The 70,861-nt window shown below is 47.4% G+C and overlaps 3 protein-coding genes across 3 annotated transcripts; all 3 read right to left on the bottom strand.

Moving 5' to 3' along the window:
* Window positions 1–8,914: 8,914 nt before the first annotated feature.
* Window positions 8,915–14,469, bottom strand: BPIFA1 (BPI fold containing family A member 1). Its single transcript, XM_060124047.1, has 9 exons — window positions 14,434–14,469; window positions 14,071–14,245; window positions 13,720–13,879; window positions 12,141–12,248; window positions 11,674–11,823; window positions 10,733–10,817; window positions 10,052–10,115; window positions 9,620–9,689; window positions 8,915–9,071 (listed from the first exon to the last, which is right to left on the bottom strand). Exons 2-8 carry the CDS (start codon window positions 14,228–14,230, stop codon window positions 9,625–9,627), a joined length of 792 nt encoding a protein of 263 aa, XP_059980030.1. The 5' UTR covers window positions 14,231–14,245; window positions 14,434–14,469; the 3' UTR covers window positions 8,915–9,071; window positions 9,620–9,624.
* Window positions 14,470–22,100: 7,631 nt separating this feature from the next.
* On the bottom strand, window positions 22,101–33,814 carry BPIFA3 (BPI fold containing family A member 3). The gene is made up of 7 exons (XM_060124474.1): window positions 33,691–33,814; window positions 27,671–27,821; window positions 25,471–25,578; window positions 24,451–24,600; window positions 23,155–23,239; window positions 22,669–22,732; window positions 22,101–22,135 (listed from the first exon to the last, which is right to left on the bottom strand). Exons 1-7 carry the CDS (start codon window positions 33,812–33,814, stop codon window positions 22,101–22,103), a joined length of 717 nt encoding a protein of 238 aa, XP_059980457.1.
* Window positions 33,815–33,848: 34 nt separating this feature from the next.
* On the bottom strand, window positions 33,849–51,700 carry BPIFA2 (BPI fold containing family A member 2). The gene is given in 6 exon segments (XM_060123894.1): window positions 33,849–33,998; window positions 44,666–44,747; window positions 46,961–47,101; window positions 47,652–47,759; window positions 48,910–49,054; window positions 51,565–51,700. Coding segments are annotated over 6 exon segments (762 nt in total).
* Window positions 51,701–70,861: the final 19,161 nt, after the last annotated feature.

Raw genomic sequence — 70,861 nt, forward strand, 5'->3', positions numbered from 1 at the left:
TACTTTTGGGGCCAAGCATTTAATAGCGTAAGACAATTTGGTATGATGGAGGTGTGGGAATAGGTGACTGCATTTACAATCAGTCCACAATTGGAGAATAATCAGCACTTAAAGTAATTTAAAGTATAAAGGAAAAATAGTGTGCCAGATTTGGCTGGAGGATGGTGAGTTTGCAGCCCCTGGCAAAGAGCTTGGGCTCTAGAGTTGGACTTCTGGGATTTGAATCCTGAATCCGCTGTTCACAGGCTGTATGACCTTGAGTCTTAGAGTCCTTATCTCTGTGAGGATTAAATAAGATCCTGCATTTAAAGGGTTTAGCAAGGTGTTAGGCTGCCAAATAAATATTAATCTTCAAGATGACTGCTGTGTTGCCATGCAGCAGCTCTCTGTAGTGGTCACAAGGCTATGCGAGAGTGCTGGTGCAAGGCTAGGGCCCTGAAGGCTTACGTGGCTTCATGGTATCCAGCGGCCAGGCTGGCTAGGCATCAGAGGACGGGTCCCCTATTAGAGGACAGGCCCCCAGGGTCTCCAGATTCCAGTCATTCACATATCACCTCCACGATTTCTGCCCCAAACCAGCCACCATTACTTTTACTTACTTAATATTCTCCTTTCAATTGTCTCCCTATTTTTAAAGAAAATCTATTGTAATAGGAAACTTCACAATTTTCAGTTAGAAGCCCCAGCATCAACTTTCAGAAATAGAAGATAACCACAAAGTAGATACAAGCGAAAAAGAAAAATGTTATGTTTTATGGGATAATGTGGTGAGAACAATTGGAGGATCTCTCTCTCTCAAGAGGGATTGTAGCAGCATCACCCAAAGTAGTAAAGACAGACTAGTTCCCAACTGAGACTTTCTTCTTCCTGTGGTCAGAGGAAGGGAAAAAGAATAAATAAGAGAACAAAAATGTTTCTCCTTTGGGATTTCATGCTCTGTCTCAAGTCATCTCACATACCTGGGGAAGTACCATCACCGCTGGCAAAGACACTGACAAAGGGCAGAAATGTTGAAACTGTGCCCTTTATCTCCACTTCAATCAGAGTATTTCTACTTTTGTTTGATTTGAATGTGGTGGGAAGGAAAAACTGCTATTAAACAAACAGTTGAAACAACAATAATATAAAATCCAAACACTGGATTGCAGCGACTTCCACCTTCTAGGGAGGCTAAAGATTTTATCTAAGGAGAAAAGCCTTGTTTGCTTAGGAAAATATGCTCCTGAGCCTTTGGTCATTGAGGGCAATGTCCATGGGGATATCTGGAATGGAGAGGGGGATAGTGGTTTTAAAACACGTCCAAATTCTTTGATGCTACCTTCAAGAGACAGGACTAATTCTTCTCCCCTTGGGTGTGGAGTGGATTTAGTGACTCACTTCTAGTGAAGAGAATATGGCAGAAAGTGATGACGTGTGACTTTTAAGACAAGGTGATAAAAGGTTCTGCAGCTTCCCTCTTTCCTTCTCTTGGATCACTTGCTTTGGGGGAGGCCAGCTGCCATGTTGAGAGGACATTCAAGCAGCCCAATGGAGAGGTCTGGGTGGCAAGGAACTGAGGCCTCCAGCCAAAAGCCACTTGCGTGAATCATCTTGGTAATAGATTCTCCAGCCCTGGTCAAGCCTTCGGAAGATGCAGCCCTGGAAAACATTTTAACTGAAACCACATGGGAGACCCTGAGCCAGAATCACCCAGCTCTTCCTATATTTGTGACCTACAGAAACTGTGATAGGTAGAATAAATGTTTATGGTTTTGAGCCACAAAGTTGTGGGGTAACTTGTTACACAGCAGTAGATAACTAATACAAGGGGAGAAGTATTTAGCTGCAGCATAAATAAAATGGTGCCCTTCCAGGGCAGAGAATTTTCTTCTGAAACAAGGACTCAAATGCTGAAAGTCTCCCATTTCACAGCTTAGAAGACTGAGTCCCAAAGAGGAGGATGCCATGCAGTGAGTTCTGCTCTGCTGCATCACAGTTAATGCTCAAGAGGGCTGTGGGATTGTGACTGGTCTTGGTTACTTTGCATTAAGTGTCACATGCAAGTAGGGGCAGGGTCTGGACCAGCACTCAGTCTCTGGCTCTGCTCCACTGCCTTATCAAGTGCCTGGGCTCTCAAAATCATCCCCCAGAGGAGCAGGAACTCTCCCCAGCATCCCTGCATCTTTGAACTTGGAGCCTTGGAGGTGGGGAGACACAGAAGCAGGTTCCAGTTTGTCTTTGATCTTCCCCCACTCCACATCCATCTTCCCTTCCTTTCTGCCTGCCCTGCTGACTTCAGGCTCCAGCATCAGATGCAAAGACAACAACTTAACAGAGCCCATTCAACTTGCTCCCACAGTTCCATGAGTTGCAGGGATAAGGGAGCCCTACAATATATCCCTTATTATACACATTACTCCTAGTGGTTCTATGCTGATCGAACCCTGACTGACCTTGATGCTGGTTCTCTCTTGTGTGTCCAATTCCTAGATCCTGGTTGCTCAGCCCTGGAACCAATGATTCCTTCTAGAAAGATTTTGAAGCTAACTCAGGGCAGCAGCATTTCTTAAGCACTTACTACGTGCCAGGTCTTGTACACATTATTTTGTGTTCCCAATAGTGCTGAATGTAGTACTATTATGCCTCCCCCCCTTTTTTTTTCAATGATAAAATGAGGCTCAAATAATGTGCTTGAAATGCTATTCCAGGAAAGATTTGGCATGAATGATAATAATAGCTTGTTTCTTGAGCCTGACTCTTGTGTTTTATATGTATCACCTGACTTAATCCCCACAAAACCCCTCTCAGACGGGTTCTGTGATTATCCCCCCTTTTCAGATGAGGAGGCTGGGGCTCAGGGGAAGAGAACGGCTAGCCAGTGGAATGTGAAAGAAGTGAAGCATGCCGCTTTTTGGCGCAGCTTTTGATAATGTCCTGCCCATCTGCCAGCCCTCATTGCCCTGTCTTGGTGACAGAGGAGGTTGTGCACTCCAGACAGTATCACTCCAAAATGGCGTGTGGAGTGAATGTGTGAGTGAAAAATCAAACTTTATAGTGTTACTCCACTGAGGTTTCAGGGCTCCTTTGTTACTGTAGCACAGCCTTGCTCTGTCCTAACTAATACCATAAAAATTGAGATTCCAGTTTTTAAAAAGTGAGCAAATTCCGAGACGTTACCATTGAGTGTAATTAGTAAAAGAATGAAATGGAGAGTTGGGAATAGAAAAGAGAATACAAGCAGGTGGCAGAGAAACTGTTGAAGTTTTATGATGAAGATTTGAGAGAGAAGAAAGAGTCTGAGAGACAGTAGACCCAGGCCCTTGTGAGTTAGGTGGTGGGGGAGGACGGGGAGAGATAAAACAAGTCAAGTTGTCGAAGCTGGAAATTAATGATCAAACAGAGACATGAGGCATGGTGCAAGGGCAAGAACTCAAGCACATTCCCTCCTTTCCACTGGCTGACATTTAAGGCTGACATTGTGGCCCTGAATGGCTGGTCCTTGTGGATGACCCGCCTTCCCCCTTTCCTCCTGAGAACACCTCTGCTAGGCAGGACCCTGAGCTGGATGGAGCCAGCTTCTGCCCCCTTGTGGTCCAGAGTGTTCACGGTTGTGGTGAGACCTGCAGTCTTCACTCCCCTGGAGCATCAACTCCAGCTCATTGAAAATCTTTGATATTTGCCATGCGTGTCCTATGGGGTCTTTAGCGGCCTCTGTAGAATTACAAGAGGAAATGCCACTGGACAAGGCTGGCTCACAGGGCCTGGGACGAAGGGCGAGGACTGTGAGTGAATTTATCCAGAGACAAGATAGAGCCTACTAGAGCCAGACACCTCCACACTTACAGGTGTGGGTCCTTGGGCAAGTGACCCCATCTCTCTGTGTCTCAGGCTTTGCATCTGTGAAATGGGGCAGTAACAATGCAAGCCTCGAGGGTTATTGGGAGGATTGATTAATTACTTTAATGAACCTACAAAGAATGCTTAGAGCAGAGGCCGGCCCACAGTCAGGCTCGATGAGTCTGCTCTTGTTACTCTTCCTGCCTCTCCTTGCAATGCCTGTGGGAGCTGTGGGCTGGTGTTGGGGGGCAGAGTGGGGTGTGGGATGCGGAGGTTGATGGGGAATGAGTCACAGCTTCTCTGATGTTCCTCCTGTGGGCCTGGCTGCCTGGCTCCTGCCCCAGCGCCACCTCACCCAGCTGGGTGACTTTAGGGATTTTACTCAACCTCTCTGTGCCTCTGCAAAGGGAGGCCAATAATAACGGTACGTAGCTCAGAGGGCTGTGTGGAGGATTAAATAAGCGATTACAAGCAAAGCTGCAATCACATGAGAGACTATGAACCAGAACTTCCCCCTGAGCCTTCCTGAATTTCTGGCCCACAGAAACCAGGGAACATCACTGGGTATTGTTGTTTAAGCTCCTGAATTTGGGGGTGAAATGTTGTACAGCAACAGTAACTAGAACATGAACATGAGAGGACCCCTCTGGCTATTTTGTGACTCAGAGCAGGGGCAAGGCTGAATGTGTGCCATTGTCCATCCCAAGTGAATGCAAACTGCTTCTGGACTCATTATCTGACGAGTATCGAAAAGAACACATTTTCCAGATAAATAGCTACATACCAAGTACCAGAGGCTGCATTCAACTGTTCTATTAAAGATACTGCAACCATGAGAGCACCTGGTTAAATTTCTGGTAGTCCACCATCATGTGTCATAAGCCATTTGGTTTTGCAGATTGGAGAGTTGAAATAGATGGGGTAAGCATACTCCACACTGTCCTTCCTATTGAATGAAATGAACCCCTTGGACATAGTGAATGAAGTGGCTCTCTGAGAATTCTGAAACATAAATGGTGGATTGGGGAAGGAAGTCATAACTTAAAAGAATGAATGATCCATAGTTGAGTTTCCTGGGTTTTTATCCCACTTATATCTTTCAGCCTGGACCCAAAGACAGTCTGAATCATGGAACTATGTACGGGTGTGAGCAGAAAGAGCTCCAAGGGAAGTCCTCTCTTTCTGATCCAAGGACTAGAAGAGGGGCCCTTATGCGAGAAAGACAATGGAGGAAATCCCTTGTTTAAAAACACAGCCCAGTCATACAGAGTGAAGTAAGTCAGAAAGAGAAAGACAAATACCCTATGCTAACACATATATATGGAATTTAAGGGGAAAAAAATGTCATGAAGAACCTAGGGGTAAGACAGGAATAAAGACACAGACCTACTAGAGAATGGACTTGAGGATATGGGGAGGGGGAAGGGTAAGTTATGACAAAGCTGGAGAGAGGCATGGACATATATACACTACCAAACGCAAGGTAGATAGCTAGTGGGAAGCAGCCGCATAGCACAGGGAGATCAGCTCGGTGCTTTGTGACCACCTAGAGGGGTGGGATAGGGAGGGTGGGAGGGAGGGAGACGCAAGAGGGAAGAGATATGGGAACATATGTATATGTATAACTGATTTACTTTGTTATAAAGCAGAATCTAACACACCATTGTAAAGCAATTATACTCCAATAAAGATGTAAAAAAACAAAAACATAGCCCACAGATGGTAGGATGGAAACTGAATTTAACTGGGTTAGATTCTAATTGGGTCAATTGCATGCTAAAATGCACCCCCCCAATATTCTCCACAGGATTTAAATAGGACACAGAGTCTCATAACATAGTATTAAAAAGTATGCAACCCCAAATTATTTGAAATACAATTAACTAGGAAAGTCTGACAAATTGTCAAGTGAACAGACAACTCATAGACTTCAACTCTGAGATGATCCAGACATTAAAATGAACAAACAATGGCATTAAAGCAGATATTATAAACATGGTCCAAGAATTAAGGATGAACACTTTAGAAACGAATGGAAAGATAAAGGTCTCAAAAGAGAAATGGAATCTACAAAAAAGAACCAAGTGGAAATCTTAGAGTGTAAAAATAAAAGTAACTGAAATAAAAAATTCAGCGGGTAGGCTCAGCAACACAGTGGAGATGAAAGAGGAAATAGTCAATTAACTTGAAGGTAAATCAATAGAAGTTATCCACTCTGAATAAGAGGAAGGAAAAAAGGGTGAAAGAAATGAAGAGAGCCTCAGTGACCAGAGGGACTATAACAAAAAGGCTTCATTCATGTCATCAGAGTCCCAGAATGAGAGGAGAAAAGGAGTGGTTGCAGAAAATAAATTTGAAGAAATAATGGCCAACAACTTCCAAAGAAGTCTCGCTTTCAGGATGGCAGTATGGGGGACACTGGGGGCCCATCCTCTAGCGAAACGAAACTAACTGGTGAATACTATGGCAAACTCAGACTTCTAACTTCAGCTCTCACACGTACAGAGCTTGGAAGTTGTCACTCCCATCCTCACAACAAGAAAAGGGCTCAAGGCTTAGATCCATCAGAGAATTGAGGTCATAGGGCAAACAGCCATCCTGAAATCTGGAGAGAGATAAACACATAGAATTATAGTCAAGGTCATCTTACCGGAAGCAGAGGCTGCTGGAGCCGGTGACTGGCAGGAACATTTAAAAGGTAATTATGACAAGTTCCTGAAGACTTGAATGTGGACTAGCTTGAGAGTTAAAGACTCCTGGGGACCCAGTCTTAAGGCCTGTCTACCATTTTGACAAATGTCCTTGGGGAAAAGATGATTCATACTGACTGGCAGAACTCTAACTCACGTCAAGTAAAGACAGCCTTGAGAATGGGGTCCTCCAGGGAACTAACAGACCGCTCAAACAATGACACTTCTCCGGGAATGAGGCTTCGAAGTTGTTCCAATCAATCCCCTTCTGCCGACCTTCTGTGGCTGCCAGGCTAATGGTTTTCACCAAGATTATGGGCTTTTGGTTTTCAAGTCTACTGTGGAGCTGGAAAGTGGGAGATGCGTACGCTAAAGTGTCACAAAGCTGGCTGTTCTGACCAAGGTTCAGCCATTTTTTATTGAATAAACACCCCCCCAACCCCGGCCCCGGATTGCTGCAAGCCTTTGGTTAATTTCCAGAGTTCTGAAAAAATTGGTTCGGACAATTTTTGCTGGTTTTCTGATTGCTTTTATGTAGGAGAGAATTTTTGGAGGTCTTTAATCTGCCGTTGCCACTGACATCCTTCTGACGAGCTTTGAAAATGTGAAAATGTCCTATTATAAGTCATAAATGTGTTCTGATTAACCAGGTCACTTGTATGCAGGGGAATCTTAGACCAGTTAATTAGGAATTGAAATTGTTAGGGGAGGGAAGGACCCATCAGTGGGCTATAAGAAGAAGTCCAGGGAGCAGTAGGAAGAAAATAGTATCCAGAGATGGACGGTGGGTGTGTGTCCAGGCAGGAATGCAGTTTGGAGCCGTGGTCAGAGGGCAGCAGGACCAGTGTTGAGAGTCCCAGGTGTGTGTATGTGCCCGTCTTTATCCACCTTGATTCTTGGGGCCTCAGTCCTGGGGAACTCTCAGTCCTGACCTAATGCTTGCCCAGAGAGGAAATGAAGGTAGTTAATGCCTGGGTTCTCTGCAAGTCAGGTCCTAATTGCTGGTTTCCAGTCTGGAAGGTCCTTTCTGTATTTCAGGTCTTTCACAGTCATAACAATCATTCAGCTGCTTACAGAATTTAACTACTCATCCTGAGCTCAAAGATCTTCTACTTCTGTGAGTGTGGAAGATGTTTCCCCTCTTAAATCCTCACCAGAAGACGCATGCTGGTTTCCTACAATAAGCCTTCTTGCAGTTCTGAACCACGGGACTGTCGTCCCCTGACGCCATGTTGGTTGGTAGCAATGGCAAGTGGAGATAGTGGTGGGTCCGGACACGATGGCAGGTGTTTGGCAGGAGCTGAGAAACACCAGCCTGAATCTGTTCATTCTCACAGGGTCAGTGGGTTCTCTCGATGTCTATGATGTTTCCCTCCTTGATTTGCCTTTTTGTTACTCTGTGACCTTGTGCAAGTCATTCACGTACAACTCAAGGCCTCAGCTGTGGAGTGAAAGGGTGGGGCTGATCCTCTAAGGACCTCAAACAGTGAAAGCATATTTATTTTTTATTTGAGGGGACAGCGTCCCCCAGCCCGGGTAGCCCTTCTTCTTCTTTCTTGCATCCAATTTTTCATAAATCTAACCTGTATTCACAGTCTCAACTTCCTTACATCCCTTTCTCTTCTCAGTTCCTTAAAATCAGGTTTCTTCCTCTAAAAATATGACTCTCACCCAGGGCATCAATAACCTTTTTGTATGCAACTCCCATGACCCTTCTCTGTGCTTATCTTTCCCAAGCCTTTCAGCAATGAACATTCTGGAACAGTTTGTCCTTCCTCCTATACTTCCTCCTTGTCATCTTCATCATCCTCTTGCTGAGAGAGCAGAGAAGAGGCCAGTATGACTGGGTGCAAGTAGGCAAAAGAGAGGTGGTAGAGGACGTGTATCTATCAGCCTCCTGGATGTCTCCCTCGAGGTCCCACAAACACTTTCACATAGCAGGGCCACAGCTAAAGGCATAGTATTCCTGCTGAAATCAACTCGTCCTCCCATATTTCCAGTTACCTTTGGGATTCCCCACCTGAGACACGGATGGGAGCTCACCTGCTCCCTCACCTCCACCCTTCCAGGTCCACCTCCTGAACATCTCTCTAATCTGCCATTTTCACTTCTTGCGCGGTATCTTGTGTATCATCACTTTTGCCTGGAGTGTTACATCTACGCAACACCCTGTCCACCCATCCTAGGAACCCCAGAGCAGTCTCTCTGAAATCCACACCCATCTGAACATCTTCCCGTCCTGGCTAAGACCATTAAGATTTCCAATGTAAGGTCCAAACTCTGTTCTACAGCTCCAACCACTCAGGCCAGGGTACTTTCCCAACTATGAGCCCTCCAGCGATGGTGAAGAATGACAAGGCATCTTGTGCAGAGAAAGGACAGTTTTATTTGGTGACGAACATGGAATGTGACACATGCCTGGTGGGAAAGAAGGGGAAGCAGTTTCCTTGGAGAGGAGGCTGCTCTGTTTCCAAACATGCCCGTGTCATGGTCCAGGACACGGGCCAGCCTTCTGTGAGCCCTCAGGTGCTGGGCAGGGCGTGGATCGAGCAGCAGGAAATGGTTCTGTTGGGACAAGACCCCAGCTGGAATGGAGACTCGAAGTCCCTGAGTCTTGCTGGTATTGGCCCATCATCAACCCCCCTCCTCCAGAGGGTGGGGAGGAGGCTGAGACCCTAAGGCTGGGGTGATCTTGACCCTGAGGCCCGGGGTCAGGGGGCTCCTTGTGCATGTGCTTGAGTGAGTGTGTGTCTGTGTGTCCATTTGTGCGTGGCGCGTTTGCATGTGTGTGTACATGTGTGCGTGTGCTGACATGAGAGTGTGTGCCTCTGTGTGTCTGTCTGAGTGACCATGTGTGTGTCCGGGCATTTGTGTGTGTGTGTGTGTGCACGTATCCACGACCATGTGTGTTTCTCTTTGTAGCTGTGTTGCGGTGCCGCCTGTGTCTCTCCACCTCTGTCAGCATTTCTGTGGACTTCTCTGTGCATCTTGGTGTATGTCTATGTGGCTGTTTGTCTCTCTCTTTGGATGTCACTGTCCCAAGCCCCCTGCTGCCCCCACCAGGAGAAGAACAGCCAGCTCCCAAATCCTGCAGAGTGGGTTGCAATACTCACTCAGCTCAGCACAGGCCAGGTCCCTTCCTGGAAGGCTGAGACTTTGATTCCAGCCCATACATCAGTGCGTCTGGAAAATGAAGAAACAATAACCACAGACCAGAGTGAAGGAGCCCAGGGACCTCCACAGTCCTCTGGAGGCCTGGGACTAGGGAATGGGAACTCTGAGCTCCAACCACGCTCAGGCAGGGCTTGGAGGGGACCGTACCGCCTCCACCAACCAGCCCAGCTGTTCTCAGTGTCAGGGCTGATGTGGGGAGATATAGTCTATGCCTCAACAGGATCTGGATAATTCAAGGCAAGGAAGAAATCTGAAATGGGGAGAGTTGAGGCTGGAGGGACCTAGCTGTCCCACGTGTGCAGGGACAGAGCTCCCTGGGGGAAATCCCTGCTCCTGCAGTGGGGAGGGAGGGCTTGGAAGCAGGTACTTACCGACAGTGGAATGTACTAGAGTGGCGTCCAAGTGATCGAGAGCCTCAATGACCAGAGGGCAGACCTGACCCAGGGGCAGAGAGGAGAGTTAGGCAAAGTGGCACCTTAGGGAGAGCCTGGCAGCAACAGCATCCCCAGTATGCGTTCCCTGGGGAGATCGCCCATCATTTTTCTGTATCTGAGAGTGTCTGATTCGAAGCAGTCCCACAGATGAATGTTCACACACCCACACTGGGTGGAAGGAGGAACTGAAGACATGGGTGAGGTGCCCAGTCACGCAGTGAACTGTTGTTCGCTGTGTGATCTGGCACCTGTTTCTGAATAGGGTGGACTACCCTGGGAGGGGTGAGTTTCTGGTTATAGGAGGCATCGAAGCATAGGCTGGGTGGGCCTGGCCTGCAGCCATAGTGGGGGTGGCCTGGGAGCTTCTTGGGGCAGGAGCCCATCTGTTTCAGCTGTAGTGTGGACACACACAGGGCCTGGCCCAGAGCAGAAACCAATCAATACATTTTGAAGGATGAAAGGAAGAAACGTGGACAGATGGATCAATGGACAGATAGACTGATGGATGGAATTTACTTATTAAACTGAGAGGCTCAGAAAAGCTCACCCCAGGGGCTTCTTTTAGCCTGAGAAGCTCTAAGAGCCAAAGGTCAGGAGCCCCCTCTTGTACTCACTTACCTGGCCCTGCACCAGCCCAGGAAGGACATTATTCAAGATCCCAGTGATGTTGTCAATAAGGCTTTCACTGGGGAGGGCGCCCAACCTGAAAGAGAAAAGCCACGGGCAGTGCAGGGGCCTGAGGCTGGTACGGAGAAGCACTTGTATGTGCCCACTGCAGACTCAGCACCGAGGAATGGAACCTGGCCTCGTGCCTCCACACCCACACGATCCACAGCAAGGGGCACATCCAAAGGGAGCGATACACGGCACAGCAGCGCACATACCAGGTACGTGTGGAATAAACCCACAGTTCCAGGGCACAGTAGGTGTTCAATAAGGCTTTGTAGAATCCATAAATGAATGAACAGTGCTTAGTATGTAGTTGTCATGAGGACTCAATGAGATGATACGTGTGATGCACAACACATGTGTTCAGTAAACGTGAGCCATGATGGGACGACTCCTGTATATTATACCTGCCCCCATCTCCCTTGCAGCACTAACTGAAATAGTAACCCAGGTAGGCTCCATAGCTTTTACCCTTTACTGGTACAAAGCACGTCGCATCTATTATTTTAGAGGATTCTGTCGATAATGCCAAAGGAGCTCCATATTGCAGTTATCTGAGAAAGCTGAGACCCAGGCTGGGGAAGCACTGTTCAAGTTCACACAGGAAGCCCTCCATCCCTTGCCACACCCCTCAGGTAGATGGGGCTTGAACTCAGATTTCTTGTTGCCTAATCCAGCACAGAATTGGTCAGCCTGGCCTAAGAAGGGATAAGTGACCATTTACCTATTCATCCGTGCTTCCATGCAGCCATCCATCCATCCGCCTAGCCATCTTCTCACCCTTCCACCCTCCCACTCATCCATTCTCCCATTGTTCTATCTTCCCAACCATCCATCCATCATCCCATCCTATTGTTTCTGGACAGGAGTAGCCACCCCTCTGGCCTCACCCATTAAGCAGGGAGATTTGCAGGCTGCCAGGGGAGAAAGTGCAGCTGCAATGGACGATGTAGAACTTCTCCTGTTCATCTTTCACAGCTAAGAGTTCTGAAGTGATGTTTAGCTTCACAGCCAGCTTCAATGGACTTCCAACCAAGGGCCTGAAGAAAAGACACTCTGTTGCAGCTGGTCTCACCACATCCCAAGGCAGAGGAGGCTTTTCTCCTTGACAGAAATGCCAGCCATCTTGCCCACAGCTGTACTCATCTCATTTCCCAGCAGAGGAAACCAAGGCTCACAGAGGTTAAATGAGTTTCCCAAGTGACTCAAGGTCACTCAGCATGGCAGCAAATGAGCTGAAGTTGGAGGCTCAGGTCTGTTAGACAGACTCCAACACCTTTTTTCTTTTTGACTACCCAAGGTCATCAGGGTCTCCTCTGGTGAGCCATCCTCCCATTCCCCCTTGGGACCCACTCACATTTTCACACTGAGGACCATGGCCAGAGGGATGGTGACATAGAGACGATGGCCATCAGGGCTCTTCAGGAGGACAAGTTCCAGCAGCTGGGGATCAGTGGTCTTCAAACTGCCCAGGGAGCAACATTGGGAGGAGAAACATTAACTCCTCTAGTTCTAAATCTAGAAACCACACCTAACTCCACCTTACCCATCCCAGAGTGGGAGCTACCCATGAGGTGGGATGGAGGAGATAGGAGGGGAGTCTTGCAGCAAAAGCCACATGGGTTTCGAGTCTCACATCAATTTTTCGCAAACTCTGCCCTGGGTCAGATCCAGACACACACATGGCCCTCTCCTCATCTCAAGTCTATAAGGTATTCCAGGATAGAGACTGTGTCTGGGTTATATTTTCATCCTGTATGCCAGCTCAGAGCCTTACAAAGAAAGGGCCCACTCTATATTGGTTGACTTTGTAGACTGATGAGCAGGGGGGTAGATGGATATGTGGGTGGATGCATGGAAGAGTAAGTGGTTAGATGGAGGGAGGATGGACAAATAGATGGATGGATGGGTAAGTGGTTATTGGAGTCCGGGCAATTGGAGTAAGTCCTTCACAAACATTTATGGTAGGAATCACTCATCCTGCCAAGTTCTTCCATGGCAGATCAATCAACAATGTTTGTCATGGAGAAGGAGAAGCAGGAAGTCGGGGAGAATGGAGAGAGGGTGGAAGTAAGTCTCTTCTCTGAGCCAGCCACTGAGCCAGGTGATCTACATCTTTACAGTCCTCCCAACAGTTTTTCTCTGTGGGTACCGTAATCTTCGTTTTACAGATGAAGAAACCAAGCCCAGAGAGACTGAGTGCCTTGCCCCAGGTCACCCAGCAAGTACACGGTGAATATAAGAATCAAACTCAAGCCCATCTATCTGTCTTCTAGTCAGGGGCAAGCACCTGGGTGGGTAGGAATCATGGGAATATCCCTGACCCAGTCCTATGGAGGATCTAGGCTTTGCCAGCTCACTGGCCTCAAACTTTCTACTATTGCTCCTTGCTTAGAGAGCTCTGAGGTGGCTCCTGGATTGTTCATCTTGGATTGCTCCACGGACATCACATAATGATGTCACTGAGGAGAGTAGCTTACACTTTCTTGCTTACATCAAAGGCCACAGTGTTCTAAGGGATTTCACAGGTGAGGAGAACAAAATTACTATCATATAGTGGAAAAGACCTTGGCTTTGGACTTAAGTCAGTTAGAGTTAGAACCCTCACTCTGCATCACTCCTGTGGTGTGATCACAGGCACCTTCCTGTGCCTTGGTTTTTCCGTCTGTAAACTAGGGATTATTAAATTGACCTCAGAGGACTATGGTGAGGATTATAGATGATGCTGGGGACTAAGGACGCGCTTTAGGACTGGGGGAAATTGCTAGTTCAAGAGGGCTGGTGTTCCCTGCCAGACTGTGAGGAAGGTCTCAGCCTGAGTCCTGGCCTCATGTTCAGACCCCCCCCACCCCCCTTCAGGGCCACTGCCTGGGGCTGTTAGATCTCCAACGGGGGTTCTCCGGTGGGGTCCAAGGCCCTATTTTAGGGCTACTCACTCAACGATGTTGTTCAGGAGAGGAGTCAGTAAGGGCACTTTCCCAAGCAGGCCCCCCCGCTGGCGACTGGGAGAGTTCCCTCCAGTCTTCAGGATGTCCAAGAGCGGAAGGTTTTCGAGAATGTCCAATAGATCCTCGGCGAGCAGGCCATTGCTGAGAGCTGGAAATGGGTATGGGGCCCTTGGGGGTCAGATCTGACAATTATGGGTCCTCAGTCCTTGCCCCCTTTTATCTCTCTTCCCAACCAACCACACACACACACACACACACACACACACACACACACACACACACACAAACACAGACATACACACACACCCCTGAAGGAGGTTATCACAGACTCTCACTTACCACTTGTCAAGCTTCCAGCAAGATCTGTGGGACTCAAGGCCAGGGATGGAGTCATAGGCAAGGGCAGTGTCTGGTCCAGGGGCAAGGTCAGGGCTTCCAGCAGGACCATGGTCTGGGCCAGCAGCCCACAGAAGACAACAAGGCGCCCAGTTTGAAACATCTTCTCATTCAGTATCTGTGGAAAGAATGACAGGTCCACTGTGGCACGAATACAAGAGAGGAACCCATCCACCACCTGCCCCTGTCCCTGCACACCAGGGAGTGAATAGCAATAACTAACGCGTTTCCTCTGAGCCAGGCTTTGGGTTGAGTCCTCCACACTCAGGCAGTGGAGGGGCGGGGGACGGAATGGGCAGATCTCACCTGGCTTCTCAGGCGTCCCAGCAGATGTCTTGGTCTCCTCTTCCCTGCTGGCTACTGCTGAGGAGGCAGCCTCTTTTATAGTGTGGGAATCCGGAAACGAGCAGTTGAATGATGGGTTTCGAGATAACTCAGAATTCTGCAATCTGGTGGTGTCTTTCAAAGTAAGACACCAAAGTAATAATTGCTCTCCAAAGTAAATAATTGCCGATCATATTAGTAGGTGGGACAGTTAAGCCGTTTGATTGACAAGTTAAACAGAGGAAAACTTGAGATGGGGATGTTACTCAAGACTTCATGGTTTCACGTGTGGGACTGAGGCTGGGGACCCACGCTCTGAGGTGGCCTGAAGATCACATTTGGAAACACTGGGAGAGGCAGCCGGTGGAGCCCAGGAAGGGACCTCAATCTCATATCCAGGCCTTTTCCATTCTTGGTCCAATTATTCTTCTCCAGTTGGAGGGCTCTTGTTCCCAAAATGTCAAAAAAGAGTCAAACTCTCTCTGATTTCCCTACATCTGGGGCACCCCTCAGTTCCAGGGCAGGGGTGTCCTGGTTTCTGAATCCTAATTGCGTGACAGTCACATGCTGGGGGCTACACATCCTCACAGAACCCTGGAGGGAGGGGTTGCTGTTCCTCCTTTGCAGAGGAGAAAACTGAGACCCAGTGGGGACAGGTGCCCAAGGACACAGAGAGGATGGGGCAGAGTTAGTGAGACAGGCTGGGACCTGGGACCTGGGACTCTTTGCTGCAGTGCTTGCACCTGGACAAATGTCTCCTCAAGCAACAAAATACAAACAAACTATAAGGGGCTAAACATAACCGCGTGCATGGGCAGGTGGGGCAAATTATGGACAACAAGATACAAAAGGACCTAAAACCCATCTGCCACTTCTGAAGAGCCAGGAGCACAAACGGAGTACTGCGCATGCCCCCTGAACTCAACACCACCAGAGGGTGGGCAAACTACGTAAGAAACCCCTCTAGCCTGATCCCTGGACGCACCCCTACCCTCACCCCATAGAAGGAACCAGCTTGCCCTGCCTCCGGGGGGGTGAGCAAGGGAACCTGTTACTAGTTTTCACTCCCCCCTGCTGTAGCAGGGACCCCCATAAAGGCTTGCCTGAATTTCTTGTCTGGCCTCTAGTCAATTTCTGTTGATTAAGGAAGGCCAAAAACCCTGGTCAGTATCATTAGGACTCAACCCATTGGATAATAATAACAATAAAAACAGTGTCAACAGCTAATGCTTGCCAAGCTCTTGCTGAATGCCAGGTGCGGCATCGTTTTCCACCTCCAGCCCCTCACAATCCTGTGTGGGATGGGAACGAGTACGTCCATTCTACAAGGGGGAAACTGAGGCTCGTAGTGTGAGGTGACGCGTCCAGAGTCTCACAGTGGGCATGGGGCCTAGGCATTCACGCTCTAGTCCTTTCTCTTAATCACTGGGCTGAGAGACGAGGATGCCTTGGGCACGCTCTGACCGTTTTGCATCCCCATGTCTGTGAATGTCATGCCTCCCACTTTTATAACCTGGAAAATGCTTTCCAGTTTCCCAGGCCTGAGGGATTGTGTGACATCCCGGTCTGTACCCTTACCCTTTCTTCTTCCCTTCCCCAAATGAAGTAATGAGGCATTTGTTACCACCACTTGGGCCTTTGGAGTCTATTTTACAGGTGAAAAAAAGAGGCACAGGGAGGTCCAGGTCCTAGTCCAGCGAGAGCATATTATAAGCAAAAGCGGAGAGAGAAGGGCGAAATGCACATTTATGGACTACCTACTCTGTGCCAGGTGCTTTCCATACTTGAACTTCATCTTTGTCATGAGTGCTTGATATTGTTGAACCTCAAATGTCAGATAAGGAGACTAAGGTTCAGAGAAGGTGATTACTTCCCAGGGATACACAGCGAGTGAGTGGTGTCAGAATTCTCCCCTGTGTCTGATGCCCCTGTAATCAGTGAGCCACGCTGCCTTCCCCTCATGTCAGACCTTCACTGGAGCTGCTCCCACTTCCTGTGAGAGTCTGGCCGATGCCTCCAAGGGGCTGGGCCATGGCCTTGAACTCAATCATCTATTCAAGCACTCACCAGACTCTTCCCACAGCTTGTATGTTGTCAGTCATCCTCAAAGGGGTCCCCTTTTATGTTACCTTGGTACAACTCTTGTGGTTTGGGCCAGGTTGCCACTCTTTTGGGGGGAAATGGAAGCAGATAAGCCAAAGAGTGGATTCAAGTTTGTTACTGGACAGCTAACAGCTGCTGGTTTGAAGCTAGGAGGCTGCATTTGTGTTACGGCAGAAAGGGGATGGATATGGGCGCATATTGCCCTGGTTCAAATCCTGTGACCCTGGGCAAGTCCCTCCAAACCTTTGAACTTCAGTTTCCTCATCTGTAAAATGGGAGGATAATATCTACCTCACAGGGCTGTGGGGGATAATGTCTGGGGATGGGGTATGAACTTCATTTCATAAACTCATGTGTCTACATTTTTTTTTTTGAAGATTTTTTTTGATGTGGACCATTTTCTAAAGTCTTTATTGAATTTGTTACAATATTGCTTATATTTTATGTTTTGTTGTTTTGGCCGCAAGGCCTCTGGGATCTTAGCTCCCCAACCAGGGATCGAACCCGCACCCCCTTCATTGAAAGGCAAAGTCTTAACCATTGGACTGGCAGGGAGGTCCCTACATTTTTTTTTTAATACATAATCCCTTCATTTATTTATTTATTTGCTTATTGGCTGCGCCATGCCACGCAGCATGTGGGATGGTTCCCTGACCAGGGATCTAACCTGGGCCTCCGCAGTGAAAACTCTGAATCCTAACCACTAGGCCACCAGCGAACTCCCCTACATATTTTTTTTCTAATGTATGTATAGTTTAGCATTTCACATGCCATTTTGCTGAGTAACAAAAACTTCCCCATTTCCCCCTGGGATTTTATTTCTGTTCCAGGGGCTTTATTTGTGCCAAGGCATCTGAAGAAGGCTGTCCTGTCCCTGTTTTGACTGGAAATATAGAAGCAGCTATATGCCATCTGACCCCTTGATGCCAAGATGCTGTGCTTCCCTCCCGTCCAAAAGGCCCCTTCGAATTTAGTCTTTATTTTTTTTTTTGCGGTACGCGGGCCTCTCACTGTTGTGGCCTCTCCCATGGCGGAGCACAGGCTCCGGACGCGCAGGCTCAGTGGCCATGGCTCACGGGCCCAGCTGCTCCACGGCATGTGGGATCTTCCCGGACCGGGGCACGAACCCGTGTCCCCGGCATCGACAGGCGGACTCTCAACCCCTGCGCCACCAGGGAAGCCCTAGCCTTTACTTTTTACTGGACACCCTTGCTGGACACCCAAAATTGTTCTGTGTCTTGATGCCTTGGGTCTCAGGCAGGATCCCGGGGGACTGCCACAGCCCATCTGCCTGGAACTACTGAGACCTTCCAGTTAACTTTCTCTCCCTGGGGTCCTGCCACCTCTCCTGGTTCTGGAAGGGAATGTGGACACAGAACCCCTCTGTTCTGGAATCCCGCACGTTGACTTGGGGTTTCTGTTGTCCTCTTCCCACGTCAAGGTTTGCCTGGGGAGAAGCAAGGCCATGAGACACTTCTCAGAACCCACTAGAACTATTTTCTCTTCAATTTCTCTTGGACCCTCACACTCCACCAACCCAACATGGGAAATTTTCTAGTCCTGGGGGCAGGAAACCTTGCCTCAATTCATCATGTATATGCTATTCTTAATGTCTCCTATGCCCCAAATTTTGAAATTGAAAAACCCAGGCTTTAGGAATTCCCTGACAGTTCAGTGGTTAGAATTCAGCACTTTCACTGCCGTGGCCTGGGTTCAATCCCTGGTGGGGGAACTAAGATACTGTAAGCCGCCAGGTACGGCCGATAAAAAAGGGAGAGAGAGTGAAAAGAGAAATAGTATCTTATAACTAAAACAAACAAACAAACAAAACAACTCAGTCTTTTAAAAAAGTTAACCTACAGTAAAATTGACCTTTTTTGGGTGTATAATTCAATGAGTTTAACACATGAAGAGTTGTTTTTTTTGTTTGTTTTTTTTGCGGTACGCGGGCCTCTCACTGTTGTGGCCTCTCCCGTTGCGGAGCACAGGCTCCGGACGTGCAGGCTCAGTGGCCATGGCTCACGGGCCCAGCCGCTCCGCGGCATGTGGGATCTTCCCAGACCAGGGCACGAACCCGTGTCCCCTGCATCGGCCGGCGGACTCTCAACCACTGTGCCACCAGGGAAGCCCACATGAATAGTTTTATGTAGCCACAATAATACAATAATACAGAACAGTTCCATCACCCCCAAAATACACTCAGGCTGCCCTTTCATAGTTACCCCCTCCCTCTTCCCCTGCAACTGGCAACCACTGATCTGTTCTCTGTCACTGCTGTTTTGTCAGAGACCCAGGCTTTGTAGACTCAAAAGCCTTCTCTCTGCTTCTGCTGAAGTTGCCCTTCCTTGAAACACAGGTACTGTTTGTTCCAGTGCCCTGAGCAGGGCAAGGGTCATGGGGCATCAGGAAGCATGGACGGACACCCAGCTAACATTTCAAGACAGTGTTTTCCGCATTGGCGATGTCAATGCCTCCCCAGCGTGTTTGTCAGAAACTGGAGGTCATGTCCTTTTCTTCCTATGTATCAGATTGTGACTGTGTTTGGGAGCCTTTACTGGTGTCATTTTGCGAATCAAGGGATCCATTTTTATGTACTGAATTGAACTATGGTTTAAAATAGACTGAAAATGTAATGTTTCCCCTCTAATAAGTGGTTACTGTAAAGAAGAATGGGTTAGTTACAGATCGAATAAGGAAGCTACCTCTTCTCTGTATATCCAGTGTTTGTGGTTCTCTGTATATCCATTTTATATTATTGCTAATGAACATGTGTTCACTGGTGAAAAATCGAGAAAATACAGATGAACTAAAAGGAAAAATAACATCTAGAGTCCTGCCACTTCCCTTTTTATTTTAATAAATATCTGTACAGTCCGGTCAAAAAAACCATGAGACCCATTTCAAAGGGCAGAGTTCATTTTATTTTTCAAGGGACTCTGAACTATGCAAGGTCGTTTTTCCAGAACTTGGGGGTGGGATGCTGGTTCTCTTCCCTGGGAGTCAGAACTCTGTACGGAAGGGCTTGGAAGTCACAAGCACAGGTGAGCAGGGCCTGGAGCAAGCTTCTGAGTATTTGGGGCTGAATTTCTGCTTCAGTGACCGCCCCCAACCCCAGACCCCAGTATCATAATAGAGGTCCATTGTGAAACAAGCTCCTCCAGGAGAAAACACAATGAGTCCACAGCTCTGTGAACCTCAAAATGAAAAGAAAACAGAATGCGAGAAACCCAAGGAGGCCCCTTGAGAAAGGCACCCCTGGAAGGGTCAGGAAGAAGACAGACAAAAGCTGCCTTCACAAGGGACCAGGCAACCTCGCTGGAGGATGGGGCCCAGCCCTCCCATGTTTGCTCTTTGAATCATGAGCCGGAAAACCCCTGTAAACTCAAGGCTGTCAGGGGGAATCATTCGTGTGAACATGGGTGTTTAGGGTTGCAGATCCCCAGTGAAGCATTTCGGATTAGGGAGTCTGAATTGAAAGATGGAGACATGAGTATCTCTTGCCCCATTCTCATCTTTGAGCTGTTGACACTTCCTTGTTTGAGCTCGTCAATCTAGCAGAACGCAGATTTCAACATTTTTCTCCCAGTGTGGGGTTGTGGGTGGGATAGGGGTGTTAGAAGAAAGGGATGGAAGACTGAAGTGGGGATTCAGAGTGGTCAAGGCTGTGGGCTCTGGAGTCTGGCTGCTTGAGTGCAGTCGACTTGGTCATTTCCTGGCTCTGTGACCTTGGGCAAGTGGCTTGCCCTCTCTGAGCCTCAGTGTCCTCATGCATGAATAGGATAGCAGTTTTGGACTTCATGGGGTTTCTGTGAGGATTTGATGTGATGCTGGATGCAAACTCCTAACACCAAGATTGGCACATGCAGAGTGCTTAGATGTATGTGCTACTATTATTGTGTGTGTGTGTGTGTGTGTGTATTTCCCCTTGATTTCTCAGTATGCTGTCCCTTTCCTTGGGTGGAGGAGGGCAGGAATCTATATTTAAGAAGTGAGTAGTCATTAATCAAATAATTAACAATGAATTAAATGACTTTTAATAAGTATTGCCCATGGACCTAGCAGATGCTAAACATATTGCAAATGTCTTTTCATGTACTCCTACAAACATCCTGCACGGTAAATAGTTTTTATTTTCAAAAAAAATTTTTTTGTTAAAGTATAACATACATAAGAAAAATGCACGTAAGTGAACCGCTCAATGAATTTTCACAAACTGAACACCCTCCCCATAACCAGCACCCAGATCAAGAAAGAGTGTTACCAGCCCTCCAGAAGGCCCTCCTACTACGTCCAGTCACTAACCCTCTCCCTGAGGGTAGCCACCATCCTGACCTCTGACAGCACGGGTTAGGTTTGCTGTGTTTGGGCCTCATATAGACGGGAGACGTGTGTTTCGGGGCCTGGCTTTGTTAGGTGTGTGAGATCCATCCACGTGGTTGTGTGGGTGTAGGTTATTTTCATTACTGTAGAGCATTCCGCTGGTGACGATCCCACAAGGTATTTACCAATTCTATTTACCCATTCTTTTGATGGGCATTTAGGGAGTTTTCACTCTGGGGCTATTATGACTACGGATGCTATGAGCAATGTTGGACATGTCTTGCGGTGCCCATGTGCATGTATTTCTGTACCTAGGATCGGGACTGTGGGTCAGAGGGAGGAATATGTTGCCCTTCAGGGGATGTTGCCACGAGTTTTACAAAGTGGAGATGCGACTCATCTCCCTCTAGCAGTGTGAGGCCCCCGCTGCTCCACATCGTGTAAGATTTCTATTCCCACTTTGCAGGGGAGGGAGACCAAAAGGTAAAATGCCTTGTCCCCGATACAGCTAGGGAGTCATAAGACGAGGACTCACCCATTATTTAACCATGGGTATTTGCTGAGCACACATTTGGTGTCAGGCCTGTGCTGCGGGCTGGAGGGTCATTGGTCACCCTGATGCACATGTTTATACCCTCCTGGAACTTCTCGTTGGGCTGAATCAAATTTGAACTCAGATCTGTTTAGTGCCAGTGTTTATACTTTACCACTCTGTCACTGTTCTTCTTCACCCCCTTGGAGCCCAGCAAGGTTCTGGGCACATATTAGGTGCTCAATAAACATGGGTTGAATGAACAAGGGGATGGGAACTCTCAACAGGGCCCTCCCCACACTGATGAGCACATCCATGGACGCGCTATTGGCTGCAAATTACAGGAAAAGAAAGAGTGTTTTCTCTGGCATTTCTGGGCTGACGAGCGAACTCAGGCATATCCTGGGTTTGGGATGGACCTTATCAGCCATCAGCCAAGTCTCAGGATGGACCTTCGTCAGGTCTGACTTTTGGAACTCAAACCTCAGGGCCCAGGCAGAAGGACCTCTGTACCCTTCAGAGCTAGAATTTATTGTGGAAGAGGACAGGATGTCCACAGGGCCTGTGGTAAGAGTGGCACATCAGAAGCCCCACTCTGAGGGCGACTTGCAGCCTCCAAATCTGGAATCTCCTTCTGATTATCAGTGGGCAGCTAGGGGGCGCTCAAGTCTGGCTCGTGGAAGGCTGGCTGGACTCAAAGTTGGTTGAGTTCATGAGCAATGGCCTGTTCTGTAAGGAGAAGAGGCAGAATCAGTCACCAGGCGTCTGCCCTCTGACCCCCAGGTCCACACCAAAGGGGTCTCTCATCCATCCATGCTGACCAAGGCCTGGTGCCGGGAACATTCACATTAAAACTCTTCAAATGATATCTAATTATTCAGTTCTTGTGTCTTCCACTCACCGTGAGCTCCCTGAAGGCAGGGACTATATCTGTTTATCTGCAACTGGGATGGGGGAGGGCTTGGGTGTGTGGGAGGGCAGTGCTCCCTAAAGGATTGAGTGGAGATCTTGGGAGAAGCTCTGGTAACCTGGAGGTTTGGGTGAATTGGCGGGGCACAGCCTGCTTGGTAGGGGTGCCCTCTGCTGTCCCAGCTCTCTCGGGGGATAGTGAAGGTCATGGTCATATGGTCACCTCTGAGTGTCCTCAGAGCACATGCAGACACCCCTCAGCAGGCCTCAATAACAGCTGCAGCGGGGACACCTCTTCTGGCCATTTGCCCGTCCTGAGTCCTCGCCCCGGAGGGACACAGGTGCTCACTCACCCATGAGGCTTTTCAACAGTTTCACATCCAGCTGCCTGAGGATTTCATCGATCAGAGGACATTCCTGGGCCACCAACACAGAGAGAAGGGTCAGACCAGGGAGTGGGATAAGAAAACTGGAGGGGCTGTGGCTGGAAGCCACGGGATTTCCACAAGGAATCATGGCAAGTGTGGCTCCCTTGTACTGAACGCCAACTACCCACCAGGTGCTATGCACAGCACTTCCGTGCTTTGCCCCCCTGAATCTTTGTGGCTCTCTGTGAAATGGGGACTGTGATGGTTCCCATGTTACAGATGGGGAAACTGAGGCTCAGGGAGGCTAAGTCACTTGTCCAAGGACACACAGGCAGTAGATGGCAAAATTTAACATCTTAATTTGAGATTTCTCAGGTTCTAAAGCCCAATTCTTTGCTGAAATGCCAATATATATGCTCTGACCCTCGGACTCAAGGATGCCCAAGGTGAAACTACTTTTCTGAAACTTACCTGACTTTCTATCAGGTGTGGGATAACTTTTTCCAGGTTGTCTCTGAGGTTGTGGAAAAAATGTTTCATCTTTGGTGGGATATCTCTAGAAAGAGAGATAGATATACAGAACAGAACAGAGAAATACAGACAATACTAATGCCAGGTGCTGTGTGTGGAGAACATCTCACACAGCCATTTAATCCTCAGAGAGCCCTACGTGAGAGGCATCATTGTAAGCAATAGTCAAAGGCGCAGCTCAGAGAGGTGATGTGCCTTGCCCAAGGTCACACAGCTAGTTAAGTGCTGATTAGATTAGAACCAGGTCAGTAACTACAGTCCACAGTTTTCTTCGTGGATGTCTGGCATGATCTAGGCATTCAGTGAAGGTCTGATGAATAAATGAATGGATATCCACTGATGACCTAGTTGCTTTCAGCATTCTGGAATTACAGAGAGAGATCAGACACAAATCTTGCCCTTGAGGGACTCGGTCTGTTGGGGTTGACACACTTGGTCAGCTAGTCTACAGATCTTTATTTAAGTCTATTTTTTTCTATCTTGTTCACTACTGTATCCCTAGCATCAAGCATGTTGTGCCTAGCACATAGTAGGTTCTCAGCAAATATTTGTTGAATGAATGAGTGACGAGGAAGAGCTTTAAAGAAGGAAGGAGGGGCGTCCAAGCATAAGGATCAGCGTGTGCAAAGGCACGGTGGTATGAAAATGTATGGCATACTGATGGAGGGGGGTTCTTCAGAGAGACTTGAGGGCAAAGGGCTGCAGAGTGGGGTAGGGGACAGGACAAGTAGGGCCTTGAGTGACATCCAGAAGTTTGCTCTTCATCCAGAGGGCACTGGAGAACCATTGGAGTGTCTGGAGCAGGGGCTGGCTGACATGGCTAGATTTCTGGGCTAGAAAGTGATTTCTGCTGCAGGGGGAGAACAGAGTGAAAGCGGTGAGGTCTGAGTCAGGGAAAGTTGGAGGAGGCTCCCACAGTGGTCCAGGAAGTGGACTACAAGCCCAGTCAGTGGCTGTGGGGATGGAGAGAAAGGGAGCAGGTGAGGGTTGCCAGGAGGTCATTGATGGGACCTGTGGAAGATGGGCTGTGGGGAGTGAGGCAGAGGAGGAGTCTGGCTTCTGGGAGGGTGGCAGGGCCACCTCTGGGATGGGGATGCAGGAGGAGGAACAGATCCTGGGGAAGATCCTGGGTGAGATCTCTTTGGGGCTCACCCAGGAGGTGGTGGAGACCTGTGGCTGCAGCCAGGGCCAGTCAGGAAGGGGCCCAGCCCTGGGGAGGGGCGGCTGGGATCTTACTCATCGATGACAGTCATGCGGACGCTGCTGGGCTCCACGCGGCAGTTGCCTATCACCAGATCCCTCCGGCCAAACTCATCCTTCTCCAGCCAGAACTCCACAGCGAGGTTCATGCGTGCGTGTGTCTTTATGATCTGGTTATTGAAGGGCCTGGGGACGAGAGAGAGGAGGAGGGGGGAGGGGCAGGAGACAGAGAAAGAATAGAAGGAGGAGGAAGCAGCCAACACGGAGAGTGTCTCTTTCAAGACATTCACAGTGGGGCTCCACGTTGCCTGGATGTTAAATTCTGTGGTCAGCGATTAAGGAGAAAAACATTACTAGCCAGAGTGCCTTCTGAAAATCCTTTAAATAGACCAGATTAGGGGGCCTTCGGAAATTCAAAAATTGAGAGTTAATCTTATTCTAAAAATCTTTACAATTTAGTGGAGCCCTCCCAGAGGCAGTAGATGTTAAAGGGTAGTCTAAACCAGAGGAGGGAAGGGTGATGCGATCATTAAACCCTATCTCTCTTTTTTTTTTTTTTTTTTTTGGTACGCGGGCCTGTCACTGCCGTGACCTCTTCCGTTGCGGAGCACAGGCTCCGGACGCGCAGGCTCAGCAGCCATGGCTCACGGGCCCAGCCGCTCCGCGGCATATGGGATCTTCCCGGACCGGGGCACGAACCCGTGTCCCCTGCATCGGCAGGCGGACCCTCAACCACTGCGCCACCAGGGAAGTCCCCTGTTTCTCTTTTTGAAAATCGTTGTAGGGAACTCACATAGGTTTAAATGAGCATATGACCTGCCTCCACTGACCAGTGATCACCATCCATATTTCAGCTGAAGAAAGCAAGGCTCAGAAATGTGAAGTGACTTGCCCAAGGTCACACAGAAAGTGAGTTCGGAAACCAGGAATTGAAACCAGTTTGCAGCAGAAAGATCTGGGTTCCCCAAATTGCCAAAATCCGCCCCCCGCCCCCCACTCCCAGGTTCCCAGTGAAGAGGAACAGTGCCCTTCAGGCCCCGCTTCTGTATGACTTACAGCCTTGAGTCAATGTCAAATTCAAGTGAGATGTTTGCCAAGAACCACTCCTTATGGAAAGACATCTGGATCCCACCATAGTCCAGCTGAATGTTGGTGACGTTGGCGCTGCACAAGGAAAGAGCAAAGACCCCTGCAAGGGTGAAGGGTCTCAGACCTCAAGGCCTTGGGCGTTACAGACAAGGCTGGCCTGTCTCCTAGCAGTCGGATTTGGAGTCAGATCCTTTTACAGATGCTCTGAGGGCAAGAGCTCCCTGCAGGAGCCCTGGGGTTACAAGCTGTCCCTGAGCGCCCCCGAACAGCTCCACACAACTGATTTGTGAAACCCATAGCCAACTGCAGACCCAGCCCCTGGGCCCATTCTCAGAGCCAGCCTCCCGCTCTCAGTGGATAGCCCCACCACCTTCCCAGGGGCCCAGACCCAAACCGTGGGAGCTGTCTTCAACTTCTCTCCATCCCTCACCGCCACATTCCACTCATTAGTAAATCATGTTGGCTCTGCTTGCAAAATATATCCTGAAATGGGCCACTTCCCGTTACTCTGTTGCTTTCGTCTGGTCCAGGTCACCATCACTTCTTGCCTGGAGATGCTCTAGTTTCTCTCTGGGCTCCAGGCTACGATCTTGACCTCTCCACAAACCATCTCCATGTGGCAGCCAGAGGGGCCTTAAAACTCCCCTATCACTCAGTGTTCTCCACTGGTTTCTCACTGCTCTTGCAATAAAATCTGAACTCCGCATCACAGCCCCTCAGATCTGCAGGGTCTGGCCTCACCTGCCTCTGCAGCCCCATCTCCTACCACCCTCCCCTTGCTCACCCAGCCACACAGGACTTTTCCTCCTCCTCAGATGCATCAATCTCCTTCCTACCTCAGGGCCTTTGCACTCACTGTGCCCCCATGACCTCACGTCACCCACCTCCTTCTCTTCATTCATATTTCTACTTAAGGGATAGGAAGGTCCCCCGATCAGCCCTCTCACTCTCACCCCTGACCTGGCTAAATTTGTCTTCATGTTATATCCCTCCATCTGAATTAGTTATTTACTTTTGTGTCCTATCTCACTAACTAGGATGTAAGATCCAAAAGGGCAGGGACTGTAGGTCTGTGTAGAGCTGTATTCCCAGTACCCAGCCCAGGTGCTGGTACACAGTAGGCGCTCAATGAATAACTGTAACAATTGTTAAAGGAATGAATGAAGGGAAGTGATTGTGACTGCACACAGCAAGGGAAACCCTGCTGGTGAGTACTGGCGCTCATTAAAATGGAGGGAATGAGGGATTCAAATCAGAGAGAAGGTAGGTCAAGGGCACAGCAGGCTGGGATCATGGTGTTACATTTGAGCAGCTTTGAGACCAGGCAGCTGGGGAGGCCTGCATCCACTGAGAGGAAGGGGGGAAAATGGAGGTGGAGGACAGGCCCAGTTCTGCGAGGCTAATTGTACCAATGGCTACGCATCCATTATGTGCCACAGGGAAAGCTCCTAACAACTCCAGGACGCAGGGATAATTACGCCCATTTCATTGAGGAGGACTCAAGGCTGGAGCTCAGGGAGCTCAAATGCCTTGCCCAGAGTCACACAGCTTTCAAGCAAGAGTGGGGTTCAAATGTCAGACTCTAGTCCTGGGTTCCTTTGGCACCCCAGATGTTTATCCAGGCTGTGCTCTGGGTACCCATTTTATAGATGAGACCAGAGTGGCCCAGCAAGTTCCCCAAATTTGGTGGCAGAGTCAGGATTTATTTATTATTTATTTTATTTTTTTTGCGGTACGCGGGCCTCTCACTGCTGTGGCCTCTCCCGTTGCGGAGCACAGGCTCCGGACGCGCAGGCTCAGCGGCCACGGCTCACGGGCCCAGCCGCTCCGCGGCATGTGGGATCCTCCCGGACTGGGGCACAAACCCGTGTCCCCTGCATCGGTAGGCGGACTCTCAACCACTGCGCCACCAGGGAAGCCCCAGAGTCAGGATTTAAATGCAGAAACTTTTGCTCCCAAACCTTCACCTTTAATTATTCTGCTGTGCTGCCTCTCCCAGTGACCCTTTGTGCTGGGCCCCCTACTCATCCTTGTGTTGGGTGTGACATCTCCTTCCAATCTTCCCTCCTTTCCTCTTCACAGGCCTCGTACTGCCATGCCCTCAAGCTCTGCCCTCTTAGAGCTTTATCAGGAGTCCCAGGGCCAGTGACGGGGTTCAAGATCTCACCTGCCTTCTTGATGCTGCTGAAGGTTCATGCTGCCAATTAGCCAGCCCACCATCCCCGAGGCCGTCTGCCTGGAGGCATTCAGACTGTCCAGGAAGCGGATGTTCTGGATTCGGCACTCTGTATTGCGCTTCGTGAGGCCCTGCACAATAACTGGAAATGGATATGGGACCAGTGACATTGCACGATGTCCTGGCAAAGGTGGGGGTTTGGAGCCAGGAGGCCCAGGTTGCAGGCTGGCACACCGGCTTCTTGCTGAGTGATTGGTGCGTCATCCCCCTGCCCCCAACACTGAGATCCACATTCTTCATCCGTGAAATGATGCTTTGCAGTGCCGGTGTGACACACCTGCAGAGGGTCTGGCAGGCAACAGCTGCTAAAGAGAGATATTATGGTTGAAATTTGCCCAGTGCCGCATCTCTGAACGTGGAACACAGAGCCTAACGTACGGGATCTAGATCACAGTAAATGTTGGTTGAAGAGAAAAAGAGGTGGGCAAATAAGGAAAGAATAAATGGATATCCTCCCCCACCATGCTCGGAATAAACTGCAAGGCTGGGTGGAGCTACAAGTGGAAAAGAATGAATTCCAAAATGGAGGGAAATTTGAAAAGCTATTGACTTGCGTGAAGTCCTAGCTCTCTGGACCCTAGACCCCACCTGCCCAGGTTGGGGGCCCAGTTCTGACAAACCTCAGAGCTCACCTCAAGACACATTTATTGCACTGACTCAACCCTCTAGGTGTTCAGGCCCCACACTGAGAACTATGTATTACTGCAGAGCCACAGAAGCCATTGTCACACCTCACCAGTATCCTCCAGGGCCAGCCCCCAGACCCCCTTTCAGCACCCCATGTTTCTGCTGCAGAAAGTGTCTCTGGGGCTTCCCTGGTGGCGCAGTGGTTGGGAGTCCGCCCACCAATGCAGGGGACACGGGTTCGAGCCCCGGTCCAGGAAGATCCCACATGCCTCCGAGCAGCTAGGCCTGTGAGCCACAAGTACTGAAGCCCATGCACCCAGAGCCTGTGATCCGCAACAGGGGAAGCTGCCACAATGAGAAGCTCGCGCACTGGGACAAAGAGTAGCCCCGGCTCGCCACAACTAGAGAAAGCCTGCACACAGCAACAAAGACCCAATGCAGCCAAAAATAAATAAATAAAATAAAATAATTAAAAAAAAAAAAAGAAAATGTCTCTGGAGTCATAGATCTGGGTTCAAATCCTAGCTCTGCTACCTCCCTGAGTCTTGATTTCCTCATCTGTGTATTAGGGCAGTAATAATACCCATCTCATAGGATACTTACTAGGAATATTGAGACATTTAGCCAAAGGATATTTACTGAGCATCTACTGGGTATCAGGCTCAGTACTGGGCACTAAACACACAAACCATTTTTCTATCTAGTAGGAGAACATACAGTAAAGAAATAGTTTCAACGATGGAGTGAAACTATAGGTATGCTTAGAACTCTTAGTAGTTCTTGGTTAATGATGATAGTAGCACTTGGGTATTTGTGAGCAGCAGACACTAGTAGTTGTCAGTCCAGTATCCATCCATCCATCCTCCCATCTATTCTCCATCTATCTATCCAATATCCATCCATCAATCCATCCACTCATCCATACATCCTCCCATCCATCCTCTTATCCACCCACTCTCCCATCCACCCATTCGTCCTATTCTTCCCATCTGACCCCTCTTTTTTTTTTTTTTTTTTGCGGTACGCGGGCCTCTCACTGTTGTGGCCTCTCCCGTTGCGGAGCACAGGCTCCAGACACGCAGGTTCAGCGGCCATGGCTCACGGGCGCAGCCGCTCCGCGGCATGTGGGATCCTCCCGGACCGGGGCCCGAACCCACGTCCCCTGCATCGGCAGGCGGACTCTTAACCACTGCGCCACCAGGGAAGCCCTGACCCCTCTTTTGATTCAGACACTCTTTTCAATTCCTGGTCCAGATGAGGCTGTTGATTATCATTGCATGGTGACTCTTACAGGTACAAAGTTCGCATATGATCCAAGTTGGTTCTATCAGACTAAACAGACCCTATGCTTCATGTTTGAGGGGAAGGTTTCTTTCTCTTTCTCCTACTGGAAAGGAACAAGACAGCCTATAGCTCCAATGGCCACTGGCCACCATTTTCCTATCACACTGTGAACCAAACCCTGCGGATGAAACCATGACGATAACAGAGCTAAAAAAGGATGAAATTCAGTTCTGGTTGGCAGCTTTGAGCTGCTGATCGAACCAAACCCGGAGCTTGCCCTACCTATGACTTTCAGTTGTGTGAAATACTTTTTTTTTATTGTTTAAACCAGATTGACTTGAGTTTTCTGTAACACCCTAACAGATACGTGAGAAGTGGTTGTAGAGATAAACATTTTCACAGTTGAAAAACACTTTGCACATACTTGCCTTCATTTAAGTCTCAAAAGCAGCCCAATGAAACAGCTTTCTAACTGCACCTATTGTACAGATGAGGATACCTGGAGCCACAACCACATGTGAATATATTTGATAACCTAAATGCAATGCATACATTTATGGCAAACCATAAAATGCCAAGTCATGATGAGGGGAAATGAGAAACATCGATAACTTAAAACCATTAAGAAATAGAAACAGGGCTTCCCTGGTGGCGCAGTGGTTGAGAGTCCGCCTGCCGATGCAGGGGACACGGGTTCGTGCCCCGGTCAGGGAGGATCCCACATATTGCGGAGCGGCTAGGCCCGTGAGCCATGGCCGCTGAGCCTGCGTGTCCGGAGCCTGTGCTCCGCAACGGGAGAAGCACGCGTACCGCAAAAAAAAAAAAAAAAAAAAAAAAGGAAACAGGTGATCTCATTCCCCAAAAGTTTTGATCTAGATGGTTTTATGGAAGACTTTTACCCAACTTTATGAAAAGGTAATTGTGAAAGAAAATAGAAAAAGAAGATGCAAAATTCATTTTATGAGGCTAGTACAACTTGCTTCAAGAATAGTACAAGGAAAAGATATTACACATCAATTTTATGTATGAAAAATTTGCTAAGATCCTAAATAAATTACTAGCTAACAAATCTAATAGCTAATAGTACATTATAAAAATATCATATTACATTATAAAATATAAATTTTAGTTTGATACATTATAAATACGTTAATGTATATTATAAAAATAATACATGATAAAAATAATAAAGTACATTATAAAAATAATATAATAATAGCAGATTATAAATAGATAATTATAGTATGTTATAAAAATATCATATTTATTCCAGAAATGCTAGGATGGGTTCAACATAAGAAAATCTATTAATACAGTTTATCACATTAACAGAGTAGAAGAAAAAGATGGATTAATTTTTAGATGCAGAAAAACATTTGTTAAGGACCAATACTGATTTATGATTAAGAAAAATTTAGGAAACTAGAAATATAAGGGGACTTTCTTAACATGATAAAAACTATATCCCAAAAACCTACAGAAATATACTAAGTGGAGAATTCTAGATATATTCCCATTCCTATAGGAGGCCTTGGCTATAGTGCAAGATAAGAAAAAGGCACAAGAAGTATAAGGTTTAGAAGAGAAAAGATAAGACTGTCACTATTTGCAGATGATATAATCCTCTAGATAGAAAATTGAACAGAATAAATAAGACAAATTATTAGAACTAATAAGCGGTCAGTAAGACTTTTGGATAGCAGATTAATTTTTAAAAATCAACAGCTTTCCTCTCATCTGTACCAGCAATACCAACTAGAAAATATAATAGAAAATTAGGCAATATTTACTGTGGCAACAAAACCCATAAATTCTCTAGGAATCAATTTAACAAAACATACTTAAGACATTTATATAAATTTAAAATTCTATTAAGGGATCTAAAATATAATCTGAATAAATTGAAAGATATATTACTTCTGTAATTGCCTAACATAATACTGCAAAAATGTCAATTGTCATTAAATTAATAAACAAATTCAGTGAAACCCTAATTAAATTTCCAGAAGATTTTTTCTCTTTTTTAAGGAACTCAACACAGTCTAAGATTCATTTGGAAGAAGAAAGTTCTATCAGATAAAATGGCATTTTACAAAGATGTAGTATTTAAAATATTATGTTTTGGGTACAGAAACAGTTACACAGACACAGAACACAGAACTCAAAAGGGAATCCATGTGTTTGGAAAGCTGACCATTTAGTAGGTGGGTTGAATGGACTCATAAGGAGAGAAGTGAAGCTGAATCTCTAATTTACAGATGTAAACATACATAAAGATAGCCTCCAAATGGATTAAAATCCTATATTTGAAAAGTGAAACTGTAAAGCTGTTAGAAAAAACAGGCTGGAGACAAGGGCTTAAGACTCATCAAATATAAACCATAAGATGAAATGTTGATGAGTTTGAAAATATTCCTGTTCAATGAAGTGTCTACAAGCAAAGTTAATAGGTGACAGTTTGGGAGAGATGTTACCAATGCTTAGACCTGACAAGGGACTAATGTCAAGAATAAATTAACATCTTCTCAAATCAAAGAGGATTAAAAAAATTGGAAAGCAAATAGAAAAATGGGCAAAAGATAAGAACAGGGAATTCAAAGAAGTCAAAATGGCTAACAGAATTAAGACGTGTTGCTCAAACTTCTCACTAATCAAACTAATCTCACTAATCAAGCTAAAACAATTAGATATCACTCAAACACACATCAGACTGGCAAACAATTAGAAAGATGCTGTTATGTACTGAATTGTGCTCCCCCCACCCCAAATCAATATAGTGAAGCCTTAATCTCCAATGTGACTATTTGGAGATGGGGCCTTGAGGGAGGAGTTAACGTTGAATCAGGTCATAAGGGTGGGGCCTTAATCCGATGGGACTGGCGTCCTTATAAGAAGAGGAAGAGACACCAGAACGTGCTCGCTCACGCTCTGTACACACACAGAGGAAAGACCCTGTGAGGACACAGTGAGAATGTGGCCATCTACAAGCCAGGAAGAGAGGTTTCACCAGAAACCAACCCTGTGGGCAACTTGATCTTGAACTTCCAGCCTCCAGAGCTGTGAGAAAATAAATGTCTGTTGTTCAAGCCACCTGGTGTGTGGCATCTTGCTGTGGCAGCCCAAGGAGGCTGATACCAGTGGATTCTCTCCAGTGTTGGGAAACAAGGGATACAGGTATGCTTGTTTGTTATTGGAATGGGCGTAGACCTGCACAGCCATCCTAGAAAGCAATCTGGCAGTCTTTAGTTAAATTCAATTTGCACCTGCCTTAGAGCCCAGCCATCTCCCTTCAGGGTATATCCCAGGGAAATTCTCCCGTAGGTTCTAAGAAGGACACGTGAGAATGTTCATTGCTGTGTAGTTTATAATAGTGGGAAGTTAGAGACAACTCAAGTGTTCATCCCTAGGGAAATGGCCAAGTGATGATGAAGTGGATGTATTTCATGGACTTTTCTGTACAAGTCTGAAGCAACAGATGTCAACAGCACGGTGTCCAGTGAAAACAGTAAAAAAAAAAAAAAAAAAGAAATCTATATAGCTTTACCATTTATGTAAATCAAAACAGTGTATGTTTTACAAGGATATGGGCATTTAAAAACACATATATTAGGGAATTTCCTGGCTTTCCAGTGGTTAGGACTCTGTGCTTTCACTGCGGGGGCCCGACTTCAATTCTTGGTCAGGGAACTAAGATCCCACACGCTGCGCAGCACCACCCCAAAAAAGCCAACACCTATATTAAACAAGCTGCAATGCCTGCCAAGGAAGAGGGGAATGGGCGTGAGAGTAAGAGGTCGAGAGGAAAATAACATAAAATAAAACACAAGAGGGGTCTTGCCATGGTTCATGATAATGACGATGTGCTAGGAATAGGCATATGATCAACTCAAACTCAATTTTGTGTACTTCAGGTCTAAGAGAAAAGGAAGAGAAGAGGGTAAGTGACCAATTCCAGGTCATCTAGCAAGTCAGTGGTGGGGTCAAATGAATGCTTTCCCTACCCTCCCTGTGACAGTGGGCAGAACATGGGCTTAGCTTACTTCTCGCCAGACCCGATTTGCTGTCTCTGTGGGTCTTGGCCAGGCCAGGCCAGTGCTGCTTATGGAGGGCCAAGGGCAAGGCCAGTGAGCTGAGGAGGACCAGGAGCCTCCAGAGTGAATGCATCTTGGGTTCTTGGACGTGTGGGTATTAAGAAAGGTCAGATGGTACCCACGTGGATGGCTGCAAGGGTGGCCACCTGGATGGATGGACCGAAGTTAGCCCCCAGCATGCTGTGGGGAGGTGTCGTGATGGGCTCTGGCAGCTGCCACTGGGGCTTGCTCACATGGTGAGGGCAGCAGGTGGAACCCTGTGGGGAGGCCAGGGATCCAGACGGAAGCCTTGTTGCTTAGAGACACCCGATAGACCCCACTGTTGGGTCATCCAGTGGGAAACCTCTCCCAGACCAGCACAAGGTGGATGTCGGTGACTCTTCGGTGAATGAATGAATGAATGAATGGGCAAGGATGGTTAATCTCAGGCTTTCCAATTGGACTAGGACTTTCTTAAGGGCAGGATCATCTGCAATGCCTATCTCAATGCTTACTCGTGAGAAATTAAGTGCTGATGATTGTTGAGGGACCAGATGACTGAATACATAAAACAGGATGGCTGGTCTCTGAATCCCCCACTAAATTATATGTTTCTGGAGTGCAGGGTGTGAATTTAATTAATCCTCCTGTGTCCAGTGCCTCCCATGTTTACCACATGGTAGTTACCAGTGATGTTTATTAAGTGATACAAATGAATGAATGAATAATTGGACGGATGGATGGTTTGTGGATAAGATTTACAGGGAGGGGACAGAGAGACTTGAAGCCAAAGCATTAGGTTTATCTTGTTGCTCTGGGTTGCAGGGTCATTAAGAATTCAGTTCAAATCCCCTCTCCTCACCATCTCAAGACGTGGCATCCCAATCCACACAGTTGCTCCGGCCACAGCCCTTGGAGTCCCCCTTGACTCACTCTTTCCTCATCTCCCATGACCCATCTGTCAGGAAGTCCTGTCAACACTTCCAGGATCTGACCACATCTAACCACTCCTCCTCAGCTGCCATCATCTTGGCCTGAGTTATTGCAGGGGTGTCCTACCTGGTGTCCCAGCTTCTTCCCTGGCCCAACTACAATCTCTTTTGCATATGGCTGCCTGAGAAATCATTTTAAGACATAAATCAGACCATGGCACTCCTCTGCTCAAAACCCTCCAAAATTTCCCACCGCACACAGAGCGAAAGCTGAAATCTGTGCAATGCCTCTCAGAGCCTGCAGGGTCTCTGGTGTCCTCTCTCATCTCACCTCCTACCACTCTGTCCCTCCTCTGCTCTCCTGCAGCTGCACAGACCTTGGAAGTCTGGGCCCGACAATTCAGCTGCCGTGAGCTCTGAGACAAAGGCTCTTTCCCCTTCTTGTCCTCTCCCCCCAAGATGCGGGGGACATGCAGGGTCTTGTGCGAATTTCCCAGAAGCCCCGGGCCATCCTTGGACACTTCACTTCTGGTCTCGTAAATCAAAAACATTAGTTCAGGGTGATGGCTTTCCCGATCTGAGGTCCTCTCTCAGTGTTCATGCCCACCTTGGGAATGTTTGTAGAATATCAGTTACTTTAAATGTACTTTTCTAGTCTTCCTGGTCTTGTGTAACCAGTAGGGATTTTGTTATTTTTTTTGTCAAGAAAATTGGAGAAGAGTGGTCACTGTTGTCCTTGGCTCTTTGGAGAGCTGAACTGGGGGTGGGGGGGTTGTCAGCCCCACCTCATCACAGGCTGTGGTTCTCAGGGCCACTGAGTGTAAAGAAACGATGACGTGTAGGGTGTAGATTTATGGTTCTGGTGCATGACAAGGGAGCAGGAAGCACGGCTCATGGGTGAGCCCCGGATTTGAAGACAGCTTAATGTATAATCACACGCAGTTAAGAGCGTGGGATTCTGAGTCACACAGACCAGGGTGCACATCCTGGCTTTCCCTCCTGGCAGACTCAGGAGGGAAAGCCAGGATTTGCCCCCTGAGTCTGGATAATAGTGTGGGGCTGTAGTGAGACTTAAAGAGAATCATGCATAGCAATGCTCAAAAACCTTGTTGCTATGATTGCTGTCATCGTCACTCTCACCTCTCTGAGCCTCAGCTTCGTTACCTGTAAACCAGGGAAGCTGGTGGAGTGAACGACACCAAGTATGATTAGCCTAGAGATGGTGCCCAGGACACTGAAAGTGCACAACCTGTCAAGGAGCCACCTCTCCTGAGCACATCCGCAAATGAGAGTACGGCTGTTTTGGCAATTCTAGCAGGAATTACAACTGGGGGCGCTGTGATGGTTTCAGTGCCTGGAGGGAGCTTGCAGACGTCCAATCAGATGGTAGGCTTTGCTCTTGTTCATTCAACAAACAAATAAAGTGGGACTTCCCTGGTGGCCCAGTGGTGAAGAATCCGCCTGCCAAGGCAGGGGACACGGGTTCGAGCCCTGGTCTGGGAAGATCCTACATGTCGCGGAGCAGCTAAGCCCGTGCGCCGTAACTACTGAGGCTGCGGTCTAGAGCCCACGAGCCACAACTGCTGAGCCCACGTGCCACAACTACTGAAGCCCGCGCACCTAGAGCCCATGCTCCACAACAAGAGAAACCACTGCAGTGAGAAGCCTGTGCACCGCAACGAAGACCCCACGCAGCCCAAAACAAAAAAACCCGAAAAAAACAAATAAAGCAGCTAAAGACAGTGAGTGCTAAGTGTCAGGCACCATGGGCTCTGAGCAGCCAGGCAGGTTCCTCGTCCTCCTGGAGCTCACACGCGTCTGCATCTCTCCCTGCCAGGAGCATGTGGTTATGAAGCATGGCTCTGCTGCGGAGCAGAGGTGGGGGGCGGGGGGAGCTAAGCAAGGACGCAGTGAGGGGAGACCTGATAGTTGGGGATCGGGGTAAGCAGAGAAAAGACGTCCCTGAGGAGGTAGAGCTTGAGCAGCTATTTAAAAGAAAGGCTATAAGTTAGCTGGGTGTTTTCCCGGCCCTGTCCGCCACTGGTGCTCCCAGAGAGGAGCGCCCTGGAGGGATGCTCTGCTCCTGTGTAAGCAGCTGCTTCTCAGGTTGGTGATGCCGATATTTACCTGGTGGCCTCATTCACTGTGCTAAGCCTACTCTGTGTGGGATCTCATTGCACCCTCCAGCCACACATGAGGGGACATGAGCCTGAGGGGCTGCCACCCCAGAGTGGTGAGATGCTATTTCCTTTGGGAGAGGGAGATGCTAGACACCCCAAACCTCACCCATTAGCAATCTCCTGTACTATTTCAAAGAACTTACCTTAGAACAAGCTTCTTTACATTTTTGGGAAGCATTTTGAAAATGTGATGAAAACTTGGGTTTGTGATGATAAACATATATGTACCTGGTTTAAAAATGGTGTTCACAGTAGCAGGATTTCTGTGGTCCTCTTAAGGTGTGCCCACTCACACTGGCTAAAACCCCTGCTCCTCTGGGTAATTGGCTTTCCAGGAGTTTGACTTGGAGGAGCATTCACTTGTCCAGTCAACCAATATCCCCTGTGGGCCCACTATGTGCCAGGCACTGTGCTTGGCTCTGGGCAACAACAGAATCCCTGCTTCTGCAGCAGCTTATGGTCTGGTGAGAGAAGGAGAACAATACGTGAAATAATTACAAATTGTATTGAGGGGGGAAAAGTGAGGTGAAATTGGGAATTGCAGGGAGGCCACTTTAGAAAAGGGTTAGGGAAGGTCTCCAGAGAAGTGACATCTGAGCTGGGCCCAGGAGGAGATGGAGCTGGCCTTGGGTGCAGGTGTAGGGGGGCACACCTGGCAGGTGGAACCGCAGGGAAAGTCCCTGGCGTGGGCAAAGGCTCAGCAGGTTGGAGGAACAAAGGAACTAGGTGTGGATGGGACCGGGGGTGAGAAGTCAGCAGCCATGTGCCCCGAAGAGGCCCTGGCTCACGTCCATGGCTCCAGGGAGGGACCCCCAGGGGTGTAAGGAGACAGCCACCTCCCCTGGCAGAACGAGGGCGGTGCAGGCTTTTGTTCATGAGCGTCCTCCCATGGCCATTGGGAGTGGCCACTTCCTCCTCTCCTTGGGCTCTAAGGCAGTTGTAGTTCCCCAAAGCAGAGGTCCTCACACTCCAGGGGGCAGTAGAGTGGGTAATATGCAGATTCCTGCACCTGAATCAGTAGGGTCTGGAATAGCCCGGAGAATCATTCGTCTAAGGAACAGGATCTATTATTCATGTATCCCATTCTTTGTAGAAATGGACACATTTTACAGTCATGGAAGACTAAATACTGGAACTTTAACCCAAAGTCAAATTTCCCTAAAAGTGGGGGTAGGGCCCTTTCTGAGTGGAATATTAGGTTTGACAAAAGATGACGATGGTGACTCTTCTGGGTTCTGGGGTGGCCTGGAGAGGGGGACAGGAAAGTGGAAGAGCTTGGGTTTCTGGGAGCATTGTAGTACTTTTGGGGGGAATGGGTGAACTTGTAAAATGCAGATTCCTAGGCCACCCCTGAGCAATGAAGTCAGAGTCTTCCTGGAAGTGGGACCTGGGGATAAGCTTCTAGGCAATCCCGCTGTACGTGGAGCACGAGGCCTCCTTAGCTGAAATAAGAGTGATGATACTAGTAAACATTTGTTGAGCACTAACTGTGCTTGAGGGGCAGTCTAAGCGCTTTGCTTGTAATCGTTTATTTAATCCTCCACACAGCCCTCTGAGCTAGGTACCGTTATTATTGGCCTCCCTTTGCAGAGGCACAGAGAGGTTGAGTAAAATCCCTAAAGTCACCCAGCTGGGTGAGGTGGGGCTGGGGCAGGAGCCAGGCAGCCAGGCCCACAGGAGGAACATCAGAGGAGCTGTGACTCATTCCCCATCAACCTCCCCATCCCACACCCCACTCTGCCCCCCAACACCAGCCCACAGCTCCCACAGGCATTGCAAGGAGAGGCAGGAAGAGTAACAAGAGCAGACTCATCGAGCCTGACTGTGGGCCGGCCTCTGCTCTAAGCATTCTTTGTAGGTTCATTAAAGTAATTAATCAATCCTCCCAATAACCCTCGAGGCTTCCATTGTTACTGCCCCATTTTACAGATGCAAAGCCTGAGACACAGAGAGATGGGGTCACTTGCCCAAGGACCCACACCTGTAAGTGTGGAGGTGTCTGGCTCTAGTAGGCTCTATCTTGTCTCTGGATAAATTCACTCACAGTCCTCGCCCTTCGTCCCAGGCCCTGTGAGCCAGCCTTGTCCAGTGGCATTTCCTCTTGTAATTCTACAGGGGCCGCTAAAGACCCCATAGGACACGCATGGCAAATATCAAAGATTTTCAATGAACTGGAGTTGATGCTCCAGGGGAGTGAAGACTGCAGGTCTCACCACAACCGTGAACACTCTGGACCACAAGGGGGCAGAAGCTGGCTCCATCCAGCTCAGGGTCCTGCCTAGCAGAGGTGTTCTCAGGAGGAAAGGGGGAAGGCGGGTCATCCACAAGGACCAGCCATTCAGGGCCACAATGTCAGCCTTAAATGTCAGCCAGTGGAAAGGAGGGAATTCGCTTGGGTCCTTACCACACACATCAGACTTGGCATCCTTGTAAGAATTTAGAAAAAGTCAACTAAACCCAAAGCAATTAGAAGCAAGGAAGTAATAAAGATCAAAGTAGAAACTAATGAAATAAACATGGAAAACCAATAGAGAAAACCAACAAAATCAAAACCTGTTTCTCTTAGAAGATAAATAAAATTGAAAAAACTCTAGGTAGGGAGATTAGGAAAGAGAGAGAGAAGACACAAATGACCAATATCAGGAATGAGAGGGGTGACAGCATTACAGACTTTACAGGTATTAAAAGGATAATAAGGAAATATTATGAGTAGCTTTATGGCAATAAGTTCTATAACTTAGACAAAAGGAACAAATTCCTTGAAAGACACAAACTACCAAAGCTTCTTAAGAAGAAATAGATGATCTGAAAAGCTCTGTACCTGTTACAGAAATTGGATTTGTAGAAAAATCCTTATCACACAGAAAGATCTAGGCCGATATGGTGTCATCACCAAACACCACATTATACCAAAGCTATTCCAGAAAGTTGAAGAGAAGGGAATACTTATCAAGTTCTTCTGTGAGGCCAGCCTTACCCTACTACCAAAACCAAACTAAGACCAATACAGACCAATATTCATTATGAACACAGTGACAAACACCCTCAAAATTTCAGTGATTTAAATATGGCAATGTATAAAAAGGATAATACATCATGACTATATGGGGGTTTATCTCAAGAATGAAAAGTTGGTTTAGCATTTGAAAATTATCATATTAACAAACTAAAAAACATTGCTTGATCATCTCAATAGATGCAGAAAAAGCATTTGATAGATCTCCAACATCTAACTTTGATTAAAAACTTTCATCAAGCTAGGAATAGAAGGGAGCTTCCTCAACCTGATAAAGGGCGTCTACACAAAACCTACAACTAACATCATAGTTAATAGTAAAAGACTGAATGTTTGCCCTCTAGTTTCAGGAACAAGACAAGGATGTCTGCTCTCACTTCTATTCAACATTGTTCTGGAGGTTCTACATAGATAAGAAAAGGAAATTAAAACCTGGATTGGAAAGACAGACATAAACTATATTTATTCACAGATGATATGACCATCTACATAGAAAGTTTGATGAACTCTACAAAAAAGTTACTAGAATTAACATGTGAGTTTAGCAAAATTAACAGGATACAAGATCGAGAAACAAAGTCAACTACATTTCTATATACTAGCCATGAACAATTGGAAATTGAAATTAAAACAATGTCATATTGATAACATAAAAAATATTAAATACTTTGGAATAATATGACAAAGGATGTATAAGATCTGTACACTGAAAACTACAAAATACTGCTGAGAGGAATTTTTAAAGGTCTAAATAAATGGAGAGATATATTCTTTTGGAAGACTTAATATTGTTAAGAAGTCTTTTCTCCTCCAAATTGATCTATGGACTCAATGAAATACCCATAAAAATCCCTGCAAGATTTTGTAGAAATTGATAAGGTGATTCTTAAAATTTGCATGGAAATGTTAAGGACTTAGAATAGCTAAAATAACTGTGAAACAAAACAAAGCAAAAACAAAGCAAAGTTGTAAATTCCGTGCATTTGTGATAGGAAGCATTTGTGATAGGAAATAGTAACACGTGGAGCCTTTGTCAAACCCCAGTAGAAAAATCACAGCACATACCCCTTGGAGTTCTAGAACAAAGCCATGCCATCTGCTGCAGAGAACTATACATCATTTGGAAAAGAGCGCCTAGCTTGATACCAGCACCTGGTAGGTAGACCCTTGTGTCTGACCATGGCTATCAAATAACCATGAGGCCAGAACTACTTCTCATGAGTTGGGTACAGCCAGACCCAGAAAATAAGCCCAAAAATCAGGTGGGCCCAGGAGCAACCCAGCATACATTGGAAATGTCATATCCAGGATTAGGCCTGAGCAGTTCAGAGGGCACAAATAAGGTGCACAAGCAGGTGGCCCAGACGCCATGTCACCCTTCACTGTTGCACTGGCACCTCTTCCTCAACTAACATCTATGGCCTCATGGAGGTTTCCTCTGACCAGCCAACAGAAGAGAAAAAATCTGGAATTTGATTCCTGGATGGGTCAGCTTGGTATGCTGGTATAAGAGGAAAATGGTCTGCTGCAGCACTACAGCTCCACTCGTGAGGGGCCCAAAAAGGCGACCGAATCATCTCTCTGGGCAGAGCTTTGGGCAGCGCGTCTGTCATCTACTCTGTGCAGAGAGAGAAGTGGCCTGAGGTGAGGCTAGACATGGGCTTGTGGGCAGTGATGAAGGGCTCCTTGGTCAAAAGGACTGGAAGGAACAATATTGGATGATCAGGGATATTGGATGGGTCTGGGGAAAAGGCACGTGCATGGACAATGTGAGTGAATACTGTTATAAATGGAATTTTTGTGTCCCCCTGAAATTCGTATGTTGAAACCTAACCTTCAATGTGATGGCATTTGGACGTGGGGCCTTTGGGAGTTGATTAGATCATGAAGTTTGCAGGATGAGTGCCCTTATAAAGGAGACCCCAGAGCAAAAGATGGCCATCTATGAACCAGGAAGCGAAGCCTCAGCAGACCCTGAATCTGCCGTTTCCTTGATCTCGGGCTTCCCAGTCTGCAGAACTGTGAGAAATAAATTTCTGTTATTTACATGCCACCCAGTCTATGGTATCTTGTTATAGTGGCCCGAATGGACTGAGACATATACAAAGGGTATGAATCTTCTTTTTTAGCATCTTTATTGGAATATAATTGCTTTACAGTGTTGCGTTAGTTTCTGCTGTATAACAAAGTGAATCAGCTATATGCATACGTATATCCCCATATCCCCTCCCTCTTGTGTCTCCCTCCCACACTCCTTATCCCACCCCTCTAGGTGGTCGCAAAGCACCGAGCTGATCTCCCTGTGCTATGCAGCTGCTTCCCACGAGCTATCTATTTTACATTTGGTAGTGTATGTATGTCAGTGTTACTCTCTCACTTCGTCCCAGCTTACCCTTCCCCCTCCCTGTGTCCTCAAGTCCATTCTCCACGTCTGTGTCTTTATTCCTGTCCTATCCCTAGGTTCATTAGAACCTTTTTTTTTTTTTTAGATTCCATATATATGTGTTAGCGTACAGCATTGATTTTTCTCTTTCTGACTTACTTCACTCTGTATGACAGACTCTAGGCCCATCCACCTCACTACAAATAACTCAATTTCGTTTCTTTTTATGGCTGGGTAATATTCCATTGTATATATGTGCCACATCTTTATCCATTCATCTGTTGATGGACACTTAGGTTGCTTCCATGTCCTGGCTATTGGAAATAGTGCTGCAGTGAACACTGTGGTACATGACTCTTTTTGAGTACAACACTGTTATGGTTTTCTCAGGGTTTATGCCCAGTAGTGGGATTGCTGGGTCATATGGTAGTTCTATTTTTAGTTAGTTTTTTTTTTTTTGGCAGTACGCGGGCCTCTCACTGTTGTGGCCCCTCCCGCTGCGGAGCACAGGCTCTGGACGCGCAGGCCCAGCGGCCATGGCCCATGGGCCCAGCCGCTCCACGGCATGCGGGATCCTCCTGGACCGGGACACGAGCCTGCGTCCCCTGCATTGGCAGGCGGACCCTCAACCACTGCGCCACCAGGGAAGCCCTATTTTTAGTTTTTTAAGGAACCTCCATACTGTTCTCCATAGTGGCTGTATTAATTTACATTCCCACCAACAGTGCGAGAGGGTTCCCTTTTCTCCACACCCTCTCCAGCATTTATGGTTTGTAGATTTTTTGATGATGGCCATTCTGACTGGTGTGAGGTGATACCTCATTGTAGTTTTGATTTGCATTTCTCTAATGATTAGTGATGTCAAGCATCCTTGCATGTGTTTGTTGGCCATCTGTGTATCTTCTTTGGAGAAATGTCTATTTAGGTCTTCTGCCCATTTTTGGATTGGGTTGTTTGTTTTTTTGATATTGAGCTACATGAGCTGCTTGTATATTTTGGAGATTAATCCTTTGTCAATTGCTTCATTTGTAAATATTTTCTCCCATGCTGAGGGTTGTCTTTTTGTCTTGTTTATGGTTTCCTTTGCTGTGCAAAAGCTTTTAAGTTTCATTAGGTCCCATTTGTTTATTTATTTTTTTTTAATTTTTATTTATTTATTTTTTAACATCTTTATTGGGGTATAATTGCTTTACAATGGTGTGTTAGTTTCTGCTTTCCATTTCTCTAGGAGGTGGGTCAAAAAGGATCTTGCTGTGATTTATGTCATAGAGCGTTATGCCTATGTTTTCCTCTAAGAGTTTTATAGTGTCTGGTCTTACATTTAGGTCTTTAATCCATTTTGAGTTTATTTTTGTGTATGGTGTTAGGAAGTGTTCTAATTTCATTGTTTTACCTGTATCTGTCCATTTTTCCCAGCACCACTTATTGAAGAGGCTGTCTTTTCTCCATTGTATACTCTTGCCTCCTTTATCAAAGGTAAGGTGACCATATGTGCGTGGGCTTTCTACCCTGTTCCATTGATCTATATTTCTGTTTTTGTGCCAGTACCATACTGTCTTAATTACTGTAGGTTTGTAGTATAGTCTGAAGTCCAGGAGTCTGATTCCTCCAGCTCTGTTTTCCTTTCTCAAGATTGCTTTGGCTATTTGGGGTCTTTTGTGTTTCCATACAAATTGTGCAATTTTTTGTTCTAGTTCTGTGAAAAATGCCAGTGGTAGTTTGATAGGGACTGCACTGAACCTGTATATTGCTTTGGGTAGTATAGTCATTTTCACAATGTTGATTCTTCTAATCCAAGAACATGGTATATCTCGCCATCTGTTTGTATCATCTTTAATTTCTTTCATCAGTGTCTTATAGTTTTCTGCATACAGGTCTTTTGTCTCCTTAGGTAGGTTTATTCCTAGGTATTTTATTCTTTTTGTTGCAATGGTAAATGGGAGTGTTTCCTTAATTTCTCTTTCAGATTTTTCATCATTAGTTTATAGGAATACAAGAGATTTCTGTGCATTAATTTTGTATCCTGCTACTCTACCAAATTCATTGATTAGCTCTAGTAGTTTTCTGGTAGCATCTTTAAGATTCTCTATGTATAGCATCATGTCATCTGCAAACAGTGATAGTTCTACTTCTTCTGTGCTTATTTTTAAATTATATGATGTGATATTAATTTCTATTTATGATAGTGATATAAAGTTTCCTTTTAAAAATAAATGTATTTCAATAAATTTAAGTAAAATTGTGTTGATTAAAGAAAATATTAGCTAGAAGGTCTACTGGCAGTACATGGGTATGGCAAATGGTTCAAATGTGGGACCCAGTGATTTCAGCTAATGTCAGGCCCCTGCTCCCCTCCTCCCGCTGCCAGGCCAGGGAATGTCACACCTGTCCCCCAGCAGGCCTGGCTCTGGGCCTGCAGAAGTTGGGGACTCACCTCTTACTGCACCACAAGGGACACTGTCTTTCTCATGAGTTTGACCACAGTGTTCACAGCTTCATTGACCAGTCCAATGGGGCTGGAAAAGGGAGGAAACTGATAAAACTCAGTGAAGTTGGCAGAGCAGCCAAGCAGGAGAAGTGGGAAGAGGGTGGAAGATGGTGGAGCACCTTGAAGTCAGGTGACTTGAGCCTCTATCCAGGGGTATCATCACTTAGAGCCCCATGTCTGATCAGCAGCTCACCCCAATACCCCATGAGTCTCATCACAACCCTGAGACCTTATCCATTCATCCATCCATCCATTCATCTATCCATCCATCCATCTATCCATCTATCCATTCATTCATTCATTCAATACATATCTATAGAGCACCAACTATGTGCCAGAAACCAAGCGAGACTGGGGACACAGGGATGAGCAAAGCACAAGCACCTCCTAAACTGGTACCTAAATAGTATATTAAACAAGTTTGGCTAAGTCTGGCTCCTTCCCACCTGCAGCTCTCAGCATAACTGTCACCTCCTCAGAGCAGCCCTCCGTGACTGCTTGTCTAAGGGAGGGCTTTGTATCATAGTGCCCTGTTAAGTGTGCTGCTCTGCGCAGGGATCATTGCAATGTGACACTTTCCTTGTGGGCTCTTTATTAGTGTACTGAATGCTCATCTGTCTGCCTTTCCCTCCAGAGAATAAGCTCCATGAGAAAAGTTCCTTGTCTGCTGTCACCAGTACATTCTCCAGAGCTCAGAATGGTGGCTGCCTGGCACATAGCAGATGTGTAACACATTTTTGGCTAAAGGAATAAATGAAGGAAACATACAATTAAATATATAATGAAAACTTGTGACAAGAACTCAGAAGGGCAAGAGTAGATTCTTATAAGAGAGAATAAGAGAAACTTTGTTTTAGACCCTGAAGAATGAGATGTACATTGAGATGGCTTGGGGGAAAAGGTGTTCTATGTCGCCAGAGCAGCCCGTGCACAGGTTTTGAGGTGGGAAGAAGTTTGTCGGAGGCACAGAGCAAAAGCTAGCATGTCCAGGGCAGAGTGGGCAAAGGGGAGAGCACAGGGACATGAGGGTCGATCCAGACCAAGCAGTGCCTAGATGGCCCTGAGGAGGGCTTGGGATTCCACCCAAAGTGGAGAGAAAAGCCCTGAGAGAATTTGGAGCAGCGGAGTGGAATGCCATTTTACAGATATGGACACTGGGACCCAGAGGGCAGGATGAATTCCCTGGGACTATGGGCAAGGGTGTATCCACCAGGGCTCAGGCATTCGGACTTACACCTCAGTCTTTCCAAGCAATAATAGGCCGTGGAGCCTTTCTTTGGTTTTGGGGGGTCTTTAGGCAATGTGTGATCAGATTCCTTGCTGGGGTAGGATGGATTGACTTTCGCTCATGGCTCAGCCTTGTTTCCTGCCAGAGGCAACCTTCCCCCCTCCCCCTGAAGGCAACCTTCAGTTCCAGACCACTTTTCCTCTCTCAGCCATGACCAGAGTCAGCCTTTCTCCCTCCACCCTCTTCCCTGGGCTACACATGCTCTTTCAAGCACACAGTTTAAGATGTAGATTTTGTGGGTTACCAGAGATCAGTGATTTAAATGGAGAGGATTATGTTTTCAAGATCTCATTTTGGGAATTTTCCAGTGGGTTGAGGATGATTTGGGGAAATCTGAGATTAGAGTCCATGTTAAGTATTTACTCCTCTTTCTCCCTCCTAACTGGAGGCAAGAAGGTAAACACAGTTTATTATTATTATTGTTTTATTATTATTAAGGGACATTATATAATAACAAAAGGGTCAGTTTTTCAAGAAGATATAGCAATGCTAAATGTGCATGCACCTAACAACAGAGCTTCAAAAAGTATAAAGCAAAAACGGATAAAGCTGAAAGGTGAAATAGGCAAATTCACAGTTATGTTTGGAGAGGTCAACACTCGTGTCTCAGTAATGGGAAGAACAAAGAGACAGAAAGTCAGCATGGATATTATTATTACTGAGAGTTTAGTATGTGCCAGGCTGAATGCTAAACACTTGCATTTTCTCATTTGGTCAGCACAGTACCTATGAATTAGGTATTATTATCATCCTCAGTTTACAGATGTGAAAACTGAAGCTTAGAGAGGCTAAATTGGTTACAAAGCCACAAGTTAGTGGCAAAGCAAACTTGACACAAGAGTCTGAACTCCTTTTCACCATACGATGCTCCCTCCCAGGTACAGGAATAAGGTTGAAATTAGGGGTCCCAACTCCTCTGGGAGCCCTGCTCTGCTGAGATGGGTGGGCCTGACCTGTCCGGGAAGGTGAGTGAGATGTTGGCTGGGTCGTTGGTGCATTTTTCCACGATCACTGTGGAGACACCAGTCTTGGCATCAGTTTCAATGCTGACGCTAGTCTGGAGGCCCAGGTCGACAAGCTCACCCAACAGAGGCCTGCAGGAAATAAGATTCACAGTGAACAGAGGTCTAGAAGTCCATTCACACTGCCCACTTGAGTTCATCCATCTGTGTGGACATTATATGGGATGTCTATGGATAATGTCAATATGGTCTATTTTCTTTATGGAATCTACTTTTTTACGTTAGGAGTTTATTCACCTGGCCACATGGGTTTGGTTCATGTGATATTTCTATACAGTATCACACTGATAATTAAAATAAAAATAATAGTTAACATTTATTGAGCACAAATTCTGTGTTAGGTGTTTCCAAAAAACTATTTTACATGGATTGATCCTTTGAATCATTACACCAATACCATGAGGGAAAAGTATTATTATTGGTACTGGTACCTGGTATAGGGAAGTTAAGTAACTATCCCAAGACCTCACAGGTAATGAATGATGAAATCATAGTGCAGTTCATTTATAAAGACTCTTCTACACATCCTCATCTTCCTGTCTCTGTCTCTGATTCCAGATTGGAGATCCATCGGCCATGCCGCACTGCCTCTCCAAAACCTCAGATTCTAATGCCTACTCATAGGGTCAGGGTGACGTTCGTGGTGATGGGGATACTCAGGCTAGCGCCTTTGCCATCAGGAGTCACTTCAGATTTGATATCCAGGATGTGGACATTACTGATTTTCAACCTGTGCAAAAACCACAGTTCACCCTTGTCACTCCTCATGACAGCCATTGCTGGGCGCTTCTCACGATGCCAGCATCGTGATGCGCATACGAGCCTCGCTGACTTTGCCTGCTTTGGTCTTCATGAGAGCCCTGTTCAGAGGTTTGAATCTCTCCATTGGATGGCGTGGCATACTGAGATTCAGACAAATGTAGTTTCCCCCAAGACTCCAAGGGTAAATACATGCCACAGCCAGAATTTTTTTTTAATTGAAGTATAGTTGCTTTACAATGTTGTCTTGGTTTCAGGTGTACCGCAAAGTGATTCAGATATAGATACAGAGATAGATAGAGGTAGATAGAGGTATATATTTTATTTCAGATTCTTTCCTCTTATAGGTAATTACAAAATATTGAGTGGAGTTCCCTATGCTATGCAGGAGGTCCTTGTGGGTTATCTATTTTATATATAGTAGTGTGTATATGTTAATCCCAAACTCCTAATTTATCCCCCCACAGCGCTTTCCCCTTTGGTAACCATAAGTTTGTTTTCGAGGTCGGTGAGTCTGTTTCTGTTTTGTAAATAAGTTCATTTATGTCATATTTTAGATTCCACATATAAGTGATATCATATGACATTTGCCTTTCTCTGACTTCCTTCACTTAGTATGTTCATCTCTAGGTCCATCCACGTTGCTGTAAGTGGCATTATTTCATTCTCTTTTATGTACAGTCAGAATTTGAACCCAGAACTGGTGGACTCCAGAACTTCATGTGTGGAGCCACCTATGTATTGTGAATTCTGGTTTCCTCTCTCCTGACGGCATTCAGACTATATATACTCAGCTATTTTCAGAGAAGACAAGTCTTCTTCCTTGGAAAAGTGGCTTTAGGCACCAGCAAACAGGTAGAGGTAAGGATAAAGAGAACCTTCATCCTGACCCTGAAATCACAGAATGAGAAAGCCCAAACCCATGAGATGCCCAGATAGGCCCTGCAGCCCTGCCTGTAATTCACCCAAACTCTGGTAGAGCTGGCCTCAGACGACTTCCGCTCTGCAGGGACACACAAGGTTTATTCACCTTTCTGTCTTTGACCTTAATCTTACGTCCCCTAAAGATATGTATTCTCTTTTCCTGGAACAAAGATTTCTACCATGAAGCAGTGACTCACCCCATAACCTTTTCCACTACTTGAAAAATTTTAGAAAGGACTTTGTCCAACAAGTTCTCAGCTTCCTGGATCTTCTGCTGGGCCTCCTGCCAAGACGTGGATTCCCGGAGCGCCTCCAAGTCAGCCTTCAATTTCTGAAGGATAGCTGTAGAAACAATCTCCATTTAGTGTGATACACAACTTACGAAGCAGCTACTATGCACCAGATACTAAATGAGACCATGTGCCTATGTTATTTCATTTCATCTTTATAACAACCCCATAAAGTAGATATTATTATTGTCTGCACTTTCAGATGAGGAAATAAAGGATCAAAAGGTTAAGAAATGGGCCTAAAGTCACACAGCTAAGGAGACCTTGTTCCTTCCATGCTGCCTTCACACTAAGATATACTCATCATTCGTCAACAAAGCAATCGATCCAGTGACCAGGCAATAGATATTGATTGCACATCAGCTTCTAGTAGTGAAGCTCTAATGAGACGCTCACACAAACAAAATAAACTTAGAATAAACTAAGAAATGGAAAATCTAGAATCAAGGAAAAAATATGGCTCCAACTCATGAAAGTGGCAAATAGGAGTCCCTGGATGACAGCTTCGCAGCAGGCCTAGAAAGCAATAATTCATACAGGAGGAGGAGGACAGAGTGTCCTAAAGGGGAATCTTCAGAGAAAAGAGGGATTTGATAGAGCAAATAGCATGGCAGAAGTAGGATGGCACATTTGAAAAGAATTAAGAATATATCTGCAGAAAATAATTCAAATAAGAAACAACAAGGCAACAACTCACTCAAGGAGAAAAAAAAAGGCTACAAGACAAGATATGTAATCATAGTACAGCAACATGGCTCTGCAATGGACAGTATCTATCTACCTAGTTATAATGACGCAAACAGAGATGGAAACTACATCTGGTCCTGTAACTAACTAGGTGACCTTGATCCAGACACTTCTGTTTCTGAGCTCAGTTTTATCGGCAATGAAATTGGAGAGTGGATCCCTTCTGTATCTTTGAAAGTTGCCTAAGCCCTGGCAAGGTTTGAAAGGCAGTCATGTACAGAAGTTAGTTTCTCCTATAAAGAATGTTTGTCAGTGTGCTGGTAATGTTTCCAGAAAATGAAAAGCAGGCCACGTTCTTTTAAGAAATCATAATTAAAAGGAGATATGATTAAGTAGAAAGGTAGGTAGTTTTAAAGCTACCTAAGCTAAGTAGGGCTCAATTTCCAATCAGTTAATACAAATTACTGAGCTAATTGAATGACCCAACAGAAGAATATGCTAAAAATATAAATAAAATATGAGTTAAAATATGTAGATTCTTTCATAATTAGAGAAATGGTAAGTGAAATGAATTATAACCTTTCATCTGTGAGACTGGCAAAATATTTAAGTTTTCCATACCAGTGCTGTCAAGGGAGTAGAAAAAAAGACTATTGGAGAAAATGTTAACATAGGGGATTATTTGTCAATATCCAATATAATTTAAAATGTGCATACCTTTTGAACTTTTGAAGTGTCACTTTTAGGAATTTATCCTATGCATGTATTAGAAAATTTACCGTGATATAATATGTAAAGTTTTATTTATTTAAGCATTGCTTGTTTCTAGAAAAATTAAAAATGAATGAACCAGGAACCAAATCACCACCTCTCTCAGGAAACCACCCATAAAGAGCAGCGCCTAAGGAAGAAAAAAATGAGTGATCAGAAGAGCCTGGGGGCAGGACGGGAGTGGGGATGCGGACCTGCTGGAGGGTGGGCTTGGGGATGCAGGGTCGGGGGGTAGGCTGGGACGAGGTGGGACAGTGGCATGGACATATATGCACTGCCAGGCGTGGAGTGGATGGCTGGTGGGGGACAGCCCTGTGGCGCAGGGGAATGGCTCGGTGCTTTGTGGCAGCCTATAGGGGTGGATGGGGGGGTGGGAGAGGGGGAGATGCGGGGACATGTGTATATGTGTGGCTGATTCACTTTGTTGTGGAGCAGAGGCTGGCATGCCGTTGTGGGGCAATTGTGCTCCAATGGAGATGTTAAAAAAAAAAAAGAAAAGAAAAAAGAACCAACAAATCACAGTGAAAATGAAAACAGCAGGAAAAGTATTTGTCTCAAATGTTAGAGCAATGGATTATTATGTATAATATATAAAAAGTTTATCCTAATGTATAAAAATATTATAAATGCCCCCTTTATGGCAAATGAAATAAACAACAAAATGTAGATAGTAAGCAAACAGGGGAAAATGTTCAGGCTACAGCAAACTTCAAATTGAACAACAAAGTATGTTTTTATATCAATTAACTTGGCATAGAAGATGTAATAATATTACTACCATTGTTTAAAGTGAAACTGATGAATACCTTTGACAGTGGATACAAAGCAGGAGCATGGCAGTATGTATTGAGAGTCATTAAAGTGTTCATACCCTTTGACCCAGCAAAAATAATAATAATAATAATTTACCCTAGATATACAAAATTGTGAGAAGGGGTAACATTTTTTACCACTTAAATGACTTCTTTTAAATGAATAGATTGTACACTTTTAAAAAAAGAGCAGCCCCTGGTGGCAGCCTTTGGTAATACAGGCATAGTGTTTAGGAGGCAAGCTCCTAGTTGCCACTGATCATGCCTCTTGCTGACTCACGTCCAAGTGTACTGTCAACGGTCTCAAGTCCTTTATCGAGAACAGGTTTCAGCTTGCTCACAACATCATTGCCGAGATCCTCAAGAAGAGACGCTGAGGTCCCAGTGAGCAGGCCACACAAGAGAATAAGTTTCCAAAGCTGAAACATCTTGTCCTGACACCTGGACAGTCATGGGAGGAACAGGAGTGAGAATTACCTGTAGAGAAAAGGGATCTTTGATGAGCACCTATCACTCTTACACTCAACAGTCCTTTAAGATCGATGTGGTTATCTCCTCTCTTACAGATGGCCAGCACAGGTCAGAAAGCTAGAGGAACTTGCCCAGACATACACAGCCAGTGAGTGGAGGATCTGCTATATGACAAGTCACACTTGACTCCAAGTCAATGCTCTTTACACAGAGGTCCTTTGCACATACTGTCTTTTCTGCTTGGAACATTTCCCTCTTCTTTGCCTTTTTACCTAAGTCACTTCCTACTGACTCTCTAGCTTCAGTAAGACATCATCATGTCCTCTATGAAACCCAATCTAGGCCCCTCCCCAGAGTCTAGGTTTAGGGAGCCCCACTCCACCATTTTGCTGCCCTCATTCTCTGATTGGAGTCCTGGGTACCAATTAGTGATGACTTGTCTGTCTTTCCCACCATGCTGTGAACTCCTTAGAGGAGGGATTGTGACTTATTTCACTGTTGAATTCCCAACCCATAGTAAAAAGCCTGCACCTAGTACAGTACAACAAAATAAAGGTTTGCCAAATAAAAGCATGAACAAATAAAAGGGTGCCACATCATGACACTGCATTGCTCATCAGTTTGACACTTCTAATATAATCTATCTATTTCTTAATTTCCTATTTTCAAAATAGTAGCTAATTCAAGTGGCCCTTCCCTTTGCCTCTTGCCCCCAACACCTTCTGAAGGCCTCCATGTGGGGAGACATTAATGGGGAAGTCCACCATTCACAGGTTTGGAGGAAAATACCAAATCCTTGCTCCCCTGCACAGTCTCCTGGAATTGTGCTGGGTGGTGATGGCCCTTATATGGTGGTGATGGGATGGGAGCCTGCCCATGGAAGCAAGCCCTGGTTTCAGAGTCATCCAAGGAGACTCCAAAGAAAATAACCCCTGTCCAGAGTGAACACAGAGACTTCCAACCCAAAGGTCACTGAGGATGCTTGAACTGGAATGGATGGTTATGGAGAGGACTTTGTGCCAAGACTAAGATCAGGTTCGCATAGAGCCTCCAGCTGCCAAGACGGTTGCCACTGTGGGTGGGGGCTGGGGTAAAGACTGAGAATGGATAGAATTGATGAGTTGGAGAATGTTCTGGCAGGAGGACCCACAGGGATCATCCAGCCTAATTCTGTCTTCATTTGGAAACTCAGGCTCAGAGAGGGAAAGCAACCAGCTTGAGGTCACCCAGTAAGACAGGGACAGAGATGGGGCTAGAATTGTGACCCATAGAGTCTGGGTCAGAGACCAGTGGGGTCATTCTTCCCAGCCTTCCTCTGGTGTCTGAGTGCTCTCCACAACATCCCTCACGGTGGAGCCAGCCTCCGGGCAAGTGTTTGCAATGACGGGTTGCTCACTACGATCCCCCCAAGCCTGCCTACTCCATTTATTCAGTAGCGCTCCTCCTGGAAGTGAACAAAATCTGCCTCCATATTAACCCCCAATAGTCGGTCTCCCTCTGCACACTTGCCCCCAACCCCTCTACCTTCAATGCAGCAGCCAGAGGGGTCTCTCAGCTTAAACCCAAAGTGCTCACCACGGCCCACAAGTGCCTGCGTCATCTGCTCACTGCCTCTCCAAACTCATCTACCCCTCCCTCCCTGGCCCCTACTGTCTTCCTTCTGTTCCAGAAAGATGACAGCCTCTTTGCTGCCTTGGGCCTTTGCACAGAACTTTCCTCCCCAGCTGTCTCTGGCTCTCGACATCACCTCAGAACTTCCATGACTGCCTGTCTGAGGTGGTCCCTCCCCTCCTTCCCCGCTCTCAGCTCCTTGCTGGCTTCTTTTATGGCAAATCATCATAATTTGACTTTTTTCCTTTGTTCTCTGCCCTCAGCCAGTTGTTACCACACTCACTCTGGGGCTTTCCTCTCACATGGGTCCCCTAGACCCTGACCTGTCTGTAGAATGCTCCAAGCCTCTCTCTGGGGCATCCTATAAGGCCACCTACTACGTGGGAAGGTGGCGAAGGACCCATCACCAGAGATGCTCAAGAATTTGATCAGATGACTGCTAAGGTCCTGTGTGACTTCATGTGACTGTGAGTGTGCGTCATTCTAAATTTCCTCAGTCTGTTGTTCAAAGACCATTGTTGCACGTTTGTATGAGTCTTCCCCCAGATTTTCTTTCTACCTGAGTCTGGCTGCCTCATGGGGATATGGTTCCCTCAGGCTTCCTGCCTCTTTCCTTTTCTCACCCTCCCTCCTCCCAAGACCCCACCTCCACCTGGCCGTGGCCTCCTGGGGTCACAGTGGCTGCTGTGGGTGCTGTTTCTCATCATGGACCACACCCAGGACAAAGCCAGCTTCTCCCACTGATGTCTGCCGCCTCTCATGGCTGAGCTTTGAGGTGAAATTAACTAGACACTCTTGTCCCCTGGGGGCGGGCCTGGAGGTGGGCACACATGCACCTCAAAGGTCCTGCTTTCTAAGAGCCATATTCTCAGGGTCACTCATTCCTCTCCAGGTTCACTGGCTCCAACCCACATGAGGATAGGACTTTACCACACCCTCAAGGGCCCCCTTCTGCTAAAGGCTTAGTGTATACCAAGTCTGATGTACACTAGACTAAATCTACCAAAGTGGAGAGAAACCATGCCCCCCCTTTTTTCTGAGGTCCTCTGGATCCTAACCCCAACAGTGTGTGTGGGACTCTTGAACAAGCACATACATACTTACACATGTGAACATGTGCACATTCCCACATGCATGTATGCACACATGCAAGAACAAGACAGCATAAGCTAGACTCATATGAAGAAAACACATACATTTCCGTCCCTACACAAGGGGTACATTTACAGTATCATGGAGACCATGTAACTACTGTTCTGGATAAAAGAGCTCACTACCAGCAAAGGGGGCTTTGGGTCTGCACAGATTGCCTGGGTCTGTTTTTGTCCTTAAAAAATTTAGATACAATTATCTGACAAGTCTCGCTAGAGAATGAAGCCATATTAAGGGAATGAGAAAATGCATCCTTTTAGTGCCTGGATTCAGCTGTGCCTGAAGTCCTCTATGCCCGGGACTTTCCAGTTCAAACACATGTCTCCCTTCCTCTTTTATATTTGTTGAAGCCAGTGTGAGTTGGATCATGCCATTCAAACCCACAGTAAATCCTGACTTAACACATTTGTAGATACACATCTGCTTCCTCCCTTCTGATGACTACTCAAGGGTCACATGACCACATTGGAAACATAACAGACATCAAAGCCACAGGAGAGCTTAGAGTTCATCAATTTAACCTCGTTTCTGGGAAGTCTGTGGAGGCTGTGCCCCAGAGAAGGAGAAGGACTCATCCAAGGCTACCCAGTGACTTGAACCCCACTTATTTTCCTCTTTCATTTCATATCTTTTAGGTTTGTTGAAATTTTCTACTCTGGGCGATAGCCTTTTAAAAAAAGATTAAACAAAATCACCTAATAAGTTTGTTTAAACCATAGATGCCTGATGCCCTCCCTAGATACTTAGGGTCAGGGGCTCCGGGATGGAGCTGCCTGGGGATGGCTGGCTAGAAATGGAAACAACTGGACTAGATGGCTGAAAGGTACTTTCTACCCGAATTCTATGAGCTGTGACCTCCACCCCATCCTCTGGAGCCCCAGCTCAGCCCAGACATGACCCTCACAACCCTAGGTGCTTATCCTGCTTCATCTTGTTTCATGCCCTCAGCAACCACGCAGGGGGTGTTACTGCCCCCATTTCCCAGCTGAGGAGTGTGAGGCTCAGAAGCGGAGGATGACTTGCTCAAGGCGACACAGATGGGAAAGGGCAAGGCTGGAGAGTGCTCGCAGTTCTGCATCCTCTCCCATTGAGATCAGCTGTTCCAGCTCGCAGCCTCTGGGGGCAGCAGCGAGTCGCATTCTTTGGCCCCAGTGCCCAGCACCCAGTAGGTGCGGGTGAGTGCCTGGCCCGGGGCTTCTTACTGCAGGTCCACTTTCACCATTGGTGCCCACGACAACCCCGTGAGGAGGTTTGGAAAGCGCCATTTTCCAGTTGAGGAAACAGGTTCAGGGAAGGGAGGTGGCTCGCCCAGGACTCACAAGGACAGGAATTTGGGTCCCCAGGGAAGGACCTTTCTACCATGTCACTTGAGGCCAGCTGGTGGAGCGGGAGAGTCCTTGGGCTAGAATATCCTGTTTATTCCTCAGCCTCTGCTGTTTGAGTTGGTTGTAACGCCTGGTGCATTGGGCCTGTGTCAACCTGGAATATGGTCCAGGAAGCACAGATGAGTGCCCACTTGGCATCAGGCTGGGAGCACCAGCAGGGAGCTCCAGGTCACCCAGTGTCCATCTCCTCCGGTCACCCACCTGCAGCTCAGTAGGGACCTGTAAGCCTGTCCTCCACATGAACGCGTCCAGAGGAAAGTAGGGGTAGGGCTGGAGGCTTCGGGAGCTAGTTTTCCTCATGCTGACTGTGGTCCCACCATCAGAGCACAGAGCAGGGAGAAGGTGGCAGCCCAGGTACCCAAGCCTGGGCCTGGGACGTGGAAGATGCCATCCAGCAGAGCCTTGGGCCGATCAGCAGACGCCCCTCCCTGGCTGTCTGTGCCCAGTTCTGCAAACACATGAGGTTCCTCTTGCCCTGGTTGTGGGCACAGAGCTGAGGGCTGTGCTGAAATCTTGTGAAGAGTTTTTCCCGCCTCAGGAACGCAACCCAGGGGGCCAAGTGTGATGTAGTGACCTCAGACTCAGAACTGGTGTTCACCCCAGGCCTTAGCTGTCTCATCGTAAAATGGGTAAACATCCCTCGCGCCTGGATCCAGGTTGCAAGATGGAAATTAAAAGGGTACCGAGGGGGCGGTAGTCAGACCCCGGCTCTGGAGTTGGGCAGGCTGGGATCGAATCCTCTCTCGTTGTCTGTAGCTGGCTGTGCTGCCTGGACAAGGGGCTTCATCACCCTGAGCCTCAGGTTCCCCTACCTGTGAAATGGGACTAATGATGGGACTCTCCTCCCAGGCATATTGTGAGGATGCAGTGGGATAACGTGTGGTAGGCCCCCGATACGTGGTGACAACAGTGATGATGATGATTATAATTATTGCTGGTTTCTGGTCACTTCACTGCCCTCCAACTCAGGTCTCCCATCTGTATGTGGCCCCGCCCCACAGGGTTATGGAGAAGATTAAGTGAGAAGATTAAGCATCCAGTATGCTTAATGCTTAATCAACGGCAACAGCATTTCTTCTTTTTGTGTGCAGTAAAGACCAGATGAGCTAAAATGGTCTCAGGCCTCCAGTATACCAGTGTCTGGAAATTCTGACTCCCTTAGGTGCTGGTGTATAGCCCTTGGCAGGTGTCATTCCTCACTGAGCCTCAGTTTCCCTTCCGGGGCCAAGTAAGGGAACTCTAAGAACTATGTTCTCAATTACAAGTCTGATTGATTGTAGGGACTGGAGGGAGCGTTCTGCTGAGAAGCCCTCCCAGGCAGCTCCTGGGCTGAGAGGGCATCATTGATTAGTAATGTCTGCCACAAGTTCAGGAGGGGAGAGTGGAGCAACGGCACATTTGGCGGTGCGGGACCAGGTCATCTCTAAAGGTCCCTCCAGCTAGTGATGGGCACATTGACACCACATGTTCATGGAGAGTGGGACTCTGGGACCTGCCTGGTGCTGGGGTATGGAGGAGGAGACCCCGATCTGGGTTCCAGTCTCTCTGTTAATAACCTGCTTTGTGACCTGGAGCAAGACACTCATTTCCTCCTAGGGTCTCCGTTTCCTCTAACTACAAAATGAGCAGAGGTTCCCTGCTAGACAGCTGAGCTCTCAGGACTCTGAGAGGTGGTCAGGAACATCTGGGGGCTACTTGCTACACTCCCACCAGCTGGAGCACCCCACACCCTTGCTCTGAGCAGGCATCCCACCAGCTCCTAGGGCACAGTGATAATCGTCCCTGCTCTGAGGCCATGAGGGCCAGGACCACAGGGCATCATCCCCAGGGCCTGACACACAGTAGATGTTCAATAAATATTTATTACAGTCTGCAGAAGCATTTTTCTTTATTGCTGATTAATTAAAATATACACATTTTAAAATTCATGCATTTTATTTATAACAGTGCAATAAGCTTGCTCTTAGTGTCCGCCCTGGCTGTGCCTCCCGGACTTTTCCCTTGTTGGCTGTGTGACAGCAGCCAAGTACCCTAACCTCTCTGAGGTCTGGGGTTTTTAACCATAAAATGAGAACGAGAATGTCCTCTACCTTAGAAGAGCTGCTGGGGGAACTAAATGAGGAAATGTCAGTAGAGAGCCCAGCCCAGCCCTGGCTGCTGAAGGTGTTCCATGAATAATTGCGATCATCATCATTACTATTATTACAATAAATAGTAGTGAGTGGTGACCTATCACAGCATTTAGGAGCCCAGGAAAACAGGAGGGTGACAAGGGGCAGTGTGCGCAGTTCTCAAAAGCACGCTAGGCCTGGGTTCAAATCCTGACTCTGCCACTTACTAGCTTTGTGACCTTTCCCTCTCAGAGACTCAGCTTACACACCTGTAAAGTGGGCACAATGGGTCTACCTACCTCACTGAGCCAGTCTGAAGGGTACACAAGTTAACATGTATAAACCTGGACACAATCTCTAAAGATGTGCTCCTCTTGCTCTTCCACTGGAATGGGGGCCCCATGAGGCAGGGATTTTGTCTGTTTTGTTCCCCGATGCGTCCCCAGTGCCATAACAATGTCCTGTAATAGTAGCTGTTGAATACATGTTCCCTGACTTGTCATTGTTGTTGTTGTTATTATAATACACAGATCAGGGACCTTGCCCACGGGTGACTTCCTGAGGGAGAGCCATGGTCGCTCTGTTTTCAAGTATTTTGCTTGCACATCTGCCTCTCCCCAGACACTTGGCACGTTTGCTGCATTACGACCCATTGCTCCTTTCTCTCAGACCCCTCCATGTTATGGTGACCCCAGGTCTGTGTAGTGGCTGAGAGCGTGGGCTTTGTTGGCCGGGGGCTTCTCCCCTCAGCTGTGGGCCCCTCTGAGCCTTTTGTTCCTCTGCTCTGGGCGCTAATGCCAGGCTGAGTGCTTCTCCAGGCGTCTGTGACGTGCAACAAGAGGATGACAGTCGGGTGGGCACAACTCGGGGTGCATCAGTGCCCCTTCCCGCCCAAACACTCTCCAAACCCTGCAGGGCCTGGGTATGGGGGGGCACGCAAAGGGTGCTGGCGGTGGGTAGGGAGGTTGGTACCTTCTGAGGACATCTGAGGTCCAGACAGGCTGGTCCAGGTCATCCCGGAAAGAGAAGTGATGACAGCTCCTTGCACCGAAGGTATTTGTCTTTCAGGGACAAAGGTCCCAGCCACGAGGGTCGTGAGATGAATTTCTTATTGAAAATCTTCAGCGAGGCATTAAGGGTTAGCCTTCCCAGGACTAGGACATCCTACTCACCGCGTGACTGCTAATCCTCCGCCATGGCAGCTTCCTGGTCCCACTGACTCAGCCCTTAAGCTCCGAGCTGGTATCTCTTTCCAACCACGGCTCAGCCCCGAGTCGAGAAAGGTCCTAGGAGGTCGTCCAGGCTACTGAGATCAGAGAGGACGTGGGTGTGGCTGAGGTTGCACAGAGGCAGGGGCAGGGCTGGCTGAGTCTCCGCGCTCCCACTCAGCTCCCAGGTTCTGCCCACAGGCTCCCCTCCCCCACCACTTCCCTCACAATGGCAGACATATGGAAGGGCACCCACGTCCCACCCACCGAATGTAATTTCTTCATGTTGCTATAAAGAAAGCTGAAAGAATTGTCATTTTGCTTTAGAAATCAGTCAGGCAGGAATAATTCATCCAACTTATAACAGGCTCGCATTTCTCAGACTTGAATCGCTTCCTCGGGAATTCTTGCCAAATAGGAAAAGATCAAAGTAACGACTGTTTTCAAACATATTGTCATTTTCATGACTGCTAAATATAACAATTAACAAAGTTGTTATAATGTTACAGTCTGAAGATCTTTAATTTAAACTTCAAGATTTTGACATTTTTCTGATTTTGAAGGTGACACATTTTGTTTTTTTCAGCTTGCAAACATTTCCCCAAGCCCTGGGCTCTGTGTCTGGAACACCTATTGGGTTAAACAGCTCCCCCAGGTGCCGGCCCCTAGAAAATGAAGAACTACTTCTCATGAACTGACCGATGGACAGGCGGGCTCGTCCCACACCCCTCCCAGGTTGAGGTCTTCTTCCTCCTGCCCCATGAAATGTCCCCTGAACACTTTGCCCAAATCTCCCAGAGAAGATTCAGCACACAGTTGAAAGGAATGTTCAGCAGGTCTGGCTCCTTCCCTGAGTCCCTTGAAGTCTGGACACCTTATCATTTTTCACCTTGGGTCCCTCAGAGCAAGATCTGATTAGAGTAGGAATCAAATGATGTTTGTGGGAGGGAAGAAGGGAGAGAGGATGGGAAGAGAGGGGAAGGGAGGAAAGGAAGGAGGAAAGAAGAAAGAGAGGGGTTGGGAAAGGGAGGTCAGCTATGTCCTATGAGATCAGATCTCTGAGGTGAGGGATTGCATCAGCTCCGAGGTCCCAGTGACCAGCACAGGACCTAGCTTGGCTAACTGGCATTGGCTGACTGTCTGAATGAATGAATGGGCCAAAGAATGAGGCCAGCAGCCTATTGACATGAGTGAGCTCTGAATCCCTCCCTAGTCTTAGCTGACCTCCCAGAATTTGATCTCTTGTCTGTCTTCACCCTGTGTCATCTTCCAGATCCTTCCTGCTAAAGTGAACTGGGCCCCTCATCCATCTATCTATCCCTTCATTCATTCATTCATTCATTTAACAAATGTTAATAGTTTTGTGCTGGGACCACTCATCCATTTGATAACTGTTTATTGGCTCTTCCTGAGGGCCAAGTCCTATGTCAAAGATGAATGAATCTTGGTCCTTGTCCCAGAGATGGGCCACCCTCCAGGGCAGTAGATGAGCCACTGAGATCAGCTCGTGACTACTGAAGGACAGTGTAATCTCATTGTTTGCTCCTCCAAACAACCAGAGGCAGGTAATATATTTATCCCCATTTTATAGACAAGGAAACTGAGGCACAGAGAGGGAAAGTGAATTGTTCAGGGTCACTCACCTAGTAAATGGCTGAGCTGGGATTAAAACCTAGGTAACCTGATCCCAGAGCCCATGCTCTGAGCCACTTACATCACATTGTCATTTACATGTTAATCACTGACATCCCTCTTGGACTGTCTGAGCCCTTCAAGGGCAGGAAGCACTCTGGTCCATCTCCGTTTCCCTAGCATCACTCTGTGTCAGAGGCGGCACTCCATAAAAGTTTGTTGGCTGAAGGAATGTGTGTTAGCCCTTTCCCCTCTGCTAGACTGGGTCTCCTTCAGGTCAGGGACCACGGTTCTGCCATCTTTGTGTCCCCAGGAGCCAGCTAGGGCCTGGCTTGCGGTAGGTCCCAATAAGCACTACATTGAATTAAAGTGAAAAGAGCAACTTAATCAAGTTTGACCAACTGGCTGAACAGATGAATGTAGGGGATGAGACCCAGAATCTAGCAAGAAGAATCCAGAATTCCATCCATCCATCCATCCATCCATCCTCCCATCCTTCCATCCACCCATCCATCCATCCTCCCATCCTTCCATCCATCCATCCATCCATCCTCCCATCCTTCCATCCATCCACTCATCCCATCATCCATTCATTCATCACATTTGTTTGGAACTTCTATTCTGGCCCTGCCCCATGCCAGGCTCTGGGGTCCCAAAGAGCACCCGTGTGTGCCCACCTTCAGTGCCCACCAGCAGTGGGTGGAGGCAAACATACATACTGACAACTATTTTCCCCAAAGTAGGTAATGTTCTTGAAAATGTTCTGTACATTGAAAGCTTCATGCAAATGGTCAGAAATTTCCCTCTTCCTGCCTTGGCTTCTGTCCCTGGCACAGAGCCTGGTCCTGAGGAAGGCCTTTCATAAACACTGAATTGGGTTGAATTGAGCACTTTGGGACGTGAAAGAAGAAACAATATGACATTATGGTGTAGCTGGAGATAATACAGATAATACAAAAGACCGATGTTGGCAGAATCCCCAAACTTGGGGTAGCTTTGAGTGTGTTTGTCTCACAGGGCTTTCGACAATTAGCCAGACTTCAGCTGGAGCCCTAACCCTGCTGCTGACCAGCTGTGTGACCTTGGGCGAGTTACATAGTCTCTCTGAACCTCCATTCCTCATTTGCAAAGTAGAGCTCACGATAGTGCATTTGATAAAGTTGGTGTGAGGATTAGGTGAGGTTTAAGCCTGAAAGCAGTTAGCCCAGCGTCTGGCACATGGTGGGTACTCAGAAAAGCTAACTCTGCCCAGGGGAAGGATTAAGGGTCAGAAAAAGGACAGGATCTCTTTCCTGACCCTACTTCTTACAGGTGGTGATTTTAGGCAAGTCAGCTCTCTGAACCTCCTCTCTAAAATCAGATGCTGATCCTGGCTGGGAGGCACTGGGGATGCACTGAATAAAAAGGAGAATAAAACGTCCTGGAGCCTTACATGGTGGTCACTGAATTAAAGGGGAGGAAATGCAGAGAAAATAGCAGAACTCTTTGCCTTTCCTCATGGGACACATGTCTTGTGGGGTCTCTCTCACTATCATTCTCAGGCTTCTTGTCTCTCTGGACGATCCCCAGGGCCTCCTCTCTGGCTTCCTGGACCTACTTTGCACCAACTCCTCCCTGTACCCAGAGCCAGGTCTGACGATGTCACACCCTGCAAATCTCTCCCATCTGGCAGGAGAGGAATAAAGGCGCAGACGTAGAGAATGCACTTGAGGACACGGGGACGGGGAAGGGTAAGCTGGGATGAAGTGAGAGAGTTGCATGGACATATATACACTACCAAATGTAAAATAGATAGCTAGTGAGAAGCAGCCGCACAGCACAGGGAGATCAGCTCGGTGCTTTGTGACCACCTAGAGGGGTGGGATAGGGACAGTGGGAGGGAGACACAAGAGGGAGGGGATATGGGGATATATATGTATACATATAGCTGATTCACTTTGTTATACAGCAGAAACTAACAAAACATTGTAAAGCAATTATACTCCAATAAAGATGTTAAAAAAAAAAAATCTCCCCCACCCTTCAGGGAACATCCCCTACGAGACCCTCAATGATCCACCCCACTGGCCCTTCTTACTTTCCTGCCTTGTGGTTTTTGAATAAGTCTCTTCCTTTTCCACACACACGCACACGCGCGCACACACACGATTGTCAACTCTGAGAGGCCGAGGTCTGTCTGAGATTCGTCTCTTGTTTCCCAGGATGGTTTACACAGAATGAGCTGCAATGTGTTTGTCAATTGCATCTGTCAGGATTATTTGTGTTATTTGTAATGGAAAACACACCCAAACTGATTTAAGTGCAAAAGGGAGTCATTGGCTCCCGTTAACTCAAAGGCCAATGGATTTCAGGCACGGCTGAATCCAAGTGCTCAAAGGAAAGTTTCAGGACAGTTTCTGTCTGTGACTTGGCTCTACCTTCTTCATTGGCTTCATTCTCAAACCGACTCTCCCCAAGGGGTAGCAGAGACGACACCAGGCTCACGTTCTCTCTTAACAACCTTAGCAGAAAGAGCATTATCTCTCTCCTAATACCTCTTCCAAAGTCTAGGGCTGATCTGCATTGGTCCGGCTGGGGTTACATGCCGAGCTCTGAGCCAATCACAGTGGCTGGGGTGAAGGAATACACTGATTGGCCAATATGAAAACATTATGCCTGCAAAGGCGGCAGAGATGGAATGGTGGGCAGGGCAGGAGGACAGGCAGGGAAGGATGGCCAAGGAAGAGCCGGTTTCAAGGAGGAGGAAGTGATGTCTGTGCTGCCATCAAGTAAGATGAGGCTGAAAAGGGCCCGCTGGTTTCTTCCACATGGAGATTGTTGACGTCCTGGTGAGCACTGAGCTGGTAGGGTGACCAGTGAAACTGGGCGGGCAGAGGGGTAAACGTGTCCCAAGCAAGTGTGCTGCTCAAGGGGTGACCTGTGGGTGAGTAACATCAGCGTCTCCAGGGAGCTTTGAGGAAATGCAGAATCTCAGGTCCTGGCCCAGACCAACCCACCAGAACCTGCATTTTAACAAGAGCCCCAGGCGTTTTGCACCTGTTCCAGGCTGAGAAGCCCAGCTCTGGGGAAACCTGGCTGTGAAGCGGGAGAGGGAGGGGAGGAGGGAGCTGGAGGGAATGTGGCATTAAGAGAGGAGCCTTGATTCTTCCTTAGGAGGGAGAGCCTGAGACGTGTTCAGCTGTGCATTCTTAACAATGAGAAAAATTAACTTTCTGTTCCCAACATGAAACTTCATTTGTATTTTGCAAGACCCTGTTTCAGATTTGCATAAATCAGATTCACATAGATGTGACCTGCATGTATTTGCTGCCTGAAGGAAGGAACGTCGTGGTGGTGGTGTATCCCGAGAGTCTCCCACGGCAGGTCCTTTGGTGCCTGGAGGCCTCCCCGGGATCACTGATTCTGGACCAGGGACACCTGGCCCCGCAGAGACTTGGGGAAGAACCAAAGGCCACTCCAATTCCCTCTTCTCTCCCTTCTTTGTCCCTGCATCTGGCTCCACGTGACTCTTCTCCAGGCCCGTGGAAACCCTCGGGGTGTTCACAGAGATGGTGCTGGCAAAAGGAGGTTGACAAAACAAATGCTGTCACATGTGTCACTGGGCCAGAAGGGCACATGAGCCACCAGAGTCAGGGTGTCTTCAGGCCGGGGCCCAAGGGGCATGAGGGAGGCCTAGAGAGGACTGGGATCTGGGGTCGCTTTGTGTGGGGTGTGGGGAGAGCCCTGGGGGCTTGGGCCCCTCCCGTCACTGCGGGTTCCCAATGGCCCGACCTGTGGTCTCTTGGCTGCCACCCCATGAGTCCCCCCACCCCCAGGATAGAGTTGTAGAACCAGGTAGTGGTGAAGAGGCCCAGCTTCCTGAATTCCAATTCCCTGTGGTACCAGTGGGGAAACTGAGGCCAGAGCAACACGGGGGACTCAGCAAGGATGTGGCAGGGTAGTGCTGGGTCAGAACGAGAACCTAGGGCATCCCTCCTCCCTGAGGCCCTGGACACCCTCCCTCTTCCAGCCTCCTGCTCTGCCAGAAGGCCTGGGTCCTAATTCACTCTACCTCCTTCCAGCTGTGTGCGAGTCGGCTAGGCAGCGAGCCTCTCTGAGCCTCAATTTCCTCATCTGCAAAACAGGGTTAGGGTTACTTCCAAGGATGGTTGTGAGGACCACATGGAATGGCCCAGGTAAGGAGAACAGCACAGGGCTGGGCAGAGACTAAGAATAAACAAAGCTAAGGTCTATTACCTACCGTAATGGTATTGCTATTATTATCCCTATTTTTCAGATGGGGAGACTGAAGTTAAGTGTCTCAGTAGACTGAAGAACTGGGCTCTGAGCCCAAGAGTTCTGACTCCCAACTTACACGTTTAGTAGCATCACTTCTCTGAGCCTCAGTTTCCCATCTTTAAGATGAAGCTAATTACACTGACCTTGAGAGATGGCTTTGAAAAATTAAACGAGATCGTGAAAGCCAAGTGCTCAGCACAGTACCCTGCATTAAAAAAAAAAAAAAAAAAATGCTGCTTTGTACAAATTATCTTCACAGTGTAAGAAACATGAATCTGCAGGGTCATGGCGCCACCTTGTGGTGTCCTATGGGAACTGCACATCTATCACCCAACCTGGGCCAACCCCATGGATTCTTCTTACTCCCTCCTCATGGGGCCAGGAGGGTAGGGGGTACGGGGGTTGTGGGGAGTGGAGAGGAGGGTGACTGAAGCTCATGGAGTCTCCAGCCCCTGTGATTGTGGGAACTCATCTATGGGGAGCAGGAGTGAAGCAGGGAGGGGGGTTGACAGTGTGTTCTCACAGCCCTTTGCATTTTCCCTCCACATCTCTGCACCAGTTCTTCCCTCTGCCTCGCAGTTTTTGGACCACCCACCGGTGGACGCAGTTTGTGACACTGTCCCAGGCTCTGCATCTAGGCTTTCCTCATGCATTGTCTCAGGATTATCCTATAAAATAGCCACTATTCTCACGCCCATTTTGCAGAAGAAGAAACTGAGGTTCAGAGTCAGTGGGAAGGGTAGCATTTGAACCGAGGTCTACCTGACTCCAAAGATGTTCCCTTCACTGCACACCAAAGTGCCACAACAGGGGCCACCCACTCGCTGAAGCACACAACTGCACCATGAAAGTCTCATGCAAAGAAAGGGTTCAGGGCTTCAATTGTGTGGGACCAGCAGGCCCGACATTCCCACCCACTGGGAAGGCCCTGGGATTCCCAGGGCCTTTGAGGCCAGGATTCTGACCTTCTGGAATTCTAAATGTGTATTATCTTACGCTTCAATTTCATCCTTTCTAGGCAGATGCTGAAGTGTACCTTATACACTGAAAAAGCGGCTTTGGAGCAATTTTCTTATACAGGAAAGGAAGGCAGAGTACAGAGGAGCAGGATTGGGGGATACAGGATTAGAGGGTTACAGGCAGCTTCGCTAGTAGCACCTATTGATTCTGAGTCCTAAACAGCTTGGAGCCAGTCCTTCAGCCCGGCTCATGCATCTCACTGGAATGCCGTTGCCGTACTGGGTGGAACGTCTCCTCGGCCTCAGTGGTCCTCAGAAATACGCAGACCCTAGGCTGCAAATCAGACCAACTGCCTGAAGGGGGAGGATGCTCACTCCTGTCCCTCCCCCGTTAGAGCATCACTCTTTTGGTTGGGTTCTTAGAGGCTTTTCTGCCTCAGTCAGTACCCACCCTGGAGAGGTGTTTCACCTGATCAGTTTTGAGCGAATGCAAACCCAAGCTCTAACGAAGGGACTGTTTGCGGCTTGGCTGTGAGAGATCAATGGTGGGTAAACCAAGATGGCAGTTTCTCGAGATGGGGTCAGAGAGCTCTGCAGTGCGTCTCCTGGGCTTAACATCCTTACCGTGGTCCTGGCAGCGTTCCCAAGCTGATCCTGGTGATGAGAGGACTGCGGTGTCTCTGCAACTGACAGCAAAGAGAGACATTAGAAGATGCCACCATGAGAAGGACCTGTGGCGGCCACAGTTTTGTCAAGGGCCTCTCTGGCCTCTGGTCCTGTCCCGCTCCCATTTCCCCAGCACTCATCATTGACGGAAAGATCTTTAGAGACTGTGCATGTTTTATAGATGGGAGAAGAGAGGTCCAGAGAGAGGATGGGACTGCTATAGGATCACCAGAGAGCTGGTAGCTGAACTGGGATTTGAACCCAGGTCTCCGGATGCCCAGGCCAGGGCATCTTTCTGGTCATCTTTTCTGGCTTTCGCAATAATCATGGAGAATTCCAGGGAAGCAGCAAGAGGGCTCACGGATAAGTCAGGCCCTCCCTGGCTCCACAGGGAGACTATAGGCTGCCCCTCCTGCTTGGCAGGGATCCCATCTCCTTCCTGCCTCCTGCTTGGGACCCAGTCTCGCTGAGAAGCCCAGAGGAGGTAGAGGCGGCTTGAAAGAGGTTATTGATGGCAATCCAGAAGCTTGGCCAGGACAGCTCTCCTTCTTTGTCCAGCCCAGGCCCCCACAGAGGGCATAGGGGGTTTGGGGATGGAATGGAAGCACAATGATTACACAAATTCCTTTAAGACTCAGAAATCAGTTGGCTCTACTGGAAAGCTCCTCACACTAGATTAGTGGAACATCTCAAGAATCGCACCACAATGCTCTTTACCATAAAGCGGGATAGGCTGGAAACTTAACCATAATATGAAGAACAGCCTCACCAAGGAAAGGGACTGGCCTAGAAACCTAACGGAATGAGATATTCCAGTTAACTGACCAGCAGAGTGAAATATTTTAGGAATCCGTCACGTACTCTTCCCTCCAGGGTGAGATAGCCCAGGAATCCCATAACACGGATCATTATGGAGTAAAAAATTTCAACAATTTCACTAAAAGATTAATCATTATAGAGTAGGTGATTCCAGGAATGTCATGACAGAACTCTTCGCCATGGAGTAGGTTAGTTAAGGAGCTCCACCTCGACACTGCTGACTCTGGAGTGGGCTGTCCCGGGAACCCACTCTAACACTCATCACTATGGAACGGGCTGCTCCAGACATCTCTCTCTAGCCAGAGTCACTATGGAATAAGACAGCCTGGACTCCCACCGTCACAGTCATCACTATGGAATGGGCGATCTCAGGAACCCTGCTGTGACACAGGTCCCTGGGGAGCCGGTGTCCACGAAGCCAGCTTCAGTGCTCGATATTGATCAAAGCATGGAATCTGTGTCCGGTGGGCTCTCTGTGGTTCCAAGATTTTACACCTGCTTTCAGGACTCTTGAGGAAGAAGAGTTCAGCATGAAGATGGAGTGGGGACCGGGAGACAGTGGGGGTAGGTATGAGAAGAAAAAACTTACGTTCAGTCAGCCAGTTAATGAAAGAGGCCGGGAAGTGTTTGTCCTGGGAAAAACCAGACAGCCCACGTTAACTGAGCACCTACTACACCAAGTTCTGCGCCTCTCATTTAATCCTCACAACAACCTCGCAATATAGGGACCATAGACAAGGAAGAGAAGAGACTCAGAGATGTGAATGGCTTTGCCCAGGTCGTACAGGATGCTGGTGGCAGAGCTGTTCCTAAAATCTGGACATTTGAATTTTATCCTGAACAGCTGAGTGCTGGGAGCACAGGGGCTGTTAGTCCCAAGGTCCCTGAAGTGCTTACTTTGTGGAGCAAAGCACATTCCCCATAAATCAGGACTTCCCATTAGTTAGAGGGGGCTGGCAGTATCATGCTAACGCTTAAAAGAAGCTCAGAGGGGAAGGATGCATTTAAGACCAGCATGAACCACTCCTCCATTCTGGGGTCCCCATGTACTATGATGCCAAGTAACTAGTTTGATTGTTCGTTTTATTTATTTATTTTTTTTTTGTGGTACGCGGGCCTCTCACTGTTGTGGCCTCTCCCGTTGCGGAGCACAGGCTCCGGACACGCAGGCTCAGCAGCCATGGCTCACGGGCCCAGCCACTCCGCGGCATGTGGGATCTTCCCGGACCGGGGCACGAACCCGTGTCCCCTGCATCAGCAGGCGGACTCTCAACCACTGCGCCACCAGGGAAGCCCTACCCTCCATCCATCTCTATAATTTCCTTTTTTCTTCCTTCACCCATTCAATTAATACATATATTGTCTATACACACCTCTCCACCATCCATCTTCCCACACAAGAGTAATAGACCCTTCTTTTCTTCCATTCATCCACCACCCACCTGTCTATATATGTACCCTTTCACCCATTCATCCTTTTATCCAACCATCCTCTCTTCCTTCTTTCATGATTTTATCCATTCTTCTTTCCATCCATTCATCCATCTATCCCTCCATCCCTCCATCATCTTTCATCTTTCCAGTTTCTCTTATATCCATCAATCATTTTATCTCTTTCCTTTGTCTTTCCATCTATCCATAAATCCACTTATATTCCCTTTCTTCCATTTTTCCCTCCTTCCATCATATTCTGTTCACACTTCCTTGTATTTATCCATCCACACATCCATCCATCTATCCACCTACTCTTCCATACATATTTCCACTTATTTATATTTATACTTTTGTCCTTTGTTCCATTCATCGATGTTCTTCTCTTTCATCTCCAGTTCCAACATAGTATATTTGGAGTGCCTCCCCTGTGCCTAACCAGGAACTGTGAGACAAACACAAGAAATAATATAATACAGAGTCCCTGCTGTCAAGGAGCTTCTGTTCTAGTGGAAGAAACAGCCAAGAAGCAGACAAGTACTACACAGTCTGGTACAAGTGATGGATAGGTGTGCGTGCGAGTCCTGAGGAGGGATTCATTCTACCTGGAGAGGTCTGCAAAGGCTTTGGGGGGAACTAACCATTGGACTCACACCTTGACGGGGTGCAGGAATTTTCCAGGTGAAGAAGGAGGGTGTGGGAAGTCATTTGGAGCAAAGCTATAATGTCTCAAAAGGGCCTGGAGCATATGGGATGATTGAGATCAGCTGGCTGAAGCAGCATGAGGGGGACAGAGCAGAATAAGGCTGGGGAAGTTGCAGGAAAGACCTTGACTGCCAACCTTGGGGTTTGAACTTGATCCTCCTACAGAAGACTCTGAGCAGAGGTGTGATTCAGAAATACCTCTCTGGGAGCCATGAAAGGGAGAAAACAGGAGTGGGTGTGTGGCTACTGCAATAGTCTAAGCCAGAGAGCAAGTCTCAGGTCCATAACGCAACTTACATTTCAGGATGCTCAGCTGTTGATTGATGATGTTGGAACCAGAATCAGACCACTGAGCACAGCTGAAACACAGATGAGCAGAGGTCTCCCGCATTCCAGCCCAGCCCAACCTCTGACTGGTTGTATAAAACTGAGTGGTTCTATCAGAGGCTTTTACAAACACAATAGAAATCATCCTCTCCCACAGGTGTAAACTGCTTAGCACACAGTAGTCCCTCAGTAAATGTCCCTTACCCAGGAGCAGGGACCTGGACAAAGGACAGGACAGCAAAGCTCTGGGAGGCTGGAGAGTCCAAAGACAAACTCGCCTGCCCTGGCTGCCTCTCTCTACCCTGGTTGCATCTCTGTGCCTCCAGCTGCAAAGCCTTTCCAGCTAATCTCTAGGGTCTGCCTGGGACCCACTTTGTCAAACTCACCATGTTGGGTAGAGAGCTCTGCAGGATCTGTTTCAGCATGGCTTCTATCACTGCAGAGAGCAGGCTGGGGAAGGGAACAGGGACATTTGGAATAATGACAATCATGGCTAATGGTTACAAAAGGTTTCCTCCACTCCAGGGACTAGCCTAAGTACTTGGCATATACTAACTCAAATTACTATAATATTAAAAACACAGATTGCTTGAATCCCAGCACCACTGCTTCCTGGCTGTGTGACCTTGCCTGATTTACATAAGGTCTCTGTGCCTCTCATGTGTAATATGTAAAATAGAGTTGCTGTGAGGATGCAGTGAGTGAAAGAAAGAGATGGGCTAGAGGACATTCAACCCCCTCACCAGCAGGGCTTCTGCCACCTCACAAACAGGTGGTGTTTTTCACATTCTTTGTGACGATTTAAGGCACATAGAGGGCATTTCCTCTTAGAAA

Source organism: Lagenorhynchus albirostris, chromosome 15 (assembly GCF_949774975.1).
Source record: "Lagenorhynchus albirostris chromosome 15, mLagAlb1.1, whole genome shotgun sequence".
NCBI lineage: Eukaryota > Metazoa > Chordata > Mammalia > Artiodactyla > Delphinidae > Lagenorhynchus > Lagenorhynchus albirostris.

What these genes read in the sequence shown, in the direction of transcription:
- BPIFA1 (XM_060124047.1), bottom strand. Translation starts at nt 14,230, where the DNA reads ATGTTTCAAACTGGGCGCCTTGTTGTCTTCTGTGGGCTGCTGGCCCAG. An exon ending in TGCTGGAAGCTTGACAAGTG is followed by an intron (nt 13,880 to 14,070) that starts GTAAGTGAGAGT and finishes ACCCATTTCCAG; the next exon opens with CTCTCAGCAATGGCCTGCTC. An exon ending in CAAATCTCCCTGCTTAATGG is followed by an intron (nt 10,818 to 11,673) that starts GTGAGGCCAGAG and finishes TTTCTCTTTCAG; the next exon opens with GTTGGGCGCCCTCCCCAGTG.
- BPIFA3 (XM_060124474.1), bottom strand. Translation starts at nt 33,814, where the DNA reads ATGCATTCACTCTGGAGGCTCCTGGTCCTCCTCAGCTCACTGGCCTTG. An exon ending in CAAATCGGGTCTGGCGAGAA is followed by an intron (nt 27,822 to 33,690) that starts GTAAGCTAAGCC and finishes ATCCATTTCCAG; the next exon opens with TTATTGTGCAGGGCCTCACG. An exon ending in CGCATGACTGTCATCGATGA is followed by an intron (nt 23,240 to 24,450) that starts GTAAGATCCCAG and finishes CTCTCTTTCTAG; the next exon opens with AGATATCCCACCAAAGATGA.